The 60,721-nt window shown below is 39.9% G+C and overlaps 2 protein-coding genes and 1 long non-coding RNA gene across 4 annotated transcripts in view; 1 reads left to right on the top strand and 2 right to left on the bottom strand.

Annotated features, from left to right (window-relative positions):
- Positions 1-1,618: 1,618 nt before the first annotated feature.
- On the top strand, positions 1,619-32,072 carry LOC147576455 (uncharacterized). Its single transcript, XR_015240811.1, has 2 exons — positions 1,619-1,881; positions 31,775-32,072. It is a non-coding gene; the product is annotated as an uncharacterized LOC147576455 (long non-coding RNA).
- On the bottom strand, positions 17,406-44,684 carry LOC112865397 (glycine N-phenylacetyltransferase-like). Of its 2 annotated transcripts, none has more exons than XM_025928478.2 (6): positions 44,461-44,684; positions 33,310-33,399; positions 24,646-24,753; positions 21,675-21,801; positions 20,638-20,809; positions 17,406-19,043 (listed from the first exon to the last, which is right to left on the bottom strand). In XM_025928478.2, the coding sequence occupies exons 2-6, from the start codon at positions 33,385-33,387 to the stop codon at positions 18,641-18,643; spliced, it is 888 nt and encodes a 295-aa protein (XP_025784263.1). In that variant the 5' UTR covers positions 33,388-33,399; positions 44,461-44,684; the 3' UTR covers positions 17,406-18,640. The 2 variants fall into 2 exon arrangements, with proteins under 2 accessions (XP_025784263.1, XP_086533460.1); XM_086677334.1 differs by lacking the exon at positions 44,461-44,684 and adding an exon at positions 40,465-40,617.
- A 7,960-nt stretch (positions 44,685-52,644) lies between these two features.
- Positions 52,645-60,721, bottom strand: part of GLYATL2 (glycine-N-acyltransferase like 2) — an 8,160-nt gene continuing 83 nt past the window's right edge. The window contains exons 1-5 of the mRNA XM_025929071.2: positions 60,691-60,721; positions 59,232-59,339; positions 56,913-57,039; positions 56,648-56,819; positions 52,645-53,380 (exon numbers count right to left, since the gene is read on the bottom strand). The exon at positions 60,691-60,721 is cut by the window's right edge and continues 83 nt beyond it. Coding sequence (XP_025784856.1) covers positions 52,972-53,380; positions 56,648-56,819; positions 56,913-57,039; positions 59,232-59,339; positions 60,691-60,721 — 847 coding nt within the window. The 3' untranslated portion in view covers positions 52,645-52,971. The remainder of the gene's footprint in view (positions 53,381-56,647; positions 56,820-56,912; positions 57,040-59,231; positions 59,340-60,690) is intronic.

Raw genomic sequence — 60,721 nt, 5'->3', positions numbered from 1 at the left:
GAAAACCTCTATCTCCTCTATAGACCTCTATCTCCTTCAGCACTAACAGTCAGTCAAGATTTGGGTCTCTACCACCCTTGTATCTTAAACTAGTCTCTTAATCTCGCTAGATTGGTTCCCCAGCTGCCAAAAGTGTTGTTGTATTAGGTAACCAAGAATTTTTCATGCTCTTCCTTGATTCTGTGGTGGTTATCCTTGCTCTGTTATATGAAATAATACATACAAATCTTCTCACATACTTTGGGACCGGATACAAGGAGAAAGATTCAGGAGCACTGGCCCTCAGTGTATTTATGTGTTTTCCTCTGGGTGCTGGGTGCAAGCCCAGACGATGATGATAGAAGCAGCATTGCATAGTAGCTCAGAGGGAGGACGATGGGGCCAAACTAACATGGTTGAGATCTTGACTGACCCCACATACCTACTGTGTGACCTTGGACAAATTATTTCCTCTTTCCATGCCTCTGTTCTTCTGTCTAGAAAGAGGAGTAAATAATGGCACTTACTCTGTAGGGTTTAGAGGAATATTAAGTTCTCCCCCCGCCCTGCTCTGCCACAAGTGACCCAATCCATGTGTCCCTTTTTGCTGAAGAAGTTCCCATCCAGGCTCATGGGTTGCCCTGTGCCTGCAGGTCCTTAATGAGTTCCAGGAAAATGTGTGAGTTGTAGTTTATCTAGCCTTTTCTGATCATTAGTGTGGGATCAGTGCTTTTTTACAGCTTTCTAAACCTAACTTAGAAGCAGAAATGAGACCATATATTTTCTTAATTTAGATATACATAATAATTATAATGGCTTAGACAGTAATTGTTTAGACAAGCTCCTCGTACATGGTAAGCATATATAAATGTTTAATTAAATAAAGAATTATCGAATACAATGCATTATGCATGTACAGGTATTTAGTGGAAATATTGTTTCCCTTACTATAAACCATTTCTGCTTTCTATAGTCAGCATGTTTAATGGGGAATGTGAAAAGGGTAATTTGTATCTGCCTACCAGGTAATCCAATGGAAGGGTTTCAACTGACGTCCATATTGGGACTCTCACCAATAGAAATGTATATTTCCTTTTCTTGCCACTGAAATTTTTGATACAAGAACCACTGCACATATATAAGGGGTAGATGCTAGATTGTACCCAATTATTATGAGTCCAATTTGTAAATTATACTCTGGAAAACTTATAGCTCAGTCCCACCCAATTTGCTAACCATTCCCTGCCCCCTCCCATGTAATAATAATCTTTAGTCCAGATTGTACCTGTTCCTGGTACTTAATACCAAAAATTACAACTAATATTTTTGGAATGCTTAATATGTGCCAGATATTTTTCCAAGTTGTTCATTTAGATTTTCTCATTCATTTGATTCTTGAAATAAATCTGTAGTTTGGGAACTGTCATTTTCCCTCATTTTAGAGATAAGGATTCTGTGGCACAGAGAGGTCAAATCATTTTCTCCACTTTACAGAGCTGACAAAAAGCATATCTGGGATTTTCATTCAGAGAGTACAGCTCCACCGTATATATGAGAATGCACTACACTGCCCTACCCCATAGTGTTTCTAGCATTATGGATGTGCTTTATTTTATATTAATAAGTAATCATTGAAATGTAGGCTCACCAAGGGATCTGTGTTTTATTCAATATTTGACCAAATTCCTAGAACAGTCCCTGACACATAGTAGGTGATCAGTTAATATATATTGCTGTTGTTAAAATGAGAAGATTGTGGAGGGTTTAACACATGTTTTGTGCTACCAGCATGGAGAAGGAGCATGAGAAGTTCATATGAAAAGGCAGGAGAATCTTTGCTCGTTTGGACATCACTACATCCCATTCTGGAATTTTCCCCAAGGAAAATAATTTTTTTAAGAGGTAAGAAAAGAATAAAGGAAAGAAGGAAGAGTAGGAAATAGAGTGGGTGCCCCCACTATCTCCTCTCAATGTCTTCCAACTGATGGACCCTCTAGTTTAACTTCTACAATCAAACACAAAATTTGTTTATGGCAGGGTGATTATAGGGGTAGAAACTGACCCATTTCAAGAAAGATAACACTGTTCTCACTTTCTTGGGGTTTCTATGAGGAAAAATGCTACCACTAGTCAGTCTTTCTCCTAAGAACTCCCCCAGATCATATGCACTTAGTGTCAAGTATTCATGTGCCTAATGCGTTAACATGATTTTTTAAATCTTAGTTAATATTCAGTACAAAATTGGTTTCAGGAGTAGAACTCAATGATTCATCACTTACATACAACACCCAGTGGTCATTCTAACAAGTTCCCTCATTAGTACCAATCACCCATCTAGCCCATCTCCCACCTATCTCCCTCCATCAACCCTCAGTTTGTTCTGTATCATTAAGAGTCTCTTGTGGTTTGCTTCCCTCTCTTCTCTAGCCTCCTTCCCCTATGTTCATCTGTTTCATTTCTTCAATTCCACATATGAGTGAAATCATATAGTATTTGTCTTTCTCTGATTGACTTACTTTGCTTATCATAATACATTCTAGCTCCATCCACATTGTCGCAAGTGGCAAGATTTCATTCTTTTTGATGGCTGAGTAATATTCCAACGTGTGTGTGTGTGTGTGTGTGTGTGTGTGTGTGTGTGTGTGTGTGTATTTTATTCATTCATCAGTTGATGGACATTTGGACTCTCTCCATAGTTTATCTATTGTTGATAGTGCTGCTATAAACATCGGGGTGCATGTACCCCTTAAAATACATATTTTTGTATCCTTTGGGTAAATACCTAATAGTGCAATTGCTGGATACTAGGGTAGTTCTATTTTTAGTTTTTTGAGGAACCTCTATACTGTTCTCCAAAGTGACTGCACCAGTTTGCATTCCCACCAATAGTGTTAGAGGGCTCCCCTTTCTTTGCATCCTCACCAACATCTGCTGTTATTGTGTTATTAATTTTAGCCATTCTGACAGGTGTGAGGTGGTATCTCATCATGGTTTTGCTTTGTATTTCCCTGAGGATGAGTGATGTTGAGCATCTTTTAATGTGTCTGTTAGCCATCTGGATATCTTCTTTGGAAACCATCTCTTCATGTCTCCTGCCCATTTCTTAACTGGCTTATTTGTTGTTTTGGGTGTTGAGTTTTATAAGTTCTTCATAGATTTTAGATACTAACCCTTTATCAGATATGTCGTTTGCAAATACCTTTCCCATTCTGTAGGCTGCCTCTTAGTCTTGTTGATTGTTTCCTTCACTGTGTAGAAACTTTTTATCTTGGTGAAGTCCCAGTAGTTCATGTTTGCTTTTGTTTCCCTTGCCTTCTGCCATGTGTCTAGTAAGAAGTTTCTCTGGCTGAGGTCAAAGAGGTTGCTGCCTGTGTTCTCCTCTAGGATTTTGGTGGTTTTCTGTCTCATATTTAGAGTTTTCACCCATTTTGAATTTGTTTTTGTGTTTCACCCATTTGTGAATTTGTTTTGTCTCATTCTTCTGCATGTTGCCATCCAGTTTTCCCAACATCATTTGCTGAAGAGATGGTCTTTTTTCCATTGGATATTCTTTCCTGCTTTGTTGAAGATTAGTTGACCATATAGTTGTGGGTTCATCTCTGGGTTTTCAGTTTTGTTCCATTGATCTGAGTGTCTGTTTTTGTGCCAATACCATGCTGTCTTGATGACTACAGCTTTGTAATACAGCTTGAAATGGAGACTCATGGTGCCTCTAGCTTTGTTGTCTTTTTCAGGATTGCTTTGGCTATTCGGGGCCTTTTGTGGTTCCATAAATGTTTTAGGATTGTTTGTTCTGCCTCTGTGAAAAATGCTGATGGTATTTTGACAGGGTTTGCATTAAATGCATAGATTGCTTTGGCTATTATAGACATTTTGACAATGTTTGTTCTTCCAATCCAGGAATGCTTTTGCATTTCTTTGTGTCCTCTTCAGTTTCTTTCAAAGTGTTCTATAGTTTTCAGAGTACAGCTCTTTTACCTCTTTAGTTAGGTTTATTCCTAGGTGTCTTACTGTTTTTGGTGCCGTTGCAAATGGGATTAATTCCTTGATTTCTTTTCCTGCTACTTCATTACTAGTGCATAGAAATGCAACAGATTTCTGCACATTGACTTTAGTATCCTGCGACTTTGCTGAATTCATGTATCAATTCTAGCAGCTTTTTGGTGGAGTCTTTTGGGTTTTCTACATAGAGTGTTATGTTGTCTGCAAATAGGAAAGTTTGACTTCTTCCTTGCTGATTTGTATGCCCTTTATTTCTTTTTGTTGTCTGATTGCTGAGGTTAAGACTTCCAAAACTATGTTAAATAGTAATGGTGAAAGTGGAAATCCTTGTCTTGTTCCTGGCAGTAGGGGAAAGGCTCTCAGTTTTTCCCTACTGAGGGTGATATTAGCTGTGGGTCTTTTGTATATGGCATTTATGATGTTGAGGTGTGCTCCCTCTATCCCTACTTTGTTGAGGCTTTTTATCAAGAATGCATGCTGCATTTTGTCAGATGCTTTTTTTGTATCTATTGACAGGATCATATGGTTCTTATCCTTCCTTTTATTAATGTAGTTATCACAGTGATTGATTTGCAAATATTGAACCAGACCTGCAAGCCAGGAATAAATCCCACTTGATCATGGTGAATAATTCTTTTCATGTACTATTGGATTTTATTTGCTAATATCTTGTTGAGAATTTTTGCATCCATCTTCATCAGGGTATTGGCCTGTAATTCTCCTCTTTAGTGAGGTCTTTGTATGGTTTTGGAATCAAGGTAATGCTGGCCTCATAGAGTGACTTTGGAAGTTTTCCTCCTCTCTCTCTCTCTCTCTTTCTTCTTTCTTTCTTTCTTTCTTTCTTTCTTTCTTTCTTTCTTTCTTTCTAACAATTTGAGAAGAATAGGTATTAACTTTTCTTAAATGTCTGGGTAGAATTCTGCTAGGTAGAATTCTGCTAGGAAGGCATCTGGCCCAGGACTCTTGTTTGTTAGGAGATTTTTGAATACTGATTCAATTTCTTGCTGGTTATGGATCTATTCAAATTTTCTATTCCTATTTCAGTCTTGTTAGTTTTTGGGTTTCTAGGAATTTGTCCATATCTTCCAGATTGCCCAGTTTGTTGGCATGAAATTTTTCATAGTATTCTTACAAATGTTTGTATTTCTGTGGTGTTGGTTGTGATCTCTCCTCTTTCATCTGTGATTTATTTTCTTTGGGTCCTTTTTTTACTTTTGATAAGTCTTGGTAAGTGCTTACCAATTTTGTTTATTCTTTCAAAGAATGGGCTCTTTGTTTTGTTGATCTGTTGTTGTCATTGTTGTTGTTTCTATTTCATTTATTTCTGCTCTAATCTTTAAAAAAAAATTTTAATGTTTATTTTTGAGAGAGACAGAGACAGAGTGTGAGCAGGGGAGGGGCAGAGAGAAAGGGAGACAGAATCCAGAACAGGCTCCAGGCTCTGAGCTGTCAGCACAGAGCCCGACGCGGGGCTCGAACCCACAAACCGTGAGATCATGACCTGAGCCATAGTTGGACGCTTAACCAACTGAGCCACCCAGGCACCTCTTTATTACTAATCTTTAATTCTTCTGCTGGCTTTAGTTTTTATTTGCTGTTCCTTTTCTAGCTCTTTTAATTGTAAGGTCAGGTTGTATATTTGGGACCTTTCTTGCCTTTTGAGATAGGTCTGAATTGCAATATACTTCTCTCTTAGGACTGCGCTTGCTGCATCCCAAGGGGTTTGGACTGTTATGTTTTCATTTTCATTTACTTCCATGTGTTTTTTAATTTCTTCTTTAACTTCCTGGTCAACTCATTCATTCTTTATTATGATGTTCTCTAACCTCCATATATTTGAGGGCTTTCCAAATTTTTTCTTGTGGTTGACTTCAAGTTTCATAGCATTGTGATCTGAAAATATGCAGGTATGATCTTGATCTTTTTGTACTTGTTGAGGGCTGATTTGTGACCCAGTATATGATCTGTTCTGGAGAATGTTCCATGCACCCTCGAGAAGAATGTGTACTCTGCTGCTTTAGGATGAAATGTTCTGAATATATCTGTTCAGTCCATCTGGTCAAGTGTGTCATTCAAAGTCATGGTTTCCTTCCTGATCTTCTGCTTTGATGATCTGTCCATTGTTGGAAGTGAGATGTTGAAGTCCCCTACTATTATTGTATTATTACCAACGAGTTTCTTTATGTTTGTTATCAATTGAGTTATATATTTGGGTTTTTCCAAGTTGGGAGCATAAATATTTACATCTTCTTGATGGATGGACCCCTTAATTATGATATAATGCCCTTCTTCATCTTTTGTTACAGTCTTTGGTTTAAAATCTAGTTTTCTGATATAAGAATGGCTATTTTGGCTTTCTTTTGATATCCATTAGCATGATAGGTGCTTTTTTTACCCTTAACTTTCAATCTGCAGGTATCTCTAGGTCTAAAATGAGTCTCTTGTAGGCAGCATATAGATGGATCTTGTTTTTTTATCCATTCTGATACCCTATATCTTTTGATTGGAGCATTTAGTCCATTTGCATTCAGAGTGATTATTGAAAGATTTAAGTACCATTGTGTTGCCTGTAAAGTTGGTTTTTTTAGTCATGTTCTCTGGTCCTTTCTAGTCTTTGTTTCTCTTGCTTTTTTTTTCTTCTTCAAGGAGTCCTCCTTAAATTTCTTGCAGAGCTTGTTTAGTATTCACAAACTCCTTTAGTTTTTGTTTGGGAAACTCTTTATCTCTCCTTCTATTCTGAATGACAGCCTTGCTGGATCAAGTATTCTTGGCTTCATATTTTTCCCATTCAGCACAGTGACTGTTTCTTCTCACTCCTTTCTGGCCTGACAAATTTCAGTGGACAGGTCTGCTGCTAACCTTATGTGTCTACATTTGTAGGTTAAGGACCTTTTATCCCTAACTGCTTTCACAATTCTCTCTTTATCTTTGTATTTTGCAAGTTTCACTGTGATATGTTGTGGCATTGATCTGTTTTTGTTGATTTTGAGGGGAGTTTTCTGTGCCTTTTGGACTTGAATGCCTGTTTCCTTCCCCAGATTAGGCAAGTTCTCAGCTAATATTTATTCAAATGATCCTTCTGCCCCCTTTTCCTGTGCTTCTGGGATTCCTAGGATATGGATATTGTTTCACTTTATGGAGTTGCTGAGTTCTGTAATGATCTAATAGTATTCATGATCTAATAGTATTCTTTCCGTCTTCTTTTCAGCTTCAGCACCATTATTTTCCATAATTTTATCTTTTATGTCACCTATTCTCCCCTCTGCTTCTCCATCCTCATTGTGATTTTATCCAGTCAGTTTTGCATCTCACTTATGGCATTTTTTATTTCAGCCTGACTAATTTTTGGTCCTTGATCTCTGTAGTGAGGGTTTCTCTGGGGCCTCCGTTTGTTGTTGTTGTTGTTGATTTGTTTTGTTTTGTTTTGTTTTTGAAGCCCAGCCAATAGTCTTATGACTGTTGCTCTAAATTCTTATTCAGGGGCACCTGGGTAGCTTTGTTGGTTAAGCACCTGACTCTTGATTTTGGCTCAGGTCATTATCTCACATGTCATGTGTTTGAGCTCCACATTGGGCCCCACGCTGATGGTGCAGAGCCTGCTTGGGATTCTGTCTCTCTCTCTTTCTGTGCCTCCCCTGCTCGCTCTATCTCTCTCTCTCAAAATAAATAAACATTTTTAAAAAATTAATTATTCTTCAGATATGTTGCTTATATCTGTTTTGAGCAAGTCCCTGGCTGTGATTTTTTTTAAGTTATTTATTTGTTTTGAGAGACAGAGAGAGAGAGCATGAATGCAAGCAGGGGAGGGGCAGAGCAAGAGGGAGAGAGAGAATCTTAAGTAAGCTCTGCACCATCAGCACAGAACCCAACATGAGGCTCAACCCCAGGTGTATGCTGTGTGTACTCTGCTGTTGTGTTTTGGCTGCTTTTTCCCACTAGTCAGTCTTCTGCAGGGCTCCTCCTTGTTGCAGTGGGGAGTGTTTGGATCTTTAACTAGGTGTGCTTTGATTTGTTTGTTAAAATAAGCCTGGAAAAAAAAAAAAAGGAAAAAAAAGCCCGATTCCCACCCCCCCACCAAAACAAAAAAGAGAAAAAGAAGAGGAACAAAGAAAACCAAGCAGACATCAAAAAACCATAAGCCTAAAAAAAACAAAAAAACAAAAAACCATAAGCCTGATTCCAAGGAAAAAAGGAAAAATGATAGAAAAAGAAAAAAAGAAGCCTGATTCTGAAAGAGAGAGAGAGAGAGAGAGGGAGAAGGAGGGAGAAGGAAATGAAAACACAAACAACAGACTATTAGCCTGATTTAAAAGGGAGAAAAAGAAGGGGGAAAAAAAAAAAGTAAACCCGGTCCTATTTTTACCAGAATTGTAGGTGACACTTTGAAGCACTCTATGATAATCGACTTGGTGTTTGCAGGGTGATGCCTATTTTGGTCTTCTAGAGGAGACGCCCACTGTGTTGACTCAGAGTCAGTCCTGCCCCCATAAATAGGCAGTTGCCAGGCACAGAGAGGTGGGGTTTGGTGCACACAGGTCCTGCCTCCACTGGGGGCTACTGTGTTGCTTTCTAAAGTCCCATCGTGTTGGCATGGATGGGGGAAATGGTGCCCCTCCACTTTCTCAACCTCAGACAGAGGATCTCACACCCCCCACTGTTCTGGAAGCCCTCACAAAATAGTGAGGGCAGTCAGTGTGCCCTGCTCCACAGCTCTCTTGCCTTTTTGTCTTTGGCACCCAGGTGGGATTCCAAACTTGAAATCTTAAAGGACCCAGCATAGCATGGACCCTCCCACCTCCTCTGGAGGAGAGCCTTTCCGCTGTGTCTGATGTTCTTTGTCCTAGAAAAGCAGCCCCATTCTTGGGCACTCTACACAATCTGTGGCCTAACACCATGATAAGCGGTAACCAGGTAACATGCCCTCTGTGTGTGCTTCTGTCCCCTGCCTATGAAAGGCCTTTGGTGGAGCTTGCAGGGTGTTTTGTCCTTGGGGAAGCAATACACCTTCTTCAAATGTACTCCAGGAAGGGGAATGTTCTTTCCCACTGCGACCCAAGAGATCCCTACGCCATGCTATGCACTCTGGGGCCAGTGCCCTTCTTCTCCCCAGAAGTGCATGCCACAGCTTCACTCCAAAGTTGCACACTTCCAAAACCTCAGATTTTGAACTCCACAAGTTTGCAAAATACCTGCGACACTCAGTACCTCTGGCTCCCCAGTCCTTGGTCTGGAGAGGCTTTCCTCTTGTGCAAACCTCCCACCATACTCGCAACCCCTCTCTCTTCCTCTCCCTTTTGTGTCTCCAGAGAAAGCGTTCCCTCCCTTCTGCAGCACTGCTGTTTTTCCCTCCCCCAGATTCACTTCCATGCTCCTTTCACCTGCCATGTTGTCTCCTCCCAAATGTGGAGATCCTTCTGTCAGCCCTCAGATTGATTTCCTGGGTATTCCAAGTGAACTGGCCTCAATATAGCTGTGTTTGAGGGATGAGGAAAGACCAGGGTTCCCCTACTTCTCTGCCATCTTAACTCCTCTCTTAACATGATCGTGAAACAAAGACCAAAGGGCTACTGGTCAAAGAATCAATTCACTTTGGTCCCTAAATTACATGGGGTCACAAGTGATGTTACCAAGATGGTGGGATGGGAAGCTCTTGACTTTCTCTGTTCCTAAGGACACATTCAGAGGGGGCAATTACCTCTGAGAAATCCAGAAACTGGCCAAGCAATCTCTACACATTACGTGAACTAAAAAAGAGCCACACTGAAATGGGTAGGAAGGGCTGAGATACACTTGCAATAAACCCTACCCTCAGCACAGCCCCTTACAATCAGGAGGGAATCCCTAACTCTCAGTTTCTTCCTGAGAAGCGAAAGATTTGGACCACACATCTAGTGCCCCATTTTTTTTTTAATTTTTTTTTCAACGTTTATTTATTTTTGGGACAGAGAGAGACAGAGCATGAACGGGGGAGGGGCAGAGAGAGAGGGAGACACAGAATCGGAAACAGGCTCCAGGCTCCGAGCCATCAGCCCAGAGCCTGACGCGGGGCTCGAACTCACGGACCGCGAGATCGTGACCTGGCTGAAGTCGGACGCTTAACCGACTGCGCCACCCAGGCGCCCCTAGTGCCCCATTTTTAAAGCTGCCACCCAAGGGATAGACCCGTGAATCACCTCGCTCTGAGAGCCATTGTGGCTTGGCATCCATGAATCTTACAGGGCCGCATCAAACAAAGAAGCAGTTTTTAAAATGGGTGCATGGGCATTTCTTGTAGCTATCTCTTCCAGGCTCAGCACAGAAGGAGCAGGCAAAATGCCCATCACCCAGTCTCCCTGGAAGGCTTTGACTGCATACTTTCCCAGCTGCTACCTGAGGTTCTGGCTTCTAATCAACCCATATATGGGAGCTCACTGGGATCTTCCCAGAAGCCTAAAAGAGCTAGTGGAGACATCCTTTGCCTTCTCTCCTCAGGTAACCCCACTAATAAAGCCAAGTGTCCAGCTTCTCCCTAAAAAGAGTTTGTCTACAAATCTAACACCTCGTCTTCTAAGGCTGCCAGGGAGGGACTGGCTTCTAAATCACCTAGCTCTGGGAGCTGGCAAGGCTCAGTATTAATGAATCCTTCCAGGAACACACAAAATAAAGAGGTGGCTCTACATTTGCAATAATATGGATGAAGGTAGAGTGTATTGTGATAAGTGAAATAAGTCAGAGAAAGACAAATACCATATGACTTCACTCATAGGTGGAATTTAAGAAACAAAACAGATGAACACAGGGGAAGGGGAAAAAAGAGAGAGGGAAGCTAACCATAAGAGACTTAACTATAGAGAACAAACTGAGGGTTGATGGAGGGAAGTGGGTGAGGGAGGGGCCAAATGAGTGATGTGTATTAAGGAGGACACTTGTGATGAGCACTGGGTGTTACATGTAAGTGATGAATCACTAAATTCTACACCTGAAACCAATGTTACCATTTATGTTAATTAACTAGAATTTAAGTAAAAACTTGAGAAAAAAAAAAGGTGGCTTGGGGTGCCTGGGTGGCTCAGTTAGTCAAGTGTCTGACTTCAACTCATGATCTTGTGGTTTGCAAGTCTGAGCCTGTGTCAGACTCTGTGCTGACCGCTCAGAGCTGGAGCCTGCTTCAGATTCTGTCTCTCTCTGTTTCTCTCTCTCTCTGCCTGCCCCCCAATGCTCTTTCTCTCTCTAAAATAAACCATTAAAAAAAGAGAGGTGGCTCTAAATGGGTACAAATGCATTCCCAGAGGCTATCCTCTCTGGCTAAGCACAGAATACATAGACAAAAACAACCGGCTCCCAGTTTATTCCTGATTGCATCATATCTAATATTTTGACTTGCCCAAGTGCTGTCTGGAGATTGGGCTTCAAATTAGCTTGCATTGGAAACTGAAGGAGCTGGCTAATAGTTCTCTGGGAGCCTAAACAGGCATGTGTGCAATTCCCATGCTGTTGGGATACCAACAGGTCTTGGACACCCTAGTCTCCTGGGAATCACTAAGAGCAAAGGCAGTGGTTTACAAAAACACAGAGGCTTGAGGAAAATAAATACTCAGGTCAAGCTTATTGACAAAGTTTATTTCCTATACGAGACCAGTCAGTTAAGACTGGGATAGGTGGCTGTTTTATCTAATCTATAAAAACCAATACAGAGAGTCAAGGAAAATAAACAGAAAAATATGTTCCAAACAAATAAGCAAACTCTCTCTCACACTCACACACACACACACACACACACACACACACACACACACAAACAAGATAAATCTCCAGAAACCAATCTTAATGAAACAGGGATAAGTAACTCTCTGAAAGAGAGTTCCAAATAACAGTCATAAAGATGCTTACCAAGGTCAGGAGAGCAATGCATGAACAAAGTGAACATTTCAACAAAGAGAAGATATTTTTATTTTTTTAATGTTTATTTATTTTGAGACAGTGAGAGCGGGGTAGGGACAGAAAGAGAGAGAGAATCCCAGGCAGGCTCCATGCTGTCAGCACAGAGCCTGACATGGGGCTCAATCCCACAACTCTGGGATCATGACCTGAGCCAAAACCAAGAGCTGAATGCTTAACTTACTGAGCCACCCAGGCACCTTGAGACAGAAGATTTTTTTTTTAATTTTTTAAAACTTTTTTTTTTAATTTATTTTTGAGACAGAGAGAGACAGAGCATGAACGGGGGAGGGGCAGAGAGAGGGAGACACAGAATCGGAAGCAGGCTCCAGGCTCTGAGCTGTCAGCACAGAACCCGACGCGGGGCTCGAACTCACGGACCGCGAGATCGTGACCTGAGCTGAAGTCGGAGGCTTAACAGACTGAGTCACCCAGGCGCCCCGAGACAGAAAATATTTTAAAAGTAGCAAATAAATCATTGAGCTGAAGAACATAATAAACTGGAAAATTCAATAGAGGGGTTCAGCAGCAGACTAGATCAGATGAGGAAAAGGATCAGCAAACTCAAAGACAGGTCAATGAAAATCATCTAATCAGAGGAGCAAAAATAAAAAAAATAAAAGAGTGAAAATAGCTTCAGAAACTTATGGAACACAATACAGTGGACCAATATACCCATTATAGATGTCCCAGAAGGAAAAAGAGAGAGAACGGTGCAGAAATGTGTTCAAAAAAATAATGGCTAAAATCTTCCCAAAGCTGGGGAAAGAAACAGACACTGAAATCCAAGAAACCCAAAAGGGACCAAAAATATTAATCCAAAGAGGCCCACACCAAGACACATTATAATTTAATTGATAAAAACTAAAGACAAAGAATCTTAAAAGCAACAAAAGAAAAGTGATTTTGGGGGCACCCCTGTGGCTCAATTGGTTAAGTGTCCAACTTCAGCTCAGGTCACGATCTCACAGTTCATGAATTCAAGCTGACAGCACAGAGCCTGCTTTGGATTCTCTGTCTCCCTCCGTCTCTCTCTCTGCCCCTCTCTTGATCTCTCTCCCTCTCCCCCGCCTCAAAAAATCAATAAACACTTTTAAAAAGGTTTAAAAAAAGGAATTTTTTTTACATACAAAGAAACCCTCATAAGACTATAAGCAGATTTTTTTCAGCAGAAAGCTTGCATACTTGAAGGGAGTGGAATGATACATTCAAAGTGCCAAAAGAAAAAACAGCTGACAGCCAAGAATTCTTTACCCATGAAAGTTTCCTTCAGAATTGAAGGGAGATAGGTCTTACCAGACAGACGAAAGCTGAAGAGTTCGTCGTCACTAGAGCAGCCTTACAAGAAATGTTAAAAGGAATTTCAAGTTGAAAGATATTCCATACAAATGTAAACCAAAAGAAAGTAGGAGTAGCTACACTTAATCAAGCAAAATAGACTTTACGTAAAAAAAACTGTAGTAAGAAAGAAAAAAGGTCATTCATAATGATAAAAGGGTCAGTGTATTCAAATAATGTAACAATTGTAAATGTCTATGTACCAAATGATGGAGCACTTAAATATATAAAGCAGATATTGACAGATCTGAAGGGAGAGATAGAAAACAATACAGTAATAGTAGGGAACTTCAGTACTCCACTTTCAACAATGGATAGATCATCCAGGCAGACAATCAGTAAGGAAACACTGGATTGGGGCTACATAGTAGACCAAAAGGACCTAACAGATACATACACACATTCCATCATACAGCAGATGAGTACACATTTTTCTTAAGTGCACATGGAACATTCTTCAGGACAGATTATATGTTAGGCCACAAGACAAGTCTTAACAAATTTAAAACAATTGGAATCATACCAAGCACCTTTCCTCACCACAATGTCATACAACTAGAAATCAATAACAAAGATGAAAACTGGAAAATACACAAATATGTGAAAATTAAACAATATGTTCCTGAAGAAAAATGACTCGAAAAATTGTTTAAAGAAATTAAAAAATTTTTTCAGACAAATGTAAAAGGAAATACCATATACCGAAACTTACGTGATACAGCAAAAGTATTTCAAAGAGAAAAGTTTATGATGACAAATGGTTAAGTTAAGAAAAAAGATCTCAAATATACAATCTAATCTCACACCTCAAAAAAATGGAAAAAGAAGAAATAAGTACAAGGTTAGTAGAAAGAAGAAAATGATCAGAGCATAAATAAGTAAAATAGAGACTAGAAAACTAATAGAAAGATAAGTGAAACTAAGAAGTTTTTTTGGAAGATAAACAAAATTCATTAACTTTTAGCTAGACCAACTAAGGCAAAAGAGAGAACACTTAAATAAATAAGGCCAGACAAGAAAGAGGAGACATTACAAATGATGACACAAAATGAAAAAGATAATAAGAAACCACTATGAACAATCATCCACCAACAAATTGGATAACCTAAAAGAGACTGATAAATTCCTAGAAACATACAACCTATCAAAACTAAATTATAAAGAAGTGTAAGATCTGATCAAACCAATTACTAGTAAAGAAGTTGAATAATCAAGAACTCCCAATAAATAAAAGCTCAGGACCAGAAGACTTCACTGGTGAATTCTACCAAACATTTAAAGAATTAATGCAAATCTTTCTCAAACCCTTCCAAAAAATTGAAGAGGAGGGAATACTTCTAAACCCATTTTATGTGGCCAAAATTACCCTGATACCAAAGCTAGACAAGAATCCAAGAAAAGAAAGCTAAAGACCAATAGCTCTGAAAACAAAGATGGAAAACTCCTCAACAAAATACAAGCCACATTCAACAACACATTAGAAGGATGATAAAACATGAGCAATGGGGTTTTATCCCTGGATATTAGCCCACAGCTAACATCATACTCAATGGTGAAGAACTCAAAACTTTTCCTTTAAGATTAGAAAAAAGACAGGGATGCCTACTCTTGCCACTTATCTTCAACATAGCAGGTAAAGGAGACAAAAGGCACAGGTTAGAAAGGAATAAGTAAAATTGTACTGGCGACATTATTTTATGTATAGAAAACATTAAAGATTCTACCAAAAAACTGTTAGAACCAAGAAATCAGTAGAGTGGCAGGATACCAAGTCAGTATACAAAACTGAGTTGCATTTCCATACATTAACAATGAATTATAAGAAAGAGAAATTAAGAAAATTCCATTTACAGGGGCTCCTAGGTGGCTCAGTCAGTTAAGTGTCCGACTTTCGCTCAGGTCATGATCTCACAGTTCCTGAGTTCGAGCCCCATGTCGGGCTCTGTGCTGACAGCTCACAGCCTGGAGCCTGCTTCGGATTCTGTGTTTCCCTCTCTCTCTGCCCTCCCTGGCTTGCATTCTCCCTCTCTCTATCAAAAATAAATAAACTTTAAAAAATAAATCCAATTTACAATAGCAAAAAAAAAAAAAAAAAAGAAATGCTTAGAAGAGTTTTAATTAAAAAGGTCAAAGATCTGTACACTGAAAACTATTAAAAGATTAATGAAAGAAATTTAAGAAGATGCAAATAAATGGAAAGTGATTCTGTGTTCATGGACTGGAAAAATTGTTATTATACAGATGTCCTCCATTCTACCAAAAGCAATCTTTATCAATACAATCTTTATCAAAATTCCAATAGAAATAGAAAAAAAAACAATCCTAAAATGTGTATGGAACCACAAAAGCCAAATAGCCAAAAAAGATGCTGAGAAAGAAGAACAAAGCAGAAGATATTGCACTTTCTGACTTCTAACTATGTTATAAAACTATAATAACAAAGCAGTATAGTATTGGCATAAAAACAGACACATAGATTAGGGGAACAGAATAGAGAGCCCAGAAATAAACTCATGTAGGTATGGTCAGGTAATTGTTAACAAAATTGTCAAGAATATATAATAGAGAAAGGACAGTCTCTTCAATATACAATGTTGAGAAAACTGGATATCCACATGCAAAAAAAAAGAAAGAAAGAAGAAGGAAGGAAGGAAGGAAGGAAGGAAGGAAGGAAGGAAGGAAGGAAGGAAGGAAGGAAGGAAGGAAGGAAGGAAGGAAGGAAGAAAGAAATTGGACCACTATTTTACACTATATACAAAAAATCAACTCAAAATGAATTAAAGACCTACACATAAGATCTGAAACCATAAAACTAGAAGACATAGGGGAAAAAAACTCCTTCACATTGGTATTGGCAGCAGTTTTTTGGATTTGACACCAAAAACACAATAAAAACAAATATGAATAAGTGGGATTATATCAAGCTAAAAAGTTTCTGCACAGCAAAGGAAACCATCAACAAAATAAAAGGCATGGTATGAAATGGGAGAAAATATTTGCAAACTATATATCTAGTAAGAGGTTAATATCCAAAATAAATAATGAACTTATACAACTCAAGGGCAAAACAAAACAAAACCCCATATAACCCAACGAAAAAATGAGCAGAGGACTGGAAAAGACATTTTTCCAAAGAAGATACACAGATGGCCAACATGTACGTGAAAAGATGCTCCTCACTAATCATCAGGATAGGCAAATCAAAACCACAGCGAGATATTACCTCACACCTGTCAGGTTTCTGTTATCCAGAAATAACAGAGACTGGCAAGGATTTGCAGAAAATGGAACCCTTGTGTACTGTTGGTGGGAATGTGAAGTGTTACAGCCTCTATGGAAAACAGAGGGGAGGTTCTTCAAAAAATTAAAAATAGACCTTCATATTATTCAGAAATCCTACTTCTGGGTATTATATAGAAAGGAAATGAAATCACTATCTAGGAGAGATTTCTACATTCCCATGTTCACTGCAGCATTGTTCACAATAGTAAAGTCATGCAAACAAGCTAAGTGTCCATTTAGTTGAATGAATAAAGAAGATGTGATACACACGCACACACACACACACACACACAGAGAGAGAGAGAGAGAGAGAGAGAGAGAGAGGAATATTGTTAAACTATAAAATAAGAAGGATGTCCTGCCATTTGTGATAACATGGATGATTCTGAAGGACATTATGCTAGTGAAATGAGACAGATAAAGACAAATACTGCATGGTATTACTTATGTGTGGAATCTAAAAACACAAACAAAAACAGGATTTTTGAAACTTTTAGAAATCATATAAACAGTAGAATGATGGTTGCCAGGGGCTGGGATGTGGAGGAACTATGGAGAGGCTCATAAAAGGGTTCAAATTTTCAATTTTAAGATGAATTGTTCTAAGGATGTAATGTATAGGATGGTGACTATTGTTGAAAATTCTTTAATGTGTCATTGAAATTTGCTAAAAGATTAGATATTATGTGTTCTCTCTCTCTCTCTCTCTCTCTCTCTCACACACACACACACACACACACACACACACACACACACACACGGTAAATATATAAAGTAATGGAAGTATTCATCAACTTGGTTGTGTGTTGTAGACTCTGGGTCTGGAGTTCTCTCTTGTCCAGCAAGAGAGCAGGATGCAGGAAATGAAAACGCAAGAGAGGCTAATGTCCAGGAGGAGACAAGAGCCCTGAATAAGGGTCCTTGCTACATTTTAATTAAGATCAGAAGGCTTACAAGCGTGATGGATGTGCACAAAGAGACAATGAAACTGTGAATTAACTTATGGGCGTGGGGGAGAGGGGGTTTTGAAGATATGCAGTGTTAGGAGTTTGGGTCAATATAAAACAAAATCCTGGTGCTGGGCGGATGGTTGTTTACAGCAGACATGAAGCCCCACCTGTGTTTACCTAAACTGGCCTAGGGGACAAGAAAGAGCATGCCACCTCAGGGTCAACAAGGCATCTTTCTTTTGCTACTTAGCTCCACTATAGGCAACTTTGCCCGCTGTGGTCTATAGCCCCATTTACCTGTTTACTTAATTTGGTCCTTCCTTCCCTTGGAAGCAACTTTCTGCTATTGTCCCAAACCTTTGTCCTATACTGGGGCCTTTGCCCTGTTTACCTAATCTTATTTACCTAATCTTTGATGTTTTCATCCAGAGGTTTCCTGTTCCTATATCTTTGTCCTATACTGGGGGTCTTTACCCCATTTACCTAATCTTGTTTACCCAAACTTGGGTGTGTTCATCCTATGGCTTTCTAATTCTTTATGCCTTATTAACCCATCGGTGCAAGCTCAGGGAATTCCTAAGCTTATTTCCCATAGTTGTGGGAATCCTTCCACAACGTGTGTGTGTGTGTGTGTGTGTGTGTGTGTGTGTGTGTGTGTGTGTGTATCACCATGTTTCATACTTTAAAGATATTACAATTTTATTTGTCAATTATACCTCAGTGAAGCTGGCTGGGGGTGGGGGACAGAGAGAGGGAGGGTAAAGCAAAAAAGAGGATAATTAGACTACACTTAAGGTAATACCACATCTTGGCAAAAGGGGCAAGATATGCTCATTAGCAATTATCCACTTGTAAGATAGGAGAAGCATTAGGGCAGCATGCAAATGAATAAAGAGTGTCACTGGTACCCAGAGGTGCAGGAAACTAAACAAAAGCAGGGTCCACTATAGGAGGGTCTGGCCATGGCAGGTCTGCTGGACCCAAAGGGGAGTCCATGAGTGGTTTGAGAGCAAGGACTGTGGTGGTTCTGTTGACCATTCACACTGTTTTCCAGAGCCTAGACAACACACACTACTTTAAAGCTAGTTACAATTTATTATTTCTCTCCATCCACCCATACACTCCTCCTGCCACATCAGCCCATCCAACACTGTCTTGTGTTCAGGACTGCGTCACAGAGGCTCACAGTGCCACTGGTTCCAGTCACAGGGCATGATGATATGGCGCAGACGGTGACTTATTTTCTGTGTGATTTTGTTGGTTATAAGTGTATGGTAATATGTAGGGTAGTCAAGTTTGTCCATAGTGCGGATGTGAGCATCTATGACATAGGTGGAGAGACCCTGGGCCCGGTACTCAGGCACAGTACCCCCCATCCGTATCTCTCCTGTCTGATCCATCAGGCTCCAGGATACAGGGGTCCCCTCAGGCCCCAGAAGGCAGAAGGTGGGGAAGGTCCGGATACAGCGCTCAATGAATCTCTGGCTCCTCTCATTCCCACCAAAACGCCAGAATTTATCCACCAAGGCAGTGTGGGTAACATCCAGGGAGGAGAGTTTAAACATCTCTTGGTTACTATTGAGAACAAGGGAAAAGAACACAGATAAAGGTATAGATTCTGCAACCAGATTGCCTGAAATAATAATCTTTTTTATAAAATGAGACATTAACATAAGTGGGGGATTAATAGCACCTCTGTCAAATAATATAAGAGCTATTGCATGATAAGTACCTAGGACCTGTGCCACGCAAAAAATAAGAATTACACAAAAATTAAGCATTAATTAATGCTGTGTCACTAAGCATTAGTCACTGTTGTGATTCTCCACTTAAGATGAGAGAATTGATAACATCCCTGTTCTACACATAAGAATAGGTAAGCAGAAAATAAACAAGTGCCCCCAAAGCATATGCTAGCAAGCTGCAAAGCCAGAGCTTAGAATCTTGGGATCTTGGAATGTTGGTGTCACAGAATCCTTAGCCACTGTGGGAAAGCTGAAGTCCAGAGAGAGGCAATGGTGTGAAGTGAAGGCAAGCCGCATGTTACAGAACACTGAAGTCTGAAGGCTGCTGCAGTGGGGTGAAAGGGCTTTGGGAGGTGTCCTGGAAAGATCCCACAAGGTGGAATGAGATCTACCAGTGAGCTCCAGTTATGCCCTTAACCATCCACAGTACCTGAACAAGCTATTTCATTAACTGAACCTATCTTCTGTCAGGAAAATGGGGATAATGTCTTCTACCTTGTTTATCTCATGGGATAGACAAGAGAATCAAATGAGATTGTAGATTTAGAGGTGTCTTTCAGGTGTTAGGTGCAATACAGTATGAATACAGCTTTTCCAGACATATTAACACACACAGGGCCACAGGATTGGACATCTGCAGATCAAATCCCTATATCAGTTTTAATTCTATTCAGGCATCAGTGGAAGGAAATATATAATATGTTTAAGTTCTCCATATTGGAAAACTTTTGCTCTGAGAAGCAAATTCATTGAATGCATATTTACGAAGCAGTGTTTTCTGTTCTGTTCTGGCCACTGAAAACTTATTGGTGAACAACATAAATAGTGTCCCTCCATAAATAGTGGAGTTTGAAATGTTGCAGGGGAGGATCAAATAGCAAACAGGTCAATAAAACACAAAGAAGCTGATTTTGGATAATGGTAAGTGCACCGAGGAAAATAAAACTTGGGTTTTGTGATGAAGAATTACAGGAAAGGGTAGTTTTAGGTTGTTCTGCAGAGAACTCTCTAAGGAAATGAGTTTTGAGAGAGTGAATGGCAAGAAAGAAGCAGATATGTAAAGATGAGAGGAAAGGACATTTTAAGCAAATGCAATGGTCCAAAGGCATGGGTGAGTGTATGAGAACAAGTCTCAGAAAGAAGGCCAGAGCTACTGGTGGGAGTGAGCAAGAGAAACAAGGTGAAATCCAAGAGGTGGTGGATTACAGGTTTTACAGGACCCTGAAGGTCCATAATGGGTATGTGAACCGAAAAACACTGATGGCTTTTAAGCGGATGAATTGACATAGTCCTTGTCACATACCAAAAGGATCACCCTGGAAATGGATTGTAGGGAGGCAAGAGTGAACATAGGGAGAGAAGTTGGGAGGCCACTTCCATACAGAAAGATGAGAGTAATGCAGAGCATCTTTTTTCAAACTCACATGGCCTTGGGTCTGCCAGATTTAGGAGGTAAGTTCTTTGCCTCCAGCAGGGAAGGGATCAGTTTACTTGCTGTCTCAGACAGCATATACATAATGGCTTGATCTTGCTTGACCTTGACCAATTTAGCAGCTGCAATATTTTGTATCACCTCATTCAGGCTGGACTGTGAACCTAGAAAAGGGTAAGGTAAGGTGAGAAGTAATTCCCCCTGTAGACACTGAAGAAGCTTCCTGGTGGAAGTATGCAGAGTTTAAAGTCGGACAGTGTTGCTTCTGGTGTTGCCATTAACCACGTGACCATAGCCAAGTCACTCCTTGAGCAACTTCCTCTTATGTAAGACAGATAGTAGTAGAGATCCTGACTTTATCATTGTGAAATCAATGGGACAATGGTATTTAAAAGCAGTAGCCAACCTTGAGTGTGCACATGCTTCATGCCAACGTATTGGTCTAATACCACATTTAATTCTTCCATTGACCCTATGTTTTGGGTATTTCTGTTATACTATCCTCACTTTCTACATGTAAGGAAACTGAGTAACAGATAAGTTACATCACTTGCTCAAATTACAAAGCAAGTAACAGGCAGAGCAAGAATGCCATTCTAGAGAATCTGACTCTGTAAGGCACACTCATAACCATGGTAGTTATCCGTGTGATCTGAGGGTCCTCTGTGGCACAAGGAACTGTCATTCTTCTTCTAGTAATGGATGGCCAGATGGGGAGTTCTACTCTCACACCTAATCATGGTAAGGGACCCTGAATATGTCAGCAAAATATATTATGAATGCTCAGCTAACAATAAATTCCATTGCTCACAGTTCCTTGTATCAACTCCATAGTTTGCAGTGTTTGAATTCTACTCCACTAAAGAGGTGGTAGCAGCTGATGCAAGGAATAAACATCAAGCTGAGTGTCTGGGGTTTGGAAGAGAAAGTAAAGGCTGTAAGGGAATGTGCTCAGGATGAAAAGTGACCCTGCAGATGTAAACATGAACAGTCACAGAAGCCAGCATACCTCCTAGATCCCTTACTTACTTTGGATCTGCAAATGTTGCTTCCAATTGATGACATCTGATGCACCAAGGAATTCTTGGCAGTTTGTGGGATTCTTATAATAGATTTGGTAGGTGTTGGTGTAGTGATCGAAATCATCTGTCATTTCCTGTTTGGTTAGGTAATGTGGAATAAATCAAATTGATCTATACCCAGTGATTGGAACACTTGGCTTTAGTTCATTATACTGTGCTATTTTATAAACTTATGGGGGTGCCTGAGTGGCTCAGTCAGTTAAGCATCTGACTTTGGCTCAGGTCATGATCTCATGGTTCGTGAGTTCAAGCCCCACCTCAGGCTCTGTGCCGACAACTCAGAGCCTGGAGCCTGCTTCGGACTCTGTGTCTCCTTTTCTCTCTGCCCTTCCTGCACTTGTGCTCTGTCTCTCTGTCTCTCAAAAATAAATAAGTGCAAAAAAAAATTATAAACTTATAAATAGTGATGTTTTTCTTGATATAGTCATTATTCCTGAATCATTTATATCATGTAAACAAGTCAAGGATTTAATCAATTACTCAACCTATGATTAAGAAAAATATACTGAACTAGATATTTATATGTTGCTTTACAATTTCAAATCAATCAAATGTGCACTGTTTAGAAAGCATTCTTCTATAATTCTGTAATCCTCAGGAGAAAGAAAGTATTATTGTCAAAGCCAAGGTTCTGTTGCAAGAGTAAATCTTACTCTCTTTAAAGGAGTCTCAAAAAAAGAAATAAATAAAAGAATCTCAGAAAAATTGGATTATAAATGTAACAATGTTGAAATTGACACAAGTAACCTTGTATTACAATTTTCACTTATATATGATATAGCTACACAAAATAAAGACACATGGTGTCTTTATTTTTTCATTAAAATGTTTTAAATTCAAAGTATAATTAATATACAACATTACATTAGTTTCAGGTATGCAATATATTGATTCAACAATTCTATACATTTCCCAGTGCTCATAATGATAAGTGTACTCTTAATCCCCTTCACCTCTTTCGCCTATCCTCTCCCCCACCTCCCTCTGGATACCATTTGCTGTCCTCTGTATTTTTTTTTTCAACGTTTATTTATTTTTGGGACAGAGAGAGACAGAGCATGAACAGGGGAGGGGCAGAGAGAGAGGGAGACACAGAATCGGAAACAGGCTCCAGGCTCCGAGCCATCAGCCCAGAGCCTGACGCGGGGCTCGAACTCACAGACCGCGAGATCGTGACCTGGCCGAAGTCGGACGCTTAACCGAATGCGCCACCAGGCGCCCCTGCTGTCCTCTGTATTTAAGAGTCTGCTTTTTGTTTGTCCCTTTTTTCTTTGTTTGTTCATTTGTTTTGTTTCTTAACACATATGAGTGAAATCATATGGTATTTGTCTTTCTCTGACTCATTTCATTTATCATTATACCCTCTAAGCCCATCCATGTTGTTGTAAATGACAAGATTTCATTCTTTTTGATGGCTGAATAGTATTCCATTACATATATATACCACATCTTTATCCATTCATCTATTGATGGACACTTGAGTTGCTTCCATATCTTGGTTATTGTAAATAATCCCACAATAAACATAGGGATGCATATATCTTTCCAAATTTATGTTTTCATTTTCTTTGGGTAAATACCCAATAGTAGAATTATTGGATCATATGCTAATTTTATTTTTAATTTTTTGAAGAACCTCCATACTGTTTTCCATAGAGACTGCACTAATATACATTCCCACCAACAGTGTATGAAGGTTCCTTTTGCTCCACATCCTCTCCAACACTTGCTTCTTGTGCCTTTTATTTTAACCATTCTGACAAGTATAAAGTGACATCTCATTTTGGTTCTAATTTGCATTTCCCTGATGATTAGTAATATTGAGCATCTTTCCATGTGTCGATTGGCCATCTATATGTCTTCTTTGAATAAATGTCTATTCAGATCCTTTGCTAATTTTTTAATTGAGTTATTTGTTTTTTTAGTGTTGAGTTGTAGAAGTTCTTCATATATTTTGGATGTTAACCTCTTATTGGACACATGATGTCTTTAAAATGTAAACCACATGCACTATTATTTAAAAAAATAATTTACATTCCTCAAAAAAATGAAATTTGAACACAAAATTTGTTCAAAGAGATCCTCTGAAATTTAACAAATGAAAGATTAGGTTATTTGAAGATGAAGGAAGGGATCAGAAAACAACCGCCCAACAAGGGGGTAGAATAAGGTAGAAGGTGTTGCACAGAAATGCACTAATAATTTCATTTATTATTTCAATAATTAATGTAAATGTCTTCATTTTTGTATTCTGTTTAGTTCAGTATTTTTAAACAGCACTATACATTTAAATTTTATTTGAAAAAATTTATGTTAAAATGACATTATATGGTTGCATATTTTGCATGCATAAATTTGTACTTTATATTTTCCAATATGCTTATAACAGATTTGTATTTGAAATGTATTAACCACTTAGTGTGAGTGATAAGTTGGCACTGAAAATGTATTCCCAAATATAGGCATTGCAATTTGTTGTTTACATTTCCTTAAAAGTCTTCATATTTACCTTTACATATTTTTAGGTGTCATTTTTCTGCTTAGAATGCCCCTCTAGTCTTGTCAGCCTGTCAAACACCTATTGATCTTCAAAATCCAGTTTTGGTGAAATGTCTACTAGGAAGTTGCTCTGATCCTCTCCTTGTATACCCTGACTTCGGTGATTTAATCATCTCTTGGATAGTGCTGCTGTGTGTATCTTGTATGTTGTATGTTTTTGTACAATTTTCACCCCATGTTGTAATTTATTTGCTTATCTGTCTTTTCCTCCAAGCCGTGAGTTTCTTGAGAACAAGGACTTTTTCACCATTATGCAATTCATTTCTATATCCCCTGTGTCTGCCACATTGCCAGGTGCATGGTAGGCAAGTAGCAAATATGAACACAAAAGCATATTCATTCCACATCTGGCACCTTACCTGCTCCTGAGGGCGGATAACCACTGTTGTAAAATCAGGCCATTTGTCCACCACGGCCTTTAACTTGAACGGGTTTCCCTGGTTCATGTGGAAGACAGTTGTATAAACCTGTAGCAACCCAAAAAACTCAGAGGGTCAGCTTATTAAGAAGGGCTGGTGAAGTGCCTTGTTTGATCAGGACAAGGATTATTTCTGCAAAATCAGGGTGATAACTTATAAGGCATATGGTTGAAACCACCTTCAGATTCCACTTCATTACTCCAAGTAGAAATAGGGTTGGGAGTCAAACCATGAGAATATTATGAATATAGTTAAATATCCAGGTAAATAAATTGATTAATTAAAAATCAGGGGTGTCTGGTTGGCTCAAGTCAGTTGAACATCTGACTCTTGATTTGGGCTTAATCATGATCCCAGGGTTGTGAGATCAATACCAGCAGCAGGCTCCATGCTCAGCTTAATTTTCTCTCTCTCTCTCTCTCTCTCTCTCTCTCTCTCTCTCTCTCCCTCTCCCTCTCCCTCTCTCTGCCCCTCTCCCTGACTCACACTCTCCTAAAATTAAAAAAAAATCATCCACTATCACATTGTAGAACTTAGTGTTATAGCTTTCCATTTAATTTCATTTATTTACAAATACACATATTTTTTTTCTTTTTTTTTATATGAAATTTATTGTCAAATTGGTTTCCATACAACACCCAGTGCTCATCCCAAAAGGTGCCCTCCTCAGTACCCATCACCCACCTTCTCCTCCCTCCCACCCCCCATCAACCCTTAGTTTGTTCTCAGTTCTCAACAGTCTCTTATGCTTTGGCTCTCTCCCACTCTAACCTCTTTTTTTTTTTTTTTTTTTTTGTTCCCCTCCCCCATGGGTTTCTCTTAAGTTTCTCAGGATCCACATAAGAGTGAAACCATATGGTATCTGTCTTTCTCTGTATGGCTTATTTCACTTAGCATCACACTCTCCAGTTCCATCCACGTTGCTACAAAAGGCCATATTTCATTTTTTCTCATTGCCACGTAGTACTCCATTGTGTATATAAACCACAATTTCTTTATCCATTCATCAGTTGATGGACATTTAGGCTCTTTCCATAATTTGGCTATTGTTGAGAGTGCTGCTATGAACATTGGGGTACAAGTGCCCCTATGCATCAGTACTCCTGTGTCCCTTGGATAAATTCCTAGCAGTGCTATTGCTGGGTCATAGGGTAGGTCTATTTTTAATTTTCTGAGGAACCTCCACACTGCTTTCCAGAGCGGCTGCACCAATTTGCATTCCCACCAACAGTGCAAGAGGGTTCCCGTTTCTCCACATCCTCTCCAGCATCTATAGTCTCCTGATTTGTTCATTTTGGCCACTCTGACTGGCGTGAGGTGATATCTGAGTGTGGTTTTGATTTGTATTTCCCTGATAAGGAGCGACGCTGAACATCTTTTCATGTGCCTGTTGGCCATCCGGATATCTTCTTTAGAGAAGTGTCTATTCATGTTTTCTGCCCATTTCTTCACTGGGTTATTTGCTTTTCGGGTGTGGAGTTTGGTGAGCTCTTTATAGATTTTGGATACTAGCCCTTTGTCCGATATGTCATTTGCAAATATCTTTTCCCATTCCGTTGGTTGCCTTTTAGTTTTGTTGGTTGTTTCCTTTGCTGTGCAGAAGCTTTTTATCTTCATAAGGTCCCCGGAATTCACTTTTGCTTTTAATTCCCTTGCCTTTGGGGATGTGTCGAGCAAGAGATTGCTACGGCTGAGGTCAGAGAGGTCTTTTCCTGCTTTCTCCTCTAAGGTTTTGATGGTTTCCTGTCTCACATTCAGGTCCTTTATCCATTTTGAGTTTATTTTTGTGAATGGTGTGAGAAAGTGGTCTAGTTTCAACTTTCTGCATGTTGCTGTCCAGTTCTCCCAGCACCATTTGTTAAAGAGACTGTCTTTTTTCCATTGGATGTTCTTTCCCGCTTTGTCAAAGATGAGTTGGCCATACGTTTGTGGGTCTAGTTCTGGGGTTTCTATTCTATTCCATTGGTCTATGTGTCTGTTTTTCTGCCAATACCATGCTGTCTTGATGATGACAGCTTTGTAGTAGAGGCTAAAGTCTGGGATTGTGATGCCTCCTGCTTTGGTCTTCTTCTTCAAAATTACTTTGGCTATTCGGGGCCTTTTGTGGTTCCATATGAATTTTAGGATTGCTTGTTCTAGTTTCGAGAAGAATGCTGGTGCAATTTTGATTGGGATTGCATTGAATGTGTAGATAGCTTTGGGTAGTATTGACATTTTGATAATATTTATTCTTCCAATCCATGAGCAGGGAATGTCTTTCCATTTCTTTAAATCTTCTTCAATTACCTTCATAAGCTTTCTATAGTTTTCAGCATACAGATCCTTTACATCTTTGGTTAGATTTATTCCTAGGTATTTTATGCTTCTTGGTGCAATTGTGAATGGGATCAGTTTCTTTATTTGTCTTTCTGTTGCTTCATTGTTAGTGTATAAGAATGCAACTGATTTCTGTACATTGATTTTGTATCCTGCAACTTTGCTGAATTCATGTATCAGTTCTAGCAGACTTTTGGTGGAGTCTATCGGATTTTCCATGTATAATATCATGTCATCTGCAAAGAGCGAAAGCTTGACTTCATCTTTGCCAATTTTGACGCCTTTGATTTCCTTTTGTTGTCTGATTGCTGTTGCTAGAACTTCCAGCACTATGTTAAATAACAGCGGTGAGAGTGGGCATCCCTGTCGTGTTCCTGATCTCAGGGAAAAAGCTCTCAGTTTTTCCCCGTTGAGGATGATGTTAGCTGTGGGCTTTTCATAAATGGCTTTTATGATCTTTAAGTATGTTCCTTCTATCCCGACTTTCTCAAGAGTTTTTATTAAGAAAGGGTGCTGGATTTTGTCGAAGGCCTTTTCTGCATCGATTGACAGGATCATATGGTTTTTCTCCTTTTTTTTGTTAATGTGATGTATCACGTTGATTGATTTGCGAATGTTGAACCAGCCCTGCATCCCAGGAATGAATCCCACTTGATCATGGTGAATAATTCTTTTTATATGCCGTTGAATTCGATTTGCTAGAATCTTATTGAGAATTTTTGCATCCATATTCATCAGGGATATTGGCCTGTAGTTCTCTTTTTTTACTGGGTCTCTGTCTGGTTTGGGAATCAAAGTAATACTGGCTTCATAGAATGAGTCTGGAAGTTTTCCTTCCCTTTCTATTTCTTGGAATAGCTTGAGAAGGATAGGTATTATCTCTGCTTTAAACGTCTGGTAGAACTCCCCTGGGAAGCCATCTGGTCCTGGACTCTTATTTGTTGGGAGATTTTTGATAACCGATTCAATTTCTTCGCTGGTGATGGGTCTGTTCAAGCTTTCTATTTCCTCCTGATTGAGTTTTGGAAGAGTGTGGGTGTTCAGGAATTTGTCCATTTCTTCCAGGTTGTCCAATTTGTTGGCATATAATTTTTCATAGTATTCCCTGATAATTGTTTGTATCTCTGAGGGATTGGTTGTAATAATTCCATTTTCATTCATGATTTTATTTATTTGGGTCATCTCCCTTTTCTTTTTGAGAAGCCTGGCTAGAGGTTTGTCAATTTTGTTTATTTTTTCAAAAAACCAACTCTTGGTTTCGTTGATCTGCTCTACAGTTTTTTTAGATTCTATATTGTTTATTTCTGCTCTGATCTTTATTATTTCTCTTCTTCTGCTGGGTTTAGGCTGCCTTTGCTGTTCTGCTTCTATTTCCTTTAGGTGTGCTGTTAGATTTTGTATTTGGGATTTTTCTTGTTTCTTGAGATAGGCCTGGATTGCAATGTATTTTCCTCTCAGGACTGCCTTCGCTGCATCCCAAAGGGTTTGGATTGTTGTATTTTCATTTTCGTTTGTTTCCATATATTTTTTAATTTCTTCTCTAATTGCCTGGTTGACCCACTCATTCGTTAGTAGGGTGTTCTTTAACCTCCATGCTTTTGGAGGTTTTCCAGACTTTTTTCTGTGGTTGATTTCAAGCTTCATAGCATTGTGGTCTGAAAGTATGCATGGTATGATTTCAATTCTTGTAAACTTATGAAGGGCTGTTTTGTGACCCAGTATATGATCTATCTTGGAGAATGTTCCATGTGCACTCGAGAAGAAAGTATATTCTGTTACTTTGGGATGCAGAGTTCTAAATATATCTGTCAAGTCCATCTGATCCAATGTCTCATTCAGGGCCCTTGTTTCTTTATTGACCGTGTGTCTAGTTGATCTATCCATTTCTGTAAGTGGGGTGTTAAAGTCCCCTGCAATTACCACATTCTTATCAATAAGGTTGCTTATGTTTATGAGTAATTGTTTTATATATTTGGGCGCTCCGGTATTCGGCGCATAGACATTTATAATTGTTAGCTCTTCCTGATGGATAGACCCTGTCACTATTATATAATGTCCTTCTTCATCTCTTGTTACAGCCTTTAATTTAAAGTCTAGTTTGTCTGATATAAGGATGGCTACTCCAGCTTTCTTTTGGCTTCCAGTAGCATGATAAATAGATCTCCATCCCCTCACTCTCAATCTAAAGGTGTCCTCAGGTCTAAAAGGAGTCTCTTGTAGACAGCAAATAGATGGGTCTTGTTTTTTTATCCATTCTGATACCCTAAGTCTTTTGGTTGGTGCATTTAATCCATTTACATTCAGTGTTATTATAGAAAGGTATGGGTTTAGAGTCATTGTGATGTCTGTATGTTTTATGCTTGTAGTGATGTCTCTGGTACTTTGTCTCACAGGGTCCCCCTTAGGATCTCTTGTAGGGCTGGTTTAGTGGTGACAAATTCCTTCAGTTTTTGTTTGTTTGGGAAGACCTTTATCTCTCCTTCTATTCTAAATGACAGACTTGCTGGATAAAGGATTCTTGGCTGCATATTTTTTCTGTCTAGCACACTGAAAATCTCGTGCCAATTCTTTCTGGCCTGCCAAGTTTCAAAAGAGAGATCAGTCACGAGTCTTATAGGTCTCCCTTTATATGTGAGGGCACGTTTACCCCTTGCTGCTTTCAGAATTTTCTCTTTATCCTTGTATTTTGCCAGTTTCACTATGATATGTCGTGCAGAAGATCGATTCAAGTTACGTCTGAAGGGAGTTCTCTGTGCCTCTTGGATTTCAATGCCTTTTTCCTTCCCCAGTTCAGGGAAGTTCTCAGCTATTATTTCTTCAAGTACCCCTTCAGCACCTTTCCCTCTCTCTTCCTCCTCTGGGATACCAATAATGCGTATATTATTTCTTTTTAGTGTATCACTTAGTTCTCTAATTTTCCCCTCGTACTCCTGGATTTTTTTATCTCTCTTTTTCTCAGCTTCCTCTTTTTCCATAACTTTATCTTCTAGTTCACCTATTCTCTCCTCTGCCTCTTCAATCCGAGCCGTGGTGGTTTCCATTTTGTTATGCATTTCGTTTAAAGCGTTTTTCAGCTCCTCGTGACTGTTCCTTAGTCCCTTGATCTCTGTAGCAAGAGATTCTCTGCTGTCAGCTATACTGTTTTCAAGCCCAGCGATTAATTTTATGACTATTATTCTAAATTCACTTTCTGTTATATTATTTAAATCCTTTTTGATCAGCTCATTAGCTGTTGTTATTTCCTGGAGATTCTTCTGAGGGGAATTCTTCCGCTTGGTCATTTTGGATAGTCCCTGGCGTGGTGAGGACCTGCAGGGCACTTCCCCTGTGCTGTGGTGTATAACTGGAGTTCGTGGGCGGAGCTGCAGTCAGACCTGATGTCTGCCCCCAGCCCACCGCTGTGTCCACAGTCAGACTGGTGCGTGCCTTCTCTTCCCCTCTCCTATGGGCGGGATTCACTGTGGGGTGGGGTGGCCTGTCTGGGCTACTTGCACACTGCCAGGCTTGTGATGCTGGGGATCTGGTGTCTTAGCTGGGGTGGGTAGGCAAGGTGCACAGGGGCAGGAGGGGCAGGCTTAGCTTGCTTCTCCTTAGGTGATCCTCTTCAGGAGGGGCCCTGTGGCAGCAGGAGGGAGTCAGATCCGCTGCCGGAGGTTTGGCTCCGCAGAAGCGCAGAGTTGGGTGTTTGCGCGGAGGGAGCAAGTTCCCTGGCAGGAACTGGTTCTCTTTGGGATTTTGGCTGGGGGATGGGCGAGGGAGATGGCGCTGGCGAGCGCCTTTGTTCCCCACCAAACTGAGCTCTGTCGTCCGGGGGCTCAGCAGCTCTCCTTCCCTTTGTCCTCCAGCCTTCCCGCTTTCTGAGCAGAGCTGTTAACTTATGACTTCCCAGACGCTAAGTTGCGCTTGCTGTCGGAACACAGTCCGTCAGGCCCCTCCGCTTTTTGCAAGCCAGACTCGGGGGCTCTGCTTGGCCGGCGAGCCGCCCCTCCGCCCCGGCTCCCTCCCGCCAGTCCGTGGAGCGCGCACCGCCTCGCCGCCCTTCCTACCCTCTTCCGTGGGCCTCTCGTCTGCGCTTGGCTCCGGCGACTCCGTTCTGCTAATCCTCTGGTGGTTTTCTGGGTTATTTAGGCAGGTGTAGGTGGAATCTAAGTGATCAGCAGGACGCGCGGTGAGCCCAGCGTCCTCCTACGCCGCCATCTTCCCTCTCCATCCACATAAAATTTTTAATGTTAATTTTTGAGAGCAAGAGAGACAGAGTGCAAACAGGAGAGGAGTAGAGAGAGACAGAGACACAGAATTTGAAGCAGGCTCTAGGCTCCGAGCTGTCACACACTATACTATGGGTATATTTCCATATCAATAAACACAAATCTACATAACCATTTTTAATGACTGCATAATATCCATCATATGAAAGAACTCCAATTCAATTTTCCTATCTCCTATTGCTGGTCATTTCAGCTTTTTTGAATTTTTTAGTTTAACAGTTTATTCTTCAAGGAATTTTTTGTATAAATCTTTGCAAATATGTCTATTATTAGAAATATTAGAAGGGCGATTTCTGGGTCAAAGGTCAATTGCTGTTTAAAGACTTTTTTGTTCTTACACATATCTCCAAATTGCTTTCCAGAAAGGGTGAGTTCTGACCTATTTAATAAGTAAAGACAGAACAGTGCTAAGAACCTGAGTTTTGCTGACCAAAGTCTGTGAATATCACATATTCAGCAATCTGTTTTTTAATCTTTTCCACAAGCATTTATTGGAACACCAGTGCTATCAAGAAGGACATTGTAGAGTCTGAGAAAGAGAAATCCTCCAAACTGGAAGGGTACCTGTGGTTGTGAGGGAAGGAAATACAGCAATGCATACCAGTGTGGACCTTGGGAGCTAAGTGCAGTTGGAAACATGATGCTTCAGCAGATTGTATGGAAAGATGCTAAAGACCAAGGACCAATGAAATGATAAGTTCCATGACAAAGGACCACACCTCACCCTGTACTTCCCTACTCCTGGCATATTTAATACCATATTAAACTTAAGATGAGAGGACACACATGGTATTATTTCAATTCTTTCAAAGGTCTTAAAAACATGATCTATCTTTGTACATGTTCCATGTGCACTTGAAAAGAATGTGTATTCTTCTATTGTTGAGGGATGTACTCTGTAAATATCAATTAAATTGGTTCATAGTACTTTCCAGATCTTGTATATAGGTTATAGACTTTCTGCCTATTCTATAAATTACTCATAGAATCTTTAATGTCAAAATCTTTTTTTTTGTTTTGTTTTTTGTTTTTTTTTAATTTTTTTTAATGTTTATTCATTTTTGAAACAGAGAGAGACAGAGCATGAATGGGGGAAGGTCAGAGAGAGGGAGACACAGAATCTGAAACAGGCTCCAGGCTCTGAGCTGTCAGCACAGAACCCCATGCGGGGCTCGAACTCACGGACCGCGAGATCATGACCTGAACCGAAGTCGGACGCCCAACCGACTGAGCCACCCAGACGCCCCTAATGTCAAAATCTTTAATTACACCTATGGGTTTACCTATTTATTCTTTCAGTTCTATCAGTTTTTGTCCCGTGTTCTTTGAACCTCTGTTGTTAGGTATATACGTTTCAGCATTTTTCATGTCTTCTTGGTGAATTGATACCTTTATCATAGTGCAATGGCACCTTTATCCCCAGTAATATTCTAGTCCCTTTGCAACATGTTATTGCCCCCCCAGAAAAAGACCCTACCTCTTTATGTACACGATCACTGATCTATTTCTAAAATGAAATTTCTGTCTCATCCCAAATTAAACGTAATCATTTGGGGTTTGACAAAATAGAATTTGGCCTCTTAATTTCAAAGGAGAATCATACTGGTTAACTTTTTCAGGCACTTGATTATTTAGAAAGAATAAATCAAACATTAACGTGTTCAGCCAATTGTGCATTTCTGGGAAATCTTCCAATGTTATATAATGGCACATGGAATGGGACAAAGGGATGTTTTTGGTTTATCACACAGCAAAGATCATAGTGGATTTAAATCACAGGATTGCCACTCACTAGTGGCGTGACCTTGGTCAAGTCCTACAGCTGAGCTTGCATTTCCTCTTTGGTTACATGGATATGAAAGACTTGCCTTGCAGTGAAGTGATGTAAACTAAATGAGATGCAAGATGAGTGAGTGCCTGGCACAGAGTAGGTGCTCAAAGAATACTGATTCTCCCTCCTACCTCTTTCATAGGTCATTGCTAGTCCTTTTTTTTTTCTCCCCATGTGTTTTACTCTCACCTTTAAGGACTCAGGGAGGCTCTTCCTCAAGGATTTCTTTAGCATCTGCAGCACTTGGGGGCCTTGTAAGTGGTACATCTTGGCCTTACCCTAAAGAGAGGTTGAGGAAATATCAAGGAATGAGAAGTGATAGCAGACATACAAAGACACAAAACAGACACAAAAGGCTGTTCTAGCTAATGGCCAGGCCTTCATTCCTGCTGTTTTATTAGTGTCCCATTCACTGAATTCTTCATTGACTCCTAGGAAGAATAAGACTGACAGAAAACACAGATCCCTCTTTCTGAAGTTATTTTTCAATATTTTCTAAACTTTAAAAAATCTTTATGATATAGTTTTTTAATTTTTTTACATTTATTTATTTTTGGTAGACAGAGACCGTGCAAGTGGGGGAAGGGCAGAGACAGAAGGAGACACAGAATCTGAAGCAGGCTCCAGGCTCCGAGCTGTCAGCACAGACCCCGACACAGGGCTCAAACTCACAAACCACGAGATCATGACCTGAGCCAAAGTCAGACGTTTAACCGACTGAGCCACCCAGGCATCCCTCTTTATGATATCGTTATTTTAATTTTCATATCACCCAGAATACCAATAGTTAAGGATGCACTAAGATTACCATATATATTATCTAAACATGCATGAGCATCTTTGAGATTAAGTTTCCATCCATGACACACCTGAGGTTGCCATTTAGAAGCTGTATGATGTTAGGCAAGTTACTTGTCCGTGTCTTCATTTTCTCATCTATAAAATGGCAGTGACCATAGTGCCTGTCCCATAAAGTGGTTGTGACAATTATATAAATCAGTACAGGTAAGCTACTTAGACCAGTGTGTTTGAACAAATGCTTTTATTTCTCTTGAGTAAACATGTGGAAGTGCACTTGCATGGTCATATAGTAAGCGTGTGTTTAACTTTATCAAGTGCTTCCGACATCTTTCCAAAGTGGCTGAACTATTTTATATTCCCTTAACAGTGTATGAGTTCCAATTTCTCTTCATTCCCTCCAACACTTCTCCAGATGATTTTCTTATGCAGCCACATTTAGAAATCATTGCTATAATAGGTAACAGTTTTATAGGGTAAGTTCTCAACAATATCCTTCAGGGGTCAGAGAGAGGAAGATGATGGCAGAGTAGGAGGACTCTAGGCTTCTTTCATCCCACAAACACAACTAAATAAGTATTCAATCATCCTAAATACCCCAGAAATCTACCCGAAGACTAGCAGAACAAACTCCACAACTAGGGGAGAGAAGAGGCCACATCAAGGAAGGTAGGAAGTGCAGAGACATGGTTTGGGGGAAAAATGAATAGTGGGTGCAGCAGAAGAGAGGGAGCCTTGGTCATGGACAAAGGCAAGAGAGGGAGGAACACACAGGGGAATGTACAAGGAGAACATTTCCCCAAAGCCATTGGCTTGCAAAATGAGAGGGGCTGATTTTTGTGAATTCTTGCAACTAGCAGCACTTAAAACTTGGAGTTTTAAAGATCAGCAGGCTTGGCAGACACCATTTCCATCCCCCATGCATAAACACAGACCTACCTGCAGAAAGCAGCTCAGCACAGACAGTAGCTGCCTAACCTGCCTAACACCAAGCTCCTCCCTCCTATGCTCTCACGGGTCTGCCTTTCTCAGTCAAGCTTGCCTCATCCCAGGGTGACAGTTCTCTCCCACAAAAGACCAGCACAAACCCCCTCGCACACCACGTCTCCCAACCAGAGAGTCCTGCAGGGTCTCAGTTTTGGTAGAGTTGGTGTGGGGTCTCATTTCACAAGTGGACCAGAGCACACCTAGTTAAAACTCACCACATTTCAGCAAGAGATCAAACACTGCTCACTGCAGGCAAGGAGAGCACCTGCAGATGACTGGTCATAAGAATAAAGCAGCCACAACACGACAGCAGAGCACACTCAGCACACACCAGAGTCATACCCTGAACTTCCAGGCCCTGGGCACTACATGATCTCTTCTTCATAAGGCCATTACTTTCAGAATCAGGAGAAATTGCTGGTTTTTCTAACACACAGAAGAACTCAGAGAGACTTAGACAAAATGCCAAGATGGAGGAATTTATTCCAAATGAAAGAATAAGATATGGCTACAGCCAGGGATCTCAGTGAAGCAGATATAAGTAATATGGTGATGGAGAATTTAAGGCAACAATTGTAAAGATACTCACTGGGCTTGAGACAGCAATAGAAGACATCAGGGAGACTCTTCCCTCAGAGGTAAAAGAGTTAAAAAGAATCAATTAGAGGTGAAGAATGCAATAAATGAGATTGGAAGCAGGCTTAATGCAATGAACAGCAGGCTGGAAGAAGCAGAGGAATGAATTTGTGGTATAGAAGACAAAATAATAAAAAATAATGAAACTGAACAACAGAGAGAAAGAAGAATTATGGAACATGAGAGTAGACTTAGGGAATTCAACAACTCCATCAAATGTAATAACATTGGTATTATAGGAGTCCAAGAAGAAGGAGAAGAGGAGGAGGAAGAGGAGGAGGAGGAAGAAGAGAGACTAAACAACATGCTACTAAACAAAGAATGGGATTGGGAAATCAAAGAAGAAATTTAAAAATACATGGAAATAATATAAATGAAACACGATGGTCCAACACCATTGGGATGCAGCAAAAGCAGTCCTAAGAGGAAAGTATATACAGGCTTACCGCAGGAAGCAACAAAAATGTTAAATAAACAACCTGACATTACACCTAGGGAGCTAGAAAAAGAACAAACGAAGCCTAATTCAGAAGAAGGAGGGAAATAATATAGATTAGAGTATAAATAAATGATACAGAAACTAAAAAAAAGAAAAAATAGAACATATAAATGAAGTGGAGCAGGTTCTTTTTAAACATCAATAAAATTGATAGACCTCTACCAGACTTATCAAAAAGAGAAGAGAAAGGATCCAAATAATATAAAACCACAAATGGGAGAGAAGAAATAACAACCAAAAGCACAGAAATACAAAAAATTATAAGAGAATATTATGAAAAATGATATGCCAACAAATTTGACAACCTGGAGGAAATTGATAAATTTCTACAAACATATAAATTACCAAAACTGAAACAGAAGGAAACAGAAAACTTGAACAAACTAATAAGAAATTGAATCAGTAAACAATCCAATCTGTAAACTCCCAACACAAAAAGTCCAGGGCCAGATGGCTTCACAGGTAAATTCTACCAAATATTTATTTATTTATTTATTTATTTATTTATTTATTTATTTATTTATTCATTCATTCATTCATTCATTCATTCATTCAGCATGAGTGGTGCAGAGGGAGAGGGAGAGTGAGAATCCCAAGCAGGCTCCACACCCAGTGGGGAGCCCCATGGAGGGCTTGATCTCAGAATCATGACATCAAGACATGAACCAAAATCAAAAGTAAGATGCTTAACCAACTGAGCCACCCAGGTGACCCTACCAAATATTTATTTAAAAATATTTGTTAATGTTTATTTATTTTGGAAGAAAGACAGAATGTGAGTGAGGGAGGGGCAGAGAGAGAGGGAGACAGAATCTGAAGCAGGCTCCAGGCTTTGAGCTGTCAGCATAGAGCCTGATGTGGGGCTCAAACTCATGAACCATGGGCTCATTACCTGAGCTGAAGTTGGATACTCAACTGACTGAGCCACCCAGGCGCCCCTTAAAGAAGAGTTAATATCTATTTTTCTCAAACTATTCCAAAAAAAAAAAGAAAAGGAAGAAAGACTTCCAAATTCATTCTATGAGGCCGGCATTACTATGATACCAAAACCAGATAAAGACTGCAGTAAATAAGAGAACTACAGGCCAATATCTCAGATAAACATGGAAGCAGAAATTCTCAGTAAAATACTAGCACACCAAATCCACAACACATTTTTTTTTCAACGTTTTTTATTTATTTTTGGGACAGAGAGAGACAGAGCATGAACGGGGGAAGGGCAGAGAGAGAGGGAGACACAGAATCGGAAACAGGCTCCAGGCTCCGAGCCATCAGCCCAGAGCCTGACGCGGGGCTCGAACTCAGGGACCGCGAGATCGTGACCTGGCTGAAGACGGACGCTTAACCGACTGCGCCACCCAGGCGCCCCTCCACAACACATTTTTAAAAAATCATTCACCATGATCAAGTGGGATTTATTCCTGGGCTGCACGGGTGGTTCAACATTCACAAATCAATCAACATGATACAGCACATTAATAAAAGAAAGGATAAGAACCATATCATCCTCTCCATGGATGCAGAAAGAACATTTGACAAAGTACAGCATCCATTCATGATAAAAACTCTCAATAAAGTAGGTTTAGAGGGAGCATTACCTCAACATAATAAAGGCCATACATGGAAAACCCACAGCTAATATCATCAGTGGGGAAAATCTGAGAGCATTACTCTACAGTCAGGAATAAGACAGAGATGTCCACTCTCACCATTGTTATTTAACATAGTACTGGAAGTCCTAGCTACAGAAATAAAATGACAAAAAGAAATTAAAGGCATCCAAATCAGCAAGAAAGAAGTAAAACTTTGTTTATCTTTGCAGATGACATGATACTCTATGTAGAAAATCCAAAAGATTCCACCAAAAAAACTGCTGGAACTAATACATGAAGTTAGTAAAGTTGCAGGATACAAAATCATTGTACGGAAGTCTGTTGCACTTCTGTACACCAATAATTAAGCAGTAGAAAGAGAAATTAAGGAATCAGTCCCATTTACAATTGCACCAAAAACAATAAGATATCTAGGAATAAACATAACCAAAGAGGTGAAAGACCTGTACTCTGAAAACAATAAAACACTAATGAAAGAAATTGAAGATGACACAAAGAAATGGAAAAACATTCCAGACTCATGGATAGGAAGAACAAATATTGTTAAAATGTTTATAGTACCCAAGGTAATCTGCATACTTAATGCAGTCTCTACCAAAATACCACCAGCATTTTTCACAGATCTAGAACAAACAATTCTAAAATTTGTACAGAACTACAAAAGACCCTGAATAGCCAATGTAAAGCTGGAGGCATCACAATTCTGGACTTCAGGTTATATTACAAAGCTGTAGTGATGATGACAGTATGGTCCTGAAATAAAAATAGACACATAGATCAATAACCAGAATAGAAAACACAGAAACAAATCCACAACTGTATAGTCAGTTCATCTTCAACAAAGCAGGAAAGAATATCCAATGGGAAAAAGACAGTCTCTTCAACAAATGTGTGTTGGGAAAACTGGACAGCAACATGCAGAAGAATGAAACTGGACCACTTTCTTACACTACACACAAAAATAAATTCAAAGTGGATGAAAGACTTAAAAAGACCTTTTGAACCCATAAAAATCCTAGAGGAGAATACAGGCAGTAACATCTTTGATATCAGCCATAGCAGTTTCTTTCTAGATAGGTCTCCTTAGCCAAGGGAAACAAAAGCAAAAATAAACAATTGGGATTTCACCAACATAAAAAGCTTTTGCACGGTGAAGGAAACAATCAACAAAACTAAAAGACAGTTTATGGAATAGAAAAAGATATTTCATATTTATTTTTGAGAGAGAAAGAGAGAGACAGAGCATGAGTGGGGGAGGGGCAGATACAGGGAGACAGAATCAGAAGCAGGCTCCTGGCTCTGAGCTGTTGGAGCTCGACACAAGACTCGAACCCACATGCTGTGAGGTTGTGACCTGAGCTGAAGTTGGACACTTAACTAACTGAGCCACCCAAGCACCCTGGGAGAAGATATTTGCAAATTACGTATCTGATAAAGGGTTAATATTCAAAATATATACAGAACTTATAAAACTCAAAATCCAGACAATGAAAAATCCTATTAAAAAAATGGGCAGAAGATATGAATAGACATTCTTCCAAAGAAGACATACAGATGGCCAACAGATACATGAAAAGATGCTCAACTATCACTAATTATCAGGGAAATGAAAATCAAAACCATAATGAGATTTCACCTCACAACTGTCAGAATGACTAAACTAAACAACACAAGAAACAACAGGTTCTGGTGAGGCTGTGGACAAAGAGGAACCCTCTTGCACTGTTGCTAGGAATGCAAACTGGTGCAGCCACTCTGGAAAGCAGTATGGAGGTTACTCAAAAAGTTAAAAATAGAACTACCCTATAATCCATTAATTGCACTACTAGATATTTACCAAAGAAAACAAAAATAATAATTCAAAGTGATATATGTATCCCGATGTTTATAACAACATTGTCTACAATAGCCAAATTATGGAAACAGCCCAAATGTCCATTGACTGTTGAATGGATAAAGAAGAGGTGGTGTGTGTGTGTGTGTGTGTGTGTGTGTGTGTGTATATATATATATACATATATATATATATATATATATATATATGTAATGGAACATTAATCAGCCATAAAAAAGAATGAAATCTTGTCATTTGCAACAATGTAGATGGAACTAGAGAGTATTATGCTAAGTGAAATAAGTCAATCAAAGAAACACAAATGCCATATGATTTCACTCGTGAAATTTAAGAAACAAAACAAATGAGCAAAAGGGGGAAAAGAGGGAGTGAAAGAAAAATCAAGAAACAGACTCTTAACTGTAGAGAACAAACTGATGGTTACCAGGAGGGAGGTGTGGGGGTGGGGGATGATGGGTGAAATAGGTGTTGGGGATTAAGGAATGCATTATTGTTATGAGCACTGGCTGTCGTATGGAACTGTTGAATCCCTATATTGTACAACTGAAACTAATATTACAGTGTATGTTAACTAACTGGAATTAAAATATTGTTTTTAATGTTTATCTTTATTTTTGAGACAAAGAGATACAGAGCTTGAGCGGGGAGAGGCGGAGAGAGAGGGAGACACAGAATCAGAAGCAGGCTCCAGGCTGTGAGCTGTCAGCACAGAGCCCAAGGTGGGGCTCGAACTCGTCAACTGCAAGATCATGACTTGAGCCAAAGTCGGACGCTCAACAGACTGAGCCACCCAGGCACCCCTTAACTAACTGGAATTTAAATAAAAACTTGAACACACACACATAATACCCTTCAAGTGTGTAAAGCAAGAAGATGTGTAGAGGTAATTCTCAAGGCAGGCCAAAAGACTGAGATCAAAATGTATTTCAATAAATACAAATCTCTGAGGGACTTACAAAATGGAGTTTTACCCAAGTCCTTGTTTTACTGGAAAACAGCAACAGCTGAAGAAATCCTTCCACCTACTTTGTGTTCCTGGAATGGCTAACTGCAAGGAATCTTCCTTCCTCCCATCTGCTTTAATAACATGGATCGATACCCCACTTGTTTACCTATGACAAAGCCAGACACTGACCCTCCAAATTCCCAGTATTTGCTCTGTAAAGGATTAGCTGAATTCTGAATCCCCACTGATAAATCAAAACAAGCCAAATGTTGGTTAAACTTCTCTTCTTCCTGTAGGCTGAGTCAATATGTAACCCCTTCTTAACAGCCCCTACAAAGAATAGGCTGAACTCAGTGTAAAACATTCTCTGAGCTATATTGGTCCTGCCTCTTCTACATCCCTCTTCCCCAGATTGGATTTTCTCCTGCCCTGTTTACTCTTCATAAATGGTTAGGTTGACTGTTTATCCCTACTAATCCTTCAGAACAGTTGACTAAACTTCAGTTAAGCTTCTTCCCTTAACATAGGAATCTGGACTTTGACCCACCCTCAGCCTGAGCCATCATCTGCTTGCAGAAAAACACTCCATGAACTTTGCTTACTCCTCTCTATAAAAGAAAATCCCTTCTCTGCTTGACCTTTCATCCGTTTGTAGATATTATGGCCTGAGGATTCTCCCTGTTCAAATTGATCTATTATTCATCCATTCATTTATTCAAGATTTATTCGTTAAATCTTGATCAAAAGCTCACTCTAGTGGCTTTGTAAGGCAGTCGCCTGACCTAGGCTGAACTGCCTTTCCTGGAATTCCCTGCCTTGCATATTGCCCTCTAGAGTGGGCCACATGAGAGTTCCTAGGGGAGATTTGTAGGGCAGAATTGAAGCATCGGGCATTTAGTTGCTAACTTCATGACATGAGGCTGCAGCTGGGCTGGCAAATGTTTCACTGTCCCCTGGGTTTACCTTCAGTTTCTCTGTCATCTGGGCCAGGGTGTTTAGCTTCCTAATGAAGGAATCTGTCCTTCAGGACATTCAATCTACCAAGGCCAGAGTCGGCAAGAACTAATAAGATTCCTGTCCCTCTGAGCTTCAGCTTTAACATGGTGAGAAATAACGTTTTGGTTTTTTCATATGTGCTCCTTTTCCCCAGATTCTTGTCAGCTATTTGGATTTTTGCCAGTGAAACAGTCCTTTCACTTAACTTAAAGAATTCCTTTTGTGATTTGAAGGGAGAGTCTTGACCAGAACCACTAAGGCAGTGGTTGTATCTTTGTTTTTTCTTTTTTTTCCCTCAGCTTTACTGAAATATAATTGACACTAACATTGTGTACATTTAATGTGTGCAATGTGATTATTTGATACACAGATAACTTGTGAAATGATTACCACAATAATGTTGGTTAACACCTCCATTATATCACCTAATTACCTCTCTTTTTGTTGTAAGGACATTTAAGATCCACTTTATTAACAACTTTCAAGTATATAATACAATATTAGTTATAGTCCCCATACTGCACATTAGATCCCCAGAACTTATTTATCTTTTTCTAATTTTGTTTTTGTTTATTTATTTGTTTTGAGAGAAAGAGTGAGAGAGTTCATGTGAGCAGGGGAGGGACTTCATGTGACAGAGAGGGAGAGAGAGAATCCTAAGCAGGCCCCACACTGTCAGTGCAGAGCCTGACTCAGGGCTTTATCTCACAAACCATGAGATCATGACCTGAGCAGAAACCAAGAGTCAGACACTCAACCGACTGAGCCACCCGGGTGCCCCTATCTTACAACTGGAAGTCCGTACCATTTGACCAACATCTTCCCATTACCTCCAACCCTCAGTCCTGGCAACCACTATTCTATTCTGTTTCTTTCATTTTGGCTTTTTTTAGATTCTACACATTAGTGAGATCGTACAGTGTCTTTCTCTATCTGACTTATCTCACTTAGCATAATGCCCTCAAAGTCCATCCATGTTGTCACAAATGGCAAGATTTCCTTCTTTCTCATACCTGGATAATATTCCATTGTCAGTGTATACCACATTTTCTGTATCCATTCATCTATCTCTGGACACTTAGGCTGTTTCCACATTTTGGTTATTGTCTATAATGCTGCAGTAAACATGTGGGTACAGATATCTCTTTGATGTTGTGATTTCATCACCTTCAGATATGTACCCAGAAGTGGGTTTGCTGGATCATATACGGTAGTTCTATTTTTGATTTTTTGAGGAACCTGCATACTGTTTTCCATAGTGTTTTTACAACATCTGAGACATAGTAAGGACTCAGTAAATGTCTGTTGAATGATTGAGTGTATGAAGTATTTATGTCAACATAACCATCTAATTAGTCTCTCCACTTACCAGGGGCAAAGACTCATTTATTCATTCAACAGGTACCTATAGACGGCCTACTATGTTCTGGGCATGCAAGCTTGTACCAGATGCTTCTTTGAAAAAAGCCTCAGGCCAGAATAGATGCAGCCATGCCGTATCTTGGAAGCTATCAAGGCAGTAGAAATATAACATTTCTGAAGATTAATCTGACGCTAGATAGAAGCAGCTCACAAGGGGCACCTGGGAGGCTCAGTCAGTTAAGTGGATGGCTCTTGATTTCGGCTCAGGTCATAATCTCATAGTTTGTGGGCTTGAACCCTGCATCGGGTCTGTGCTGAGGGCATGGAGCCTGCTTGGGATTCTCTCTCTCCCTCTCTTTCTGCCCCTACCAGCTCATGTTCTCTCTCTCTTTCAAAATAAATAAACATTTAAAAAAAAATTTTTTTAAAGAAGCGGCTCACAAAAAGATCACATGTCACTACGAAGCCAAGTTGAATTTGATGCCAGATTACTGAGGATATAATATTAATGCCCAATACTTTTGTGACAACCTTCAGCACACACACACACACACACACACACACACACACACACACACTAAAAACACATATGATGTGCAACAAATGCATTTGACTGAAACTGAGGAGATTCAAGGGCACTGGCACATTTTAGTGGTTGCCAGCACTGATAATGGACAAAGTCCTATAAAGGACACTTTGAAACCTTTGATGAAACCATTCCAATATTTGGAATTTATCCAAAGAAAACAACTCAAATGAAGAAAAATTCCCTATCAAAAATTTTCTAAAGCCATACCAACTTGTGGAGAAGTACCAGACACAATCTCAGACAATTTACATAAATAATTGTCTGTTATTACTTTACTACTCTTAAGACCCATTAACATGGAAGTTATGATATATATGCTGCTATATGAAGACTTAAGACGAACACAAAAAAGGCAGAAACTGACAATATATAAATTCTAATCAGATATGTAAAGTCTTTTTATGTGTGTGTTTATATAAGTCACATATATAATATGAAAATATAGATGGAAACACCAAATAATATCATAGGAGTGTTACAGCTGAGACTTTTTTTAAATTACATTTTTTATGGTTTTAAATGTACAATTAATCTCATCTGTATTACAGTCCCCTTACTACAATCTACCTTGTCCCTTTGCACCTCTAAGCAAGGCACTTAATTTCCTTGGTCATCATTTATCCAAGGCAAAAAATTTGACTACCTTACAATGTTACTAGGGGGTTAAATAGGATAATGTTTACATAGCACATCTATAAATTGTGTTATATGTCATCCAAACCAGCAGATTCCTTCTAAAGGCTGTTAGATTTTCTGTCATCCCTCTACCAAGAGCAAGCTCCCAGATCTCTTCACATTTATTTACCAATTCAAAACAAGAACCTGGTTTTACCCTGTGAAGAATTTCTCTCAGAAGTAGGATATTGCCCTATGCACAGTAGGTGCCTGATACACGTTTCTGAAATGAAAGAGCTTCTTTTTTGTCTGGCATAATTCTCAACACAAACAAGTTGAGAAATTCTTATTTACATCCAACAGTAGCATTTTGATTCGTTCTACTTCTGTGGGGAAGCAAAAGGAGATGAGGGGTCCCAGAGCAATGATTCTCCTCTTTCTTACCTGCAAGCTGTCAATCTTAGTCTCTGGAGAGATCCCAAAGAAAAGACAGGAGTCTGTAGGCTATTCTAGAAGATGAAATATACTATCTGTACAAACTTCTGGCAACAGGGTATGAAATGCAGTCCTTCTCTCATGTTCAGAGAGGCGGCTCCCTAATGTTGATAGGTTGGCAGTATGCCTCCTGAGGCTCTTTCCCCAGAAAGCTCAACTGCTTTCTGGTGGTAAAGTTCCTGTCACTCAGAGCCATGAAACCAGCTGGCTAAACACAGGGAAGTAGGTGGACCTCTGTAAGAAATAACTCTTTCCTTCCCTCCCCTTTCACAAGCACCAACAAGATGAGACTGCTATTGTTCAGAGTTGATGTATAGAATCAGAGTTCTTAACTGTAAATAAAGAAATTCCTTATTTGGAAAGACTAAAGGATTTAGGATGCTCCCCTTTTAGAATAAGCTCAGTGAAAGTCAAGCAAGATAAACAGAAAGAAAAACACCCAGACACATGATGATTAAACTACTGAAAACCCCGTATAAAGAGACAACCTTAAAAGCAACCAGAGAAAAAAAAAGATGTATTACACATAGGGCAATAAAATTACAAATAACAGCTGAGTTTTGGAAGATGCATAATATGAAAGAAAAATAACTCTCAACCTAAAATTCCATATCAAACAAAACATCCTTTCAAAATGAAGTCAAAATATAAACATTTTCAGATAAATGAGGCAGAGCTGCCAAACAAAAGAGAAAGTCTGTAGGCTAGAAGGAAATGAACTTCCACAACATTTTTGGAACTACAGTTAGGAAGGGAGAGCACTGAAAATATTCCATGACTTAAAACCTGTGTTTCTTTCTTTTCTTAAATTCCTTAAAAACAATTCAGTATTTTTAATTCAGACATAATAACTGTATAATAACAGCGTAAAATATTTAACAATGGCACCAGTGGGGACAAATGGAATTATACTGTTTTTAAATTCAGGCATCGTATGTGAAGTGGTGTAACATTAACTCAAGTGAAAAAATGTGATAAGTTGGGGATGCATATTCATAATTATTAGAGAGCCACTCGTTTAAGCCACGAGAGCATGACTTTCCCCTGGAAAGTACACGTCTAATGGGATTTTCCCTTTCTGTGTCTCTCTTGCTGCATGTTAACAAGGCCCTCCACTGGCAGCCAAATCACAATCATAAGGAGAAACAACCCTAGGATGAAAGCCATGGTAATCAGATAAAGAGAAAGAACCCAGCTCCGATAACACCATTGAGCTTTAAACCAGATTTGGACTGAATTTGGACTCTCAGTTTTGTGGGATAACAAATTTTCTCATGACTAAAGCCATTTTGAATCAGGGTTGTGTTTTTTTTTTCCTTGCTTGAAGCCAAAAGCATCTAAATTAATATATGATGTGACAATATCATGGAGTCATTTGAACTGCGCTTATCAAAAGACTTAAATAATATGAAAAATATATAAGTTGCAACAAGAAGTATTAAAAAGTTGAAAATAAAATGTTAATACTTTTCTTCTGAGGGTTTGAGAAACCAAGGAATCTAATATTATTTCATAAGCTTCTAATATATGTCATTAGGCATTGTGCATGTTTGGCTAACATATATCCTTTCTTATTTCATCTTAACAACTACCCCATGAAGTTTCATTAATTCATTTATTTTTATTTATTAATTTATTATATATATTCATTCATTATCCATTTGTTCAGCAGGTATTAACTGATAAGTTCCTGGCTAGGTCTTTGAGCTAAAGTTTCAATATATTTTTGCAGCCTCGAATTTTTCTTTCCAGTGTTGAGGAGAGAGCAAGCATTTAACACATAATTGTACGAGTATTTAATTGCATTTGGGACAAGTTATAGAAGGAGAACTACAGGGTTCTAAGAGAACATGCATCGGGGAGAATGGATCTAGGTGGGCTATTAATGGTGGGTGAGTCATGGGAAACTTCCCTCTGGAAGTCACCCATAAATCCATATCTGAAGGCTGCACAGGGGCTTTTCAGGGATTGGGTAATAGCAGTTTTAGAGAACCAGAGGAAAAACCTAAGGGGATTGGAGCAGATAGTTTCTGAGGTCTGTTCCCAGTGCAAACATCCAATGATGTGTCTTAATCATTTCTAAGCTCTGACCTGCACATAATAGGTCTCATTAACTTAGTAGACAAAAGGAAGGGGAAGATGTGATCAAGGTATGTAATAAATATTTTTTAATTCCAAAAGATTAGGATGCTTTGGGTCCACCAGTTGGGACGACCTAAGCAGGGGCACATTTCCACTGATGCCAGGCTTGGGAAGCAATTCAGAAACCTGAGTGTTTTACGATCCTTAGGGTTTGTTCAACTTCCTCTGCCTCATGTCCATAAAATGGGATGCCTTGCTGAATGAAGTGTTTCACCATGTGTCCTGTGACCTGCCCTGAGAAACTATGAAGCTGGATACTGGATGGGTAAAAGCCATTCTCCCTTCTCAGGACTGCTGTGTTGCACTCCAGGAGATGCGTATCTCTTAGTAGAACAGAAAGCACTGGATTCAGCACTAGTTAAATACTCAGACTCCATTCATTCTGACCAAATTTTCAGTTACTATTCACCAACCCTGCATGGGAGACCATTAGCAAAGACATTTTGAAGTCCATGTCTGCTCTGCAAAGAAAAATTTTCAAATGAGAACCATATCATACAGACATGAAGAAAGAACACTTGGATTCTGGCTCATTCTGCCAGATGTCCTGCATGTAATACACTGGATCTTAATCCCTGCCATACTGACCCTCAAAAAGAGAAGAAATGTAGGCTAGGCATTAATTTCAGGTCCTTCTCTGTCTCCTATCCCACATACCCATACATCTTTTAATGGGCCAAGAGTTTAGTTTTAGCCTATCTTGAAACTTAAAGGGGCGCCTGGGTGGCACAGTCGGTTAAGCGTCCGACTTCAGCCAGGTCACGATCTCGCGGTCCGTGAGTTCGAGCCCCGCATCGGGCTCTGGGCTGATGGCTCAGAGCCTGGAGCCTGTTTCTGATTCTGTGTCTCCCTCTCTCTCTGCCCCTCACCCGTTCATGCTCTGTCTCTCTCTGTCCCAAAAATAAATAAACGTTGAAAAAAAAAAAAAAGAAACTTAAAGACAAAGTTCAGTCCAATTCTGCCAACTTACTATAACTGCTTACGACTATCCATCACACCTCAAATGCACATCTATTTGTTCTTTGCCTCTCTTCTTGTCTTAATAAAGACAGTTAAGTATGTGTGTAGGTGGAAAGGTGTTCAGTACACTAAGACAAGACTAGTAGTGGCAAAAATTCAAAATATTTTCGTTTTCTTTGGTATTATCCCTTTCAGTGCTCTTCTCCTAACTCATCCTCTGGGAAACCATCCTCTCCCTTTCTCCTGCTACTTTCTCAGAAATAATTTCTGTCTATTCCCTCATGGTGCACTGTGTCCATATTCCAAGTGTTTCCTACTTATCTCAAATCCCTTTTGTGCTAGGTGTTAGGAATGCAAGCTATATACATCACGCTCTTACAGCAGACTGAGATACAGACCAGCTGTTTGTATTTCACTAATTGACTCACCTGCACCTCTCCCCCCATTCCTTCTCTTCTCACCAGCTGCCACTTTTAACTATGGCTTTCAATGTTCTTTGGGGCAGATTTTGTTGCTTTGTTGGTTTGTTGGTTTCATTTGGCTTCTGTTATTAGAGAAAGAGATGATCAGACACAGCAAACCCACAAAACCTATCCATTTTGATTTTCTTCCTGGAGTCCCTATACTCTCAGTCATTTTGTGCTTTTGAATATTAGGTCCCTCTGGCCAGCTTGTAAAACAAAACTAGTAGGAAAGAGGAGGAGGCTTCTTGAGGGGCCTCAACTTCTCCCATCTCCCAGCATACACTTTTTTTTTTAAGTTTTTATTTATTTGTTTTGAGAGAAAGAGACAGAATGAGCAAGTGGTGTAGGGGTAGAGAGAGGGAGAAGGAGAGAGAGAATCCCAAGCAGGTTCTGTGCTGTCAGTGTGGACCTGATACAGGGCTTGAACCCACAAACCTCTGAGATCATGACCTGAGCAGAAACCAAGAGTCGGATGCTTAACTGACTGAGCCACCCAGGTGTCCCGCCCAGCATACACTTTCTGAAACCTTGGCCCACAAGTGGTTGGTCTGCTCTACTGACATAATCCTCACTATTTTCATGTATACAAATTAATGTTTATGCCAAATTACTGTGCAATTTAATAAGCAACATACATACTTTAAAATGCATGTCCTACTTTTTTGTTGTAGTTATATCTCAACATTAAGCTCCACACACTGTCAGCCTTTACAGTCTATGGCAGGTGGCAATCCACTCACAATCCACAATTTGAGAAAACCCCAAGATGGAGCTGGAGGACTCTTCTTCATCCATCCATCTGGTTACCCTGCATTTGGAAGCTTGTTTCAGATGACGACCCTGTGAGAATCCAGGATTTCCTGGAGTTTCCAGGGTGCCCTGATGAAGATGTGGTAGGTGTTGGTGTAGAAATTTAAATGATCTGTCATCTCCTGTATGATGTGGAGAATAGAGCAGGGGAGGTGTGAAGTAACTGTCACTTCTCCCTCACTCCACATCTATGGATCCAGACCTGTCCTTGTCCATTAGGTCACAGAGCCAGGATTTCAAACAAAATGAATGTGAGGAGATTAAAGAGAAAAGGCTCTGTCCATGGAGGCAGTGTGTCCACTCTTATGTCCAGAGACCCTAAAACACTGCTTGGCACATAGTAGGCATGCAACAGGTATTTGTTTTAAAAAAAAACTTGAAACATTTGCACTAATAATAGTGCATTGAGTGCTTGTTATGTACTAGGCACTGTGCTGAGCAAACAATGTCTGGGGGAGGCTGATTCCCATTTCACATCTGAGAAAATTGAGACACAGAAGGGATTTAAAGTACTAGCCCAGGGCTTGTAAATATGTCTAAAACCCACTGGTCTGACTAGAACTCTCCTCAATACTGCTATTTCCATGTCAGCTCTGGGAGCTGATTTCCTTCCATCTCTTGAAACAAACTCGTTCCATTCTTTCCATGAGAATCATCTCTTCTCTCATGGTTGCCTGTTTCCCAACATCTTTTCCTCTAACTATTTTCTAATTTCCAAGTAATGTTGAATTTCCTGAAACTTTTCTATAAATGCCTTAACCCTGGGTTTGTCCATTCAAGGGGATTTTTAATAATGGGTCATTTTCACTGTGTGCAAGGGCTTTGGAGCTTGGCCATCACATAAATTGTGATAGAGATTTTCACTAAAACTATAGCTAACACCACTGTATGGTATAGGAGAAAGTTGTTAAGATAGTAAACCCTAAAATTTCTCATCACAAGAAAAATTACATCCTTTTCTTTACCTTTTTCTTTTTGTATCTCTGTGAGATGATGGATGTTAATAAAACTTACTGTGGTAATCATTTCACAATATAGGTAAGCCATTCATTTTCTACACACCCTAAACTTATGTGGTACTGTGAGTTAATTATATCTCAAAAAAACTAGGGGAAAAAAGTTAAACAGAGCTACTGAAGATCCAGCAGTTTCACTTCTAGTATGAACCCATACCTCAGCTCATTTGTCAGTGTTTATTAAGTCTTAGCCATTTGTTATATACCCCAAAGAACTGAAAGCAGGAATTCAAACAGATAATTTGTAACACCCATGTTCATAGCAGCATGAGTCACAATGGCCAAAAGGTGCAAACAACCCAAATAAATAACCATCAACAGATGAATGATAAACAAAATGTGGTATATACATACAATGGAATATCATATAGCCATAAAAGGAATGAAGTTTTGATGGATGCTACAAAATGGATAGACTTTGAGAGCATTGTTAAGTACAATAAGCCAGACACGGAAGGACAGATGTTGTACAATTCCACTTATATGTGGTATCTAGAACAGGCAAATTAATAAAGACTGAAAGTAGAATAAAGTTTAGCAGGAGCTGGGGGACAAGGAAATGGGATGTTATTGTTTAATGGGTCCAGAGCTCGTGATGAAGATGATGAAAAATTTTGGTGTAGGTAGTGGTGATGGTTAACATTGTGACTATATTTAAGGCCACTGCATACTTTCCAATTACAGATAAGAAAACAGACAGCGGACAGGAATCTATATGTCAGCTTATTTGTCAGTGTTTATAAGCCTTAGCCATTTGTCATAGGTGATAGCCCAGAGGTTAAGAGTACCAGCTTGGGAGCCACACAAACTCAATTCAGTTCCTGAGTTGGCTATTATAGTTGGGTGGCCTGGGCCTTAGACAAAGATGTAACACTCTCTAGTGTGGTTTTCTCTTCTTCTGCTTTAAAAAAAATTTTTTTTTTAGTTTTGAGAGGGGGGGGAGGGGCAGAGAGAGAGAGAGGGAGAGAGAGAGAATCCCAAGCAGGCTCCATGCTGTCAGTGCAGAGCCCAACGTGGGGCTTGATCACGTGAACTGCGAACACTTAACCAACTGAGCCACCCAGGCGCCCCCTGCTTTTCTCTTCTGCAGTAACCATGCCTGCCTCTCAGAGCAGTTGTGAGCGCCAAATGAGTTAAAGTGTGCCAAGCACGTAGAATGCAGCCTGGAACCTGTTAAGTAGGATCTAGATATAAGCTATTATTAGCATGTGCCCTTTCTCCCTCATTTTATTGTGTCTCTGATTCCTTTGACACTGTCTTGAATAAGAGCTTTCTACTTTCTGTTCTACAGCCAAGATGAGTTGTGGCTGCCACAGAGATCGATTACAAGGAAGGACCCAGTCAGTCCTGGAGTGTAAATTAGGGCAGGAAAAGTGGTGTCCAGAAGGAATCAGAATTCCTAAGGTGTTACCTTAGTGTATAGGTAGGGTGGCTGGAAGCCTATCTCTGCTCAGAGAATGCTGCTCATGGAGTCACAGGGCTGTTAAGGCCTTTGTCTATTGTTAATGTGTGACTCTATCATTTTTTACCAACCTGGGTGGGCATCTATTTTCAAGCACTAAGGGCATTTTCAAGATGAAGATGTTGGTTCTTTTTTACTTAGATTTAAGTAAACATTATCTGTGGTGCCTTCGTCCCCAAATCCCTTATATGAATGGGCCCTGCATATCAATGTTTGTACATGGCCTTGACCTCTAAGTCATAGTTGATAGAATTTTTGATAGACACAGGGTTCAAACTAGAGTAAGTTCTCCCATGAATATGGACCTAAGATATACAAATGCTAGTCAGTCTCTGACTGAGAACATATGAGTTCTGAACGTATGTGGTGACTTTGCTCATAGAGTAACATAAACCTGACACTCATATATGGTAGACTGGATAATGACCCCCAATGATAGCAGCTCCTAATGCCTAGAAGCTTCAAATGTTAAATTATATTGTAATAAGGACTTTGCTGATGTGATCAAATAAAGATCTTAAGATGGGAAGACTATCCTGACTTACCCAAGTGGGTTCTGAGTTTACTGACAAGTGTCCCTGTGAGAGGGACATGGAAAGAGATGAAGGGTACAGGGGGAAAACAGAAATAGTGGGAGCAAAGGGATGCCGGACCACAGCCAAGGCATGAGGGCAGCTTATTCAAGCTGGAAAAGACCAGAAAATGGATTCTCCCCTCCAAACTCCAGAAGGTACTGACCTTGCTGACACTTCGATTTCCCAACAACAATAGGAAACCAATACAGGACAGAAAAGTCGTATTGAAAATATGAAGTTAAGACACACAAGTCAACCTACCCAGCCCCTGTGATTAAAAGCCAATCAGAAAACCAAATGTTCGGGGCGCCTGGGTGGCGCAGTCGGTTAAGCGTCCGACTTCAGCCAGGTCACGATCTCGCGGTCCATGAGTTCGAGCCCCGCGTCAGGCTCTGGGCTGATGGCTCAGAGCCTGGAGCCTGTTTCCGATTCTGTGTCTCCCTCTCTCTCTGCCCCTCCCCCGTTCATACTCTGTCTCTCTCTGTCCCAAAAATAAATAAACGTTGAAAAAAAAAAAAAAACCAAATGTTCACTGATGGCTACATAATTTAATTCAGTAAAATATCTCAAAACTCTTGAGAGGGCATGCAGGATCAAAAGCTGAGGGCTTTTCAAGGGTCCTTTGGAAAATTTTGTCAGAGGAAGGAGAGAATACCAGAGGAGACACTTCTCAAAACAGTCTTTTTATTCTTAAACATAGAAGCATGAAAAAGTAGTAGACTTTCATGAAAGAAGACTTCAAAGAGGAAAATGTTGCTCTGAAAGGGTTATCTTGGCACTAATGATTGACATTGGATGATTTTAATTCTGAAATGTCTGTCACCATAAAGGAAAAACCTAACACCGAAAGTTCAAGCTTCTAGTTCTCTGTAATGTGGAGGAAGACAAAAATGTTGTACAAGCATGGGTTAAGTAATGCACGGAACCAAAATAATTGGATGTTTTTGTGCTAATACAAATTATCATGATTGTATGTGAACTGATACTTTTTTCCACTGATGAGGAAGGCTTGCAATAGAAAATGGCACTAATCAACAATATTTCTCAGGACTGCATTTCCACTGATGCCAACCACAAGAAGCAGCCTTAAACTTCAGATCCCTCAGTGCCTGATTGGATTCTTCTTTATGTTCTGACACATGAAAATAACATGGCACTTTTTTCTGAATAACATAATTCATAAGGTGAACACTGGTTTTCTTCATATAGCCGTGCTTTTGGTATTTGGGGACAGTGTAGCCCATTCTCATCTCACAGGACTGTTCCATCACAATCCAAGAGATAAGGCGCCCCTCTGGACCCAGCACACCGAATCCTGGAAAATTCTGGAGGCAGCGTTCAATATATTTCAAGCTCCTATCATTTTTCCCAAATGTCCACTGTTCATTCACAAGCCCTGCATGGGAGGGATCCAAGGAAATGTTCTGAAAGCTTCCTTTCCTGTCAAGAAAAAAAAATGTGCATTTATTCAGCCAACATTTACAAAACACCAGGATTGTAGAAAATGAATATGACACCAATCCTTTCCTTGAGGATCCCACAGCCTAGAAGAGGGAACAGGTGGACAAAAAACTAATTCTTTGTCCCCTTGAACATGTTCCCAAATAATTAAGAGGGCTATCACCCTATGTACTTAATGATACATTTCATAACAGAGAGTTAGCATCATATAGTACAGTACATCTCAGAAAAGTCTAACCATTTATCCCAAGGAAGAAGATAAGCATATGTCTTAAAAGAGGAAGGCTATAGATACACCAGAGCAGTCCTCAATTTTGTTCGAAGATGCATGTGTGAAATATGTAGTTTGAATTCTCTCCCACAAAATATCTAAAGACACAAGGTAATACTTCTTTCAACAGATATTTCCAAAAAACGTGTATCACCGGAAGATGAGAGCCATGTTGATCTTAAGCTTCATGTGTCCCAAAGCCCATCACCACATACCTCTAGGAAAGTACCAAAAATGAAATTTAACAAGCACCAATACAGGAAAAGAATATCAGATTTTTTGGTGATAACAATAGGATTTCATCCTGATTCTCTCACTGGACAAGTTATCTGAGACTGAGTCTTCTCATCTGCAAAATCAGAATCACATCCTCTGTGGGTAGGGGAGGTTGGGACAGATGGAAGAGCCCAAAGAAGTTTCAACTATCTGCCCCCGGGAGAAAGAGTTTTCAGGAATTCATCAGTTTTAAGGTCACTTTATGTCTGCCAGTAAGTGGGGTTGCTGCACACTAAATTGTCCACACATGGGTGGGGCCTTCTTTTCTCTCTGCCTGCCTGACCTTTCCTGGCCCTGCTTCTTCAGAGATCTCAAGCATCTCACCTGACCTTGTCTTGTGGCAGAGCCAAACTGAGGCTGGCAAGATATCAAGATATGCATTTGGGTTTAGAGGAAAGAAAGATCACCTTAGGGCAGGTACTCCATTCCAGATTTTCAGAGTTATAGTATTATTGAATCCCCATTTACCACTTTTCCGTATGCATACGTTTCTTCTAAGATTCTCATGGGAACACAGCTGGGCCACAGCAAGATTTGAATATTGTTGGCTCTCCTGGCTAAATTAGTTGCATGTGTGAGCATATGTTTTTATTTTATTTTATTTTTTGAATTAGCAATATAATTATAGAGCATAAATGGATATTAATGAAAAATAATTCTTTCTTTTTTCTTTGATCTCCTATTATCCAGTTACCTTCTCTAAAGTCTACCAGGAATGCAATATATTTATGTAACCTTCCAGAGGTGTTTGATGCAATTTAAGATGTTTACATACTATGATAGCATACTGTATATATTATTCTATTTTATTTGTTGTGTTTTTTACTTAGCATTATATTTTGGAATTCTTTCCATATTAGTTCCTATAGAGCTGATTCCTTCTTGTTAATGGCTGCATATTATTCCTTTGTCTGGATTATACCATAAGGAATTGACCTGCATTCCTATTGATGGACACTTTGGTTGTTTCTACGTTATGCTATCACATATTGATTTTATCAAAGTCTTGGGGCACCTGCATGGCTCAGTCAGTTAAGCATCCGATTTCAGCTCAGGTCATCACCTCTCAGGTTCATGAGTTCAAGCCCTGCATTGGGCTCTGTGCTGACAGCTCAGAGCCTGGAGCCTGCTTCGGATTCTGTCTCCCTCTCTCTCTCTGCCCCTCCCCTGCTCACACTCTCCCTGGCTCTCAAAATGAATAAACATTAAAAAAATTTTTAAATAAATGTATCAAAGTCTTAAAATCCAATTTGAGAATATCTTCCATTTAATATACATATTATGTTACCCAACAATTCCAACTCCAGGATTTATGTTTCAGAAATATTTATAAAACTTGTGCAATGATCTGTTTACGAAGACATTTCTTGTAGAATTTTTGTTATTAGGAAGAACTGGAGATAAATCAAAAGTGTGTTAATATGGGAATACATAATTGTGCATCTCCCTCTTATGGAAATCTATGCAGCTGCCAAAATACATGAAGATACCCACATGAGCTTACCTGAAAGGTTTATATAACATATTGAATGAGAAAGGTTGCAGTACAATAATTTCCTATGTTGTAAAAACAAAAGAAAAAGGAAAACAACAAAACCAATTCATACACACAAAGTACTAAAAGCATACACACTAATATTAAGAATATTTACACTTGGGGCACCTGGGTGGTGCAGTCGGTTAAGCGTCCGACTTCAGCCAGGTCACGATCTCGCGGTCCGTGAGTTCGAGCCCCGCGTCAGGCTCTGGGCTGATGGCTCAGAGCCTGGAGCCTGTTTCCGATTCTGTGTCTCCCTCTCTCTCTGCCCCTCCTCCGTTCATGCTCTGTCTCTCTCTGTCCCCAAAAAAATAAATTAAAAAAAACGTTGAAAAAAAAAAAGAATATTTACACTTGGGGGCGCCTGGGTGGCTCAGTCAGTTAAGCATCTGACTTCGGCTCAGGTCATGATCTCATAGTTCATGAGTTCAAGTCCCATGTTGGGCTCTGCACTGACACTGCAGAGCCTGCTTGGAATTCTCTCTCTTTACCTCTCTCTCTGCCCATCCCCTGTTCTTGCTCACTCTCTCAAAATAAATAAATAAACTTAAAGAAAAAATTTACACCTGAAAGAAAGATTGCGGAGAATCTAAGTGGGCAAACTTTCGCTTTTTACTTTGAATGCTTGTATACTTGGTATAGCATGCAGTATGTTTTTAATGTTTATTATTTTTGAGAGAGGGAGAGAGACAGAGACAGAGAGACAGAGCACAAGCGGGGGAGGGGCAGAGAAAGGGAGACACAGAATCTGAAGCAGGCTCCAGGCTCCAAGCTGTCAGCACACAGCCCAACACTGGGCTTGAACCCATGAACCTGAACCAAAGTCTGATGCCTAACTGACTGAGCCATCCAGGCACCCCTAGCATGTAGTATTTTTGCAAGAAATTGAAAATAATCTCAGTAAAGATTCTCTATGTCACCATGATGTCCTGTACCCTCCCAGGAAGGCTCCAAGTGAGTTAAATATATATATGGAAATAACCTCATCTAATGAAGACCCTGCCCATGCTCAGCAAACCTCAGCTAATATAGTTCCCTCCCTTTACCCCTACAACTGTGTACCCCATAATTTAGTCTCAAATCTTGCTTTTCCAAGTCTGGCCCTTACGACAACTCAATGATTTCTTATCAGGAATTTGGGAAGCAAAAGGCAAAATCTCACTTGGTATCGTCATCCACTTTGGGCATTTTAAATGACTCCATCACATCCACCTGGTCATCATTGGGTTCCACCGGCATTTCTGTCATAATGAGTATCGTCTTCACGTAATCCACCCGCACTGATTTTGAAGCCGAAATCTTTCTTATTGCCTCTTGAAAGCTCTCTTGGCAACCTGGAGAGAAGAGAAAGACAGCCACTGTCTGCCCCCTTCCACATCTGCTGTGAATGAACCAGAGGTCTTTGCTTCTTAACTCAGATCAGTTACCTTGGATCTGGAAGACTTGGTCCCAATTGATAAGCTGGGGCTGTGCCAGGACTTCCTCTAACTTGTCAGTAGCTTTGGTGAAGATTTGGTAAGTGTTAGTATAATGATCCAGGTCATCCTTCATCTCCTGATACAACAAACGGTCAACCTTATTTACACAGCAGTACAATTTACAAAATGCTCTTGCATATGCCTGGAGCGCTGCAGACTCCGTTGTTTGATACCCTCTGTTTTTCCCAGAGGTGTGGGCAGAAAATGGCCTTGGAATCCCTTGAGAAATAAATCACTATTCACAGATTTATGCTGGTCGCTTTTGGATGGTACCCTGAAGGCATCTGCTCTTGGGACGGTGCTTAAGGACTTTTCTTGCCTGGGATGGGAGGTGCACCAGCAGGGTGTGTTAAGGGTCTAAAAGAGAGAGTGTCTACCTTATAGGGAGAAATAATGGGAACAGGGTTGGAGTCAAGACTGTGGGTCTGTGAGAAAGCCATGCCTAGGCTAATTCTGACTCAGCACTCTGGTGCTAGCATGGTGACTGGCCCTTGCTGTGCAAGTGAACAGAGAGGACTTTTAGAAAGAGCCATCACAGCGGGTTCACAGCGACACCTGGAGGGGAGAGCCCAGTCTCTCACTGCCCTGCATTCTTGCTCACCTTCTGCAGCAGATACTCCCCTGGGGGTTTTTACAGGTAAGGTTGGGTTCTAATTCTCCTGATAACTATGTAAATGGAGAAGTGTGGGAGGAGTGGTTAAAATATCTGGGATATTTTTTTTTAATTTTTAAATTTTTAAAAAAAATTTTTTTTGAGAGAGACAGTGATAGAACTTGAGCGGGGCAGAGGCAGAGAGAGAGGGAGACACAGAATCTGAAACAGGCTCCAGGCTCTGAGCTGTCAGCACAGAGCCTGACACAGGGCTTGAACCCATGAACTGTGAGATCATGACCTGAGCTGAAGTTGGATGCCCAACTGACTGAGCCCCCCAGGCGCCGCTAAAATTTTTTTTAATGTTTATTTTTGAGACACAGAAAGACAGAGCATGAACGGGGGAGGGTCAGAGAGAGGGAGACACAGAATCTGAAGCAGGCTCCAGGCTCCAAGCTGTCAGCACAGAGCCCCACACGGGGCTCGAATTCACAGACTGCGAGATCACGACCTGAGCCGAAGTTGGATGCTTAACCGACTGAGCCACCCAGGCGCCCCTATCTGGGATATTTTAACTCTGGGATGGAAGGGATTCAATACTTATACTCCCCAAATCTGAAAGATGGGAAAGACATTTTTATTAAATAGACAGTTGGCTCTACAACACAGGTTTGAACTGCAATTTTTTTTTTAATTCGATAAGTGTATTTTCCTTATGATTTTAAGGACATTTTCTTTTGTCTAGCTTACTTTGTTGTAACAATACAGTATATAATACATGTAACATACGAAATATGTGTTAATAGACTATGCTATCATAAAGTCTTCTAGTCAACAGTAGTCTATTAGTAGTTAAGTTTTAGAGGAAGTCAAGAAATATATGCAGATTTTTGACTGAGTGGGGGCTGGCGCCCCTAACATCTGCATTGTTCAAGGGTCAACTGTACATGATGTATCTGTAGTTTAACAATACTCTGACATAGTAATTTCTGTCAACTTCACTTTTTATAGTGAAGAAAGCAGCAGTCTTTCCACGCTCACACAACTTGACAGATTTAGATCTCAAACCCAGTACTGATTCAAATGTTATTGGATTATGTTCATTCAGATCCAAGGAAAACAAAACATTTCCTAACCATTTCCAGCCACAAACATCTTGAGGTATATGCCTGTGATTAGAATCTCAATGGAAAAGAATTGACCAGGGGCACCTGCATGGCTCAGTTGGTTGAGCGACCAACTCTTGATTTCAGCTCAAGTCATGATCTCACACTTTGCAAGACTGAGCCCCAAGTCTGGCACCTCTATGAGTGTGGAGCCTGCTTTAGAACTCTCTCTTCCCTCTCTCTGTCTCTCTGTCTCTCTCTCTCCCTCTGCCCTTCTCCCATGTGCTCACTCACTCTAAATAATATAATATAATATAATATAATATAATATAATATAATATAATATAATAATTGACCAAATGGGATCCCAATGTTATTAATAAGCCCTGCATCACTGGCCATTTGGTTTACACCCATGCCTTATTTCACTGCCCCCTCTCCCATCCAAGCAGCCATTCCAAAATCTATATGTATCGGGGATGCCAAGGTTCTCAGCTTCAGTCCCCTCATTTACACACAGAGAACATCCTGAACAATACTGGCTTGGCATTCAGTAACTAATGCTCTCACCTCTCGCTGAGGCCGAGTAATGACTATCTGATAATCTGGCCAGGCATCCACCAGCACCTCCATGTTGAATGGATTTTTATTTTTAATGTTGAAAACGGCACCATATACCTACAAGAGCAACAGATCAAAACAGGAGGAGATGAAGTTTTTCTCTGAGGTAGGGTCTTGTAGGTGGTATGGGCAATAAAGCCAGGAGACAGGAGAACTTGACAAGATCAATCCAGTGCTTTCGGGATGGCTCACTGAACTATCCATCAGGAAGTATGCTGCAAAAAAGCCCAGGAAAGGTCCACAAAAATCTAAGTTAATCAGTGAATCATTAGGAAATGGTTCGTCTGACATTTTTTCATTCATTTTTTTAAAATTCAGGGGCGTCTGGGTGGCGCAGTCGGTTAAGCGTCCGACTTCAGCCAGGTCACGATCTCGCGGTCTGTGAGTTCGAGCCCCACGTCGGGCTCTGGGCTGATGGCTCAGAGCCTGGAGCCTGTTTCCGATTCTGTGTCTCCCTCTCTCTCTGCCCCTCCCCCGTTCATGCTCTGTCTCTCTCTGTCCCAAAAATAAATAAACGTTGAAAAAAAAATTTTTTTTAATTCATACCATCTTTTTCATTTCATACTATACCATTTTTGGCACATATTATGTGTCAGATTTGTGTCAAGTGTGGAAAATCCAAAGGTGAGTATGATATGGCCACTGCCTTCAAGTTTACAAGGATGGGGAAGTATATAGTTTGATCATAATAAGACACATATTCTGATAGATGCATGCATATGGTTGTGTGGGATCTCAGAGAAGAAAGTCACTACCTCTCTAGGAGTGGTAGGAAACTTACACATAAGGTAATATTTGAATTCGGTCTTCAGAGATAAGTAAAATATTTTCCTGGCAAAGCAGAGAAGAAAGGCAAGTAATTCCAGGTGAGAGAAAAAGCATGCATGAGTGCTTGAAGTTGTGGCAGATTATATCATCCCTGATGAGCTTTGAGGGCTCGGTGATTGTAGCATGTGGTATATGGAAGAGACATGTTGGGAGATTAAGCGGAAGAGGCTGGGACATTTTATGATAAACCTCAGAATTAAGGAGTGTGGACTTTTGTGCCTTGGACATGGACCACTACTGAAAGTTTAAAACAAGGGAGTGGTATGATCATATTTGGGTCAGATAGATGACTCCGGTTACCAAGTGTAGGTAAGCTAGTAATATTGTAGAAAGGCAGATATTGTAATAGCCTGGAGCAGATAAGGAATTCCACTAGAGATAGCAGTAGAATGGATTCAAACAATGTATAAAAGAGGAGAAGGAGGAGTAAAGTAGGTGTCTGGATATGGGTATTAAGATCATCCTTGCCAAAGGAGTCTGACTTTAGACTTGTATTTCCATCTGCCTGGAAGGTTCTGAGCCCTGAACCTATATTCCCACACTTTACCCCTCTCTTCCAGATTTCTTCCTACTCTCTCACCTTCAAGGACTCAGGGATGCTCTTTTCCAGG

The sequence above is a fragment of the Puma concolor genome, chromosome D1 (genome assembly GCF_028749965.1).
Source record: "Puma concolor isolate L17-30 chromosome D1, mPumCon1.1.hap2, whole genome shotgun sequence".
Lineage (NCBI taxonomy): Eukaryota > Metazoa > Chordata > Mammalia > Carnivora > Felidae > Puma > Puma concolor.
Note: the sequence above shows the minus strand (reverse complement) of the source record. Positions and strands in the feature narration are given on the sequence as shown.

Coding starts and splice junctions, on each gene's coding strand:
- LOC112865397 (XM_025928478.2), bottom strand. CDS start 33,387: ATGTACCACTTACAAGGCCCCCAAGTGCTGCAGATGCTAAAGAAATCC. Junction 20,810..21,674: donor GCAACATTTGCAGATCCAAA/GTAAGTAAGGGA, acceptor ACCCTTTTCTAG/GTTCACAGTCCAGCCTGAAT. Junction 19,044..20,637: donor TCTGGCAGACCCAAGGCCAT/GTGAGTTTGAAA, acceptor TGTTCTCAATAG/TAACCAAGAGATGTTTAAAC.